At 42.5% G+C, this 71,610-nt stretch overlaps 2 protein-coding genes across 6 annotated transcripts in view; both read left to right on the top strand.

Annotated features, from left to right (window-relative positions):
• The window catches only part of CARMIL1 (capping protein regulator and myosin 1 linker 1), a 192,058-nt gene extending 178,330 nt beyond the window's left edge, over positions 1–13,728 (top strand). For 3 of the 5 annotated variants that reach the window (XM_083859962.1, XM_083859963.1, XM_083859966.1), the window contains 5 exons: positions 2,274–2,352; positions 5,143–5,376; positions 7,987–8,121; positions 9,706–9,852; positions 12,680–13,728. In XM_083859962.1, the coding sequence (XP_083716088.1) occupies positions 2,274–2,352; positions 5,143–5,376; positions 7,987–8,121; positions 9,706–9,852; positions 12,680–12,816 (732 nt within the window). In that variant the 3' untranslated portion in view covers positions 12,817–13,728. The remainder of the gene's footprint in view (positions 1–2,273; positions 2,353–5,142; positions 5,377–7,986; positions 8,122–9,705; positions 9,853–12,679) is intronic. The other 2 variants (XM_083859964.1, XM_083859965.1) reach the window with 2 other exon arrangements.
• Positions 13,729–23,021: 9,293 nt separating this feature from the next.
• SCGN (secretagogin, EF-hand calcium binding protein) lies at positions 23,022–49,735 on the top strand. Its single transcript, XM_083876271.1, has 11 exons — positions 23,022–23,051; positions 23,530–23,600; positions 32,793–32,885; positions 33,438–33,527; positions 34,448–34,504; positions 36,128–36,205; positions 45,159–45,214; positions 46,645–46,690; positions 46,806–46,865; positions 47,742–47,810; positions 49,149–49,735. The coding sequence occupies exons 3-11, from the start codon at positions 32,823–32,825 to the stop codon at positions 49,275–49,277; spliced, it is 648 nt and encodes a 215-aa protein (XP_083732397.1). The 5' UTR covers positions 23,022–23,051; positions 23,530–23,600; positions 32,793–32,822; the 3' UTR covers positions 49,278–49,735.
• The last annotated feature ends 21,875 nt before the right edge of the window (positions 49,736–71,610 follow it).

Genomic DNA, 71,610 nt, shown 5'->3' with positions numbered 1-71,610 from the left:
ACATCCTAATTGCATTTTTAAGTACTACACTAATAGGTGCCAACAGTGGCTTTTCTACTTGCCTTGGTACATGGTCATATTTCCCCAGTTGTCCCATAATTAGAGAGGGAGGAAGGAACCACAGTGAAATTAGTTTCATACAGTCATGCAGCTCTCCTAAGTCATTTACTGTAGCTAAGTGTTATGCATCTTTCTTCAGTATTTGTATAAGAAAATCAGTTTCTCACTGAAAGTTCATGAGAATTTACATTCCATCAAAAGATTGTTGCAAAAAAAAAGGTGTTTTTTCCAAGGTACAGAAGAAAAATCCAGCAAAAGGAGAGTGGTATTCCCTTTAAAAATATATAGCCAAGACAGTCTTACAGAAAAATGTGTAACTTTAGGAGGTGAACAGGTGAGAATTTAGCCAAAATATCAATGTCAGTCAAGGAATGGGAATAAAAACTGTGTTTCTGCCCAGTGGCACAAAGCCCTAATGTTCCTTCTATCTTTGGAGATTTGTTTTGTCCATATGGACACCCTAGCTAAATATTCTGGCCCTGCAAATCACAGCATTTCTAGAGTTCATCTGTCCAGAAGACTTCATTGTATCAGGGTAGTTTTACAGTACAGGAAGTTAATGATTATTCTAATAGCACCCTCCTTAATGCAGTGTGCCATTTTAAGTGTTCACCTCTTCTTAGAGGAGAAGTTGGGAGATAGCATCATCCTGCCAGGTCTTATACAGAAATGGCAAACACTCAGCATCTCCATTCTCTTTGTTGTATTGAAGAGAGGCTTTGTTTTAGGAGCTGTGAAATGACATGAGCAAAGTGGAGGTATCAGTAAATCTGTAAGGCCACCTACACTGTCTTCTGCATCACTCCCTAAAATCATCTTCTCTTGAGATGCCTGGGAAAGGCATGCAGTCAACATGGATATATAGAGATAATTTCTTCATGCTTGTATTTGAAATACTATTTTCACTCTAAAAACTTTAGGTTTTTTGTAGTAGGTATGTACTCCTGCTACTTGTAACCATTTTCTTCCTTCCTAATTTCCTGTTGTCCCATTTTTACCTGCATGCTATACTTAGCAGTCTTTCAGATCATAACCCCCAAAGGGCAGTGATCATGTTTGTACACTGTGTGGCACATGGTAGAGATTTCTGAATGCTATGGGAGGGACAGTCAGAGCTGGTGTTGGAGCAGTAGCAGTGACCTGAACACATCAGCCTGACTTATGCATGGGTATTTAACCAAATGCAGTGGTCATCAGAACACACCATTTGCTTTAAGTCATTTGCCACACTCACTGTCTTGAAATAGCAAATAAAGATCAAGATTGAAGCTGTCTGCCTGCAGAAGTCTATCTTTACTTTTATAGTTTAAAAAAATATCTCACTTTTATCCCTACTCTTTTCTTTATAAGGCTTTCTCTCTTTGTGCAGCCTGAACCTACTTCTATGTGCTTTTTTTGCAATCCTCCCTTTTGTCCTTCTGCCTAAGCTTTGGTAGCAAGTAAGGCAGTAAAAGGAGGCTGGTTCTTTTACAAGTACTGCATATCTAAGCTTCTCCTGATGAATACATAGATTTCAAGCTCACTTATCTATAACATGACAAAAATGTCTGCAGTTTTTTGGGGTTTTTTTTTTGAGGGGCCAAGACATTAGGAAACTTGTTTTTGACAGGAGAAGACAGGCAAAATATCAGCACATAAACCAGAAGTCCTCTTTCTTTTGAGGTACTGAGTGCTTGTGGTGGGTAGTTTTAAACACTTTTCAGTAAGTAAAGTCTGTTGGTTTTTAGAGAAATCCTGTAAATATGTGAGCACTGCTACTTCTGTAGTTGCAGTTTTATCTAAAATAAGAAGTTATTCTTCTGTATAAAGAGCATAAGATAATTCAGCAGTCGTATTCAAAATCTAGATCTTCAGAAAAAGGTTTTTATTTCAAACAAGAAATTTTTAGATACAGAGCTATCTTTGGAGAAAAGACTGCTCCCAGCTAGCCCCTACAGTTTCAACCCCTGTACCTTAGGAGACCTGTCACATAGGAGGCAGTGTGTCATTGCAGCTCTGATTGGCATGTGGCAGTGTTAGGTACAAATCAGGGTAGTTTCCTTCCCACTTAGCTCTCCAAGATCTGAAACAAAGAGAGAGAATGCACCATTTCTTGCTATCACTGATTTCTCTGCCTCGTGGCTTCCAAATTAGGGTTTTTTTCTTAACAGGACCACTGAGTTGTATTAATTGCAGATATATTACTAATCTGAGAGCTTTTCTCACTCTTTCAGAAACTTGGGAATGACACGACTCCCAGAGAGTCTTTTGACACAACAATGAGCTCAGAACGACTGGATGGAAGTGGTACAGGTACAGTATGAGTTTCCTGGTATAAACTTCCTAGAAAATGAAAAATGCGTCATGTCCAAAATCTCACTTCCCTCTTCAGATTGAATGTCTGCAATTAGTTAAGCAAAGTAGGAGTTTACACTATGTGAAGAGGATTAGAAACAAGCTCACTTTTTGTGCTACAGATGGCACTTCTCATCAAGTCAGCTCTAGGGCTGAGTTTATGGCTCACTTTTTTACTCTTGTTGCACAGGAGAGAGAGTACTTGGTGCAGGCGCCTGGGGTGCCTTTGACAGAAGGCTGGCTTTTAATGGGATCAGCAAAGCTGAAACTCAACCCAAGAGCTAGCAGAAATGTCTGTGCACAAAGTGGAAGTGCTCAATATATCTGAGGACCAAAATATGACCAGTTTTCAAGCTTTAAGTCTGCTTATACTAACTTGAGTAGTGCTGACTTTCAGCTGACCGTAGTCCTGTTGGTCTGTCAGCAGTCCTGACTCACAGTCAATGGTAGCTGCCTCTTCCCAGGATTTGCCCAGTTTGATCAAAGCCAGAGCTGTCTGCAAAGCTGTGAAGGCCCCTGAATACTGCTCATGTGCACAAAGCAACTCTCTATTGTGTACAAAGTGGTGTTCAGCCTTGCAGTGCTTACAGCACCAATTCCCTCTGCACTTTGTTTTTCCATGCCCTTGTCAAGCTGCAGTCCTGGGCCCTGACATGGCAGTTCCACACTGCAGCCACCTGAGAACAAGGTTGACAGAGTGGTTTCCATGTATACTTTGGGTACTGGTCAGTGAAGACTTCAAAAGGGATTCAGCTCTGGTGGTTTGTGTTTACTACATTAAGGGAGTGATCTAAACTAGGAAATCCAGGACCAATTTCTCAGCAGTAGTGGTATCCTGCAAACCTGGCACGCAGGATTGCTAAAACATACAGAAGCAAGGCTGGAAAAACAGGCTAAAATCAAAATCCAAGTGTGGCAATTTTGATTGAGCACTTCAAATATCAATTTTGAAGTTTTATGTCTTTCTAAAGCTTTTCTTAAAAAGCATATTCAAAGCATGCCATAATCTATAAATTAGTGCTTTTAAAGCCTGCTTGTCTTTTGGGGAGGACCTTGTGAACTGTATGTGTCCCCTGATGGCAGCACAGTGAAGTCAAAGGAGCAAGGATAGGTTGCACTTTGGCCATTGTAGTAGCTGAGGGTGCCTGACCTCAACTTTTCTCTGGTCTTTGTCTCTGTATATGACACATTTCATCCCCACCACACTGCACTGTGCTTGCCCCTTCCTTTTGGCCTCCAGCTGTCAGTTGTTTCCTTACCACTCTTGCTTGAGAGCTCCCCAAGGCTTCTTTTCATTGTTGCAGCTAAGTTTGTCTTTGGCTTGGGCTAATTTATTTTAAATTACTGTGTTCTAATAATGTGGGAAGGCCTGAGGTCAGGAAGACAAGAAAGAAAGTTAATGGAAAATTGCTGAATATTGTTACAGGAGAACTATAGCTAGTGGTGCAGAAGGAGAATAAGTTTTGGGGATTTTATTCCTTGCTTTGTGTCTGGATGTTGCCTGCTTTTTTTGCATTCATACACACACAGGTGCAGGCAGTGTTCCACTGTTTCACTTCCAGCAAGAAAGTATTTCATGCATGCAGACACAAACTCTCCTGTCACGCACTCACACTCATCTATATGTGCCACACAGCTGTCTGCTTTGCCAGGGTTTAACTCCAGCTGGGCTGGAAAACAGCAACATAGGCTGGAAAAACATATTGGAGATTGGCTTGCAACAAACTGTATAAACACTCCCCCTCCCTCTCACTGCCATTAAAATGTCTGTGCTCAGCACTTCCATGTTCAGTAGGCTTTCTGAATGGGAATAGCAGGTAGGTAGGTCAAGTCAGCATCTGTGAACACACACTTGGTTTTGCCAAGTACCAAGGCTACCAGTCTGCATTTCAGTTTGCCTGTAATTCTCTTCTGAAAGCAAAAATAGGAAAACTCTTGAAGTTCCAAGATTATTATTGAAACTGCTAAATATAAGCCTTCAACCTCCTGAAAGCTGCAGAGGAGGAAAGTAGAGCAGGCTTTTTGCTTATTAGCAACCTGGAGTCCAGCAGGCTTTCTACCAGCTTGCACAGCTGGGTGGGACTGACTTACTGTTTGTAAGTCACTGTAAATTGATCTCTAAATACCTCAGTCTTTGTTTGAGATAAACAACATTTTGATAAACTTACTAATGTGTGGAAACTGTAAGCCATGTACAGTACTATTAGACAAATCAAAATACTATGTAAAGAATACTTTGATCTGGGCTGAGTTTCAAAATCTCTTCTAGAGCTTGCTAAAAGCAACAAATAAAAAGATGTAGCCTGCTGGTCACACACTTGGGATTTATTTTCTGGGCCAGGATTTCTCTGTTGATCTTGGAAACCCAACCTTTTGTCTGTAGAGACACAAAACAGTCAAGAGCTGCTTTTTCCACTGATCCATCACTGCTTTCTCAGCAGGTAGGCTGTGCCATCTGCTCATAGAAATATGAAGGAGTAATAAGGTCCAGCTAGCTATCATACCAAATATATTAAAAAGGGGGATATGCAATTCTTGTCTTGGCAATTGAATCACAAATCTTAGCACACGTCAAAAATAACAGGTTTACGCACTTTGCTTGCAGTGATTTTGAGTAAGACATTAGGGATCCTCCTACACATAGCAGTACATGTGTTAACTTGTGGTGGTATCTTCCACACCACTCTACCTGTGCATGGAGCCTCCTGTGCTGCAGCAGACTTTCTTTTTTGTGTATATTTATTTCAGTGCCTAAACAACAGCAGACCCTTCCAGAGAGTCGGTTTGCATCAAATAAAGGTGACGCCGTCTCAGCATCATCAGAAAAAAATTCAAAAGCTGAACCAAAGGCAGAAGCTGGTGCAAAGGCAAGAAGTTCTTCCAATACACCAACTAGTCCAAAGCCCCCACTGCAGTCAACAAAGCCCAGCCTGGCAGGACGACCCACAGTGCCACAGAAACCACGGTCTGCCTCTCGTACTGGTGAGGAGCTCTTCTGGGCAGTTGTTATCCCCAGCTCTGGGTGCTGTTTGTGTGGGCTGTGGAGGAGGCATCCATTGCCACATCCTGAACAGAAGTTAAATGGAGAGGGACAGGTTCTTCTTGCCTTGCTCTTGACTCACATCCTTCTTTTCCACCTCATTTTGCCCTAATTCAAATAAACTTATTAAAATGGTTTAATCTGTGATCCTCAACAGTAAAGTGTGAGAAGCAGTAGTGGCAGAGCTGTTTTGAGGTAGCCTGCTTTCACAGAAGAGGTGAGCACAGAAAGCTACTTCAGCATCAAAGCCCTATTGTAGTAGCACTGACAAAAATAAATGTATTTTCTCTAAACACCTGGCTGTATATACTAAAGTGCTTGGGGTTTTGTGGCAGCCCCTCAAGGAGGTGCCTATTATTCTTAATAACTTGCACAAACCAACTGTCTTACTTTTTCCTTGTTTAGCCTTTGTTTATTTCCTTATTGCTTTTGACTGAAAATAATTGTAATTGTGCTTTTATAACCCTGCAAGTCTGCCTCCTGCTCAGATAATATATTAAGGTTTCCAGTAGTGGGAAATGTTTCAGTAGATCTCCCAGGCATTTGTCTGTCTGCTGTTTAATAGGCCTGTGTCACAACCTCCTCTTCCCAAAGCACAGCCACTGCAGTTGAGAGGAATTAAAAGCCAGTTACAGACTTCCCAACTATCTACAGCAAACACAGCTCTTTAACTGCCAGGGAGTGAAAAATATGAGCATGGCCATCTGTAAGAGCTTGCAGCCCTCTTGACTTTTCTCATAATCACTTTTGACCTTAGAATGATGTCATTTCTGGTAAGGTTGAGGAGTCAAAGGGCTGTTATGGTCTCCTCCCAGCCCTTGATGTGAAACCTGAGCATTCCTTAGTCTCTGCACTCCAATAGCCAGAATGTTGTTCATATACAAAATCACCTTCAGATTTTAGGTGGATTTACATTTGTTTTATCAACCATTTTAGAAATGGTCATCGAAGTGAAGGATGTTGGGTAAGATGCTCATGAAGATGAATGCAGCAGGAAATCATGGATTATTTAGTGGTGCTTAATCAGTAAAACAGGCAGTCAGAAAGACCTGAGCTGTCTGCTACTGCCAGCTCCTATTTCCTGCAGAGAGAGCATACTGGAGATTTAACACAGGGGAATAATTAATACTTACCCCTAATAAGCCAATTCTTTGGTTGATAGCAAAAGCAACACAGCTCTGCTGCAGTCTAACTTCTGTCCTCGTACTTGTAGTAACCCACTGCCTAAGGATGCCCAGGCAGTGTGATGAAGAAAACCAAGCAATCATCCTTTCTGTGCTCTTGCTTTCACTGTTGTTTCCAGCAATGTGGCCACACAAATAGCAGCAAATTTTTTGCAAAGTAATCTGGTTGCAAAAGGAACACAGCTCGGATGTCCACAAATTGTCAAAGACTGAAAGTCTGTATCTAGCTGTGTTTGCCCATCACTGTGCTCCTCCTTGTGTGGATATTGAGCTTCCCCAAGCAAGTGGCCTCACAGGGGTATCAAATGCATGGAGAAGGCCCAAAAATTATTGGATCTGTTCATACCAAGTTGTATTTGGGAAGCTCATCACTTTCCTGTGCTGAAAGTGAAACAATTGCCTCTTTATGGTGTCTCCTCAGCAGAGATAAATTTTGATTCATTTCTAGTATGCAACTGAATTAACTCTTTTTACAAATATGCAATTATTGATTATACTCTTGAGTTCCTTTTGTACTTCTGTCATTGTTAATGTATCTTCCTAGTTCCTCTGTTATGTACATATGCCACTGTTTACTTCTTGAAAAGCAAATTTAAAAGCAGTTTAAGTAATCCACTGTGGCTGTACTTCCCTGCTATCCAAATGAGGCCTGTCTAGTGTAAGACTGAAAAGGTCTTCCTGCAAGGAATATAAAGATGGTAGTCAATTTGCCTTACATAATCTATATCCAGCCTTTTAGAGAAACAAGATATCCAGATGGTTTTAAGTTATGGATTCAAATTAAGTTTCAGATTTTCTCACAGACCAGAAGATGGAAGTATTTTTTCTTTTTAGCAAGTCTTTCTGGATGCCCTTGTGTTGTGCTCTGGGAAGTCATTCATGGAAGTACAGAGTTCTCTAACGCTTCTTATGTAATTTGTTTCCCTGGTTAACTTTTAGACCTTATAATTGTGAAACAGGACATCTACATTGATCAGTTAATTATGTTACAATAAAACAAATATTTCCAAAAATCCATCAAAATTTTTTTCAGCTGTTCTTTACAAATTGCTACTTATGTCTTGCAGGTAAATCACTTGATCACATCAAATTTCTATTTGCACTATAATAGCAGCACACATAAAAAAAACTGAAATTGAGCTCTTCTCTTTGACTGCTAAACATCTTTCACCTGGACTGAGGTCCATACAATTTGTTCTCTTGTTGTAATGTAAATTCCTGAATCTTTTTTTTTCTGACACAGGTTCTGGCCGTTTCTGGTTTGTGTATTGTGTTGAGGTTTGGCCCATCATAAACAGCACTGTTCCTGTAAGCTTCAGTGTAGATATAGTTTTTCCTTCTCACCCTTTTGTTTGTGGTACTCTACAGAGGATGCTCCAGAGTCTCCCTCTGGCCCCAGTTCCCCAAAAGTTGCCCTGCTTCCACCGGTGCTGAAGAAAGTTCCTTCTGATAAAGAAAAGGATGGTCAGAGCAGCCCCTCAGTCAGATCGTTTTCTCAAGAAGGTAGGAGTATTTGTGCAAACTGGTGTCTTGTAAAATTCGATGTGTCATTGTCTCCTGATTTGTTTTCACTTAGAAGGAAAGGGGGTTATGCATTTGAAGGTGCAAAAAGCAAGGAATATATATCTGGTCACCTATTCAGCACCTCATCCACCCATCTTCCTTTGATCAAATCAAATGAACAATTAATCCCTGGATATTAATAATGTAACTGAGCAATTAAGGGTTTCATGTGTTGTGTACATTTATGGTTGATTTGTCTGAACTAAGATTCTGGTTGATATTGGTCACACAATAATGTGAAATGAAGCTCTGTAGTTCAGCACATTTCCAGGGGAGCAGCCATAACTTTGTTCCTTGCAGCCAGCCCACGGCTCTCTTTGTTTTCCTTTCCATGGGGTCTCTGCATGTGACTGGGTTCTCCTCCCTGTCCTCGGGCAATGAGTCTCTGTGTGCAGGGCAAGGCTTGGTACCTTTTATTTTTTATGCATAACAGTAGGCTGGTCTCTTCTCTTTGCTGATTTACATGTGTGCACTGGATTTCTACTTTTGCTGATGTATTTTCATGCCCTGAGTTGACTCTTAGAGGAGCTAAATCTTCCTCTGACAGCATAGGATATGTGGACAAGTAGTCACAGGAATGTTGCTCACCATGGTGTTAGCTGGCACAAGTGATGTTTAAAATCTGGGGGTGAGATGTCTTCCTTCCTTGGTCTCTCCTCAAGGAAGACATCTAAGGTGATTCCCATCACTTAAGCTGTGAAACAAAGGGGTGCCCTTTCACACTCTTGACAGCAGATTTTCACAGCATAGAATGGGGAAAAACTGGTCGAGGCAGCTATGTCATGCTGGTTTGTGAAGATTGAGAAGTTGTGCTGCCTACAGAGCCCACTGTCATCATTCAGATGATCCATATTGCCAAAAACAAGAGGAGTCAGGCATTTACTCCTTGCTCCCTTAAACCTCTCCAGTCAAATTAGCCAAACACAGAATTTTCTATTCAGCTCTACATGGCATTGTACATATCTTACTGATTATAGTTTAGACTTGCCGGGTCCTTAAGGAGCTGCTGGGCTTTGCATGAAGTTGTTTGGGAAAGAGTAAATTCTGTTAATTTTGTTTTTATTCCTTTCGTGTTTTCTTTTTTATTCATTACTGTCCTACTTCCTTACTCAGCCACTCCTCTGTCCTTGCTTTCTGCCTCTCTTCAGGCTAGCATGTTCAATTTATTTCTGCAACTGGTAAATCACTGCAAATCTGTCCGAGTTAGAAACAAAATCATATCTCCTGTGAAATAAAGCTACAAATTAGATGATACTTGATTGTAAAATTGCTTTATGTTGATGATTTTAACTGTACTTCATGGGACAATCTGAAAATACACCTCTTTGCACTGTGTGGCTGTAAGATCAGGCTGCAGTTACCAACACCACAAGATATCTGGATGAAACAGGCAGCTGGCAAACTGATTACTGCTCTCCGAATAATTGATCAAATAGGTTGGATAAGGGAAATTTTTCATATTACCTTCTATATGTGGGCCTACAAAACAGCTTTGGAGTATAAATGAATCCTTTTCCTTGCTAGAGCAAACAGGAGATTGTCAAATAAGAGATGCAGCTCTTGACTGTGCCACACCATCTGGCAGCGTGAAAACCACTCCGGGGCAGTATTCTACCAGTGCAGAAGAAGAAGCTAATGTGCTTGGGCAGAGGATGGCACAGCCAACTTCTGGTTAGAAGTTTCCATTTTTCATCAAGGTGGTGTTTGATAACTGGCACTAACAATTGTTAAGAAATTGTAGTAGCAAAGAAGCCACAGAAGGATGTAGGTTTGTAATTTGACATTATGAGAAAGGTAAAAATCTCATGGAGTTCTAATCATATCTCTGTCCCCATGGGATTTACATGGCATGAAAAAATTCGCAGATAAAACGTGTGTGCATTTTTCCTTTGTGTCAACACCAGTGACCAGTCCCATCTAGCATGTACAGCCCCTCTGCAGAAGAGCACTCACTACAATCTGTGACTGCTCAGTGCAGCAATACTGGCACACTGCAGGTAGGCTGGCTGCTGCTTGCTGTGCTTGCACACCTGTCATTTCTAAGATCATGCACTTTAGTGTTTCAAAAAACATTTCAGCTTGAATATTGTTAGTGCCAGTTTCAGTGCACCACTCACAAAACCATTTGAGAACTGGGTAAATTGGATTATTTATTGTTACTTTGATTTTCAGTTGCAAAAGCAGACAAAAACACCACCTAAAGAACACAAGCCTAGCACTGTTAGTCAAAGAAGCAGCTTTGACTCACAGTGAGCTCATTCAGTAGGCTATAAAAATGTTTGTTTCCTTTATGTGCTTTTAAAATATAAAAGCTCCTGTTCTCAAATGGTGCATGTTTACATGTTTCTCTTTATCACTTAACTGGTTGGTTTAAACAGTTGTTCAAAAATTACTTTTTTTTCCTGAAGTATTTTAATTGTGTATTTGGACATTTTATGCAATTCTGTTTACCCACAGTTTTTCTGTTTATAAGACATCCACATAACCCTTCCTCACCCCAAAATTGATCCTTTTTGTATTGTAAAATCAAATTTAGTCCACCCAAACTGGGAATCTCCCCTCCCTATTGTAATCAAATTATTATATTTTAATTTATTCTGAGATACCTCTCTGAAAAAGTAAGTTTTGCAAGCTGAAATCCTGCTGCAGGTCACCTGGGTACGGTTTCATTGAGGCAAGGGTAAGATCTTCTGGCAGAAGCCTGCTTGCACTGTGTGGACTTAAAAGCCTGATACAGTTTTCAGTCAGTCATTTATGAGGCAAACTACTTGCCTATATTTATCAGGCCATAAACTAAAATGGCTGCTGCAGGATGTGTTTTGGGTTTTGTTTGAAGAGTCAATGAAGGCCAGACAAAGGCCAGGTAATTATTAGGAGGTACCAGTGTCAAGGATGACTCAAAAAATTTCCAGGCACCTATTTCTTTGAAAAGCACTGGTGTTTTGGGAGGAAGAGGAAATGCCTGACTATTTTTTACATGATAACCCTCTCCAATTCTATGAAATGGCTTTAAAAGCCTTTTTCAAAATCCCTTCCTGTTTCCCCACTTGCAATGCCAGGATAAGAATGCAGTGAGTGTGTAGCTGCTGGCCCTTATTTCCTCACATATTTTGGCTAGCACAAATGAGAAAACAGATGTTTTGGACTCGGGAGAACCATTTGGCTGCCATTTGGGATTCCTCTCTGCACTTCCCACGTTCCTGGCACAGCACAGCCTGCCACACTTAGAAATGGCTGCAGAGATGGTCAGTGGCAGGCTCTGCTGTGGCTGGAGCTGCATGCTGGTGACAGGGCAGGCTGTCCCTTGCAGTGGTGAGGGTACAGGTGAGTGGTACATGGGGAAGGAGAGGTGGTGTTGCATGGCCACAGCAGCTCCTGGTGCCTTGTCAATAGAGGGATTCACAAAAGTGGTGAGGAACAAGGATCAGTGTGAACCACAGCCAACCATCCCTACTCGAATTGGTGGAGCAAAGAAGGTCTTGTAAGGGCAACATTTAGTTTTGTGGGAGTGAAGTGAGAAGACTTGCAAAGTCACATTTAAGGGCCACCGTGTGTTTGAAATTTCACTTTAAGTGTGAGGTTTGTAATGCTATCAGTCCTTGGGTAAAGTCCCCCTGGTTGATGTGTATAACCATCTTGTTACCATAGCAGTTGTAGGCTGCTGATTAGATCAGGCAAGGTTTTATAACCTTCTTTTCCAATTTATTTTGAAGCTTATAGGTTTGGAGAAAGCCCTGGCTACATGGAGATTTCAGATTGCTGGGTTAAAAAAATGAGTACTGTCTGCATTTAGATCGTGGGAAGTGGATATGGCCTCCTGCTTTCCCCATTGCTGAGCACAGCAAGGTGCAGAGCCTGTGGTCTCATCTGGAAGAGACGATGGTTGGGCTCAGAGCCATGGTGTCCTTCCTATCTGGGGACAGGGAGGACATTGGGACCTGGCAGTGTAGTGGGGCAGGGAGGAGCAGTTTGGGTAACTTGGATGCTGAGGTGAATGTTTGTCCTGATAAAAGCTGCTGAGTTAAAAAGGAGAACACAAATGTGTCCTGCTGGGGAGACAGGCCTACCTGAGATGTGCATCACTGGTCTGAGGGGTGCCCAGCAGGCACATCCACCTGAGCAGTCAGGATTGCACTGTCTGGGATCCATCCCAGCTGGAAAAAAAGAATGCTGTTCTGGTTTGGAAGTGCTGTGATGAGAAGAAAATCTCCAGGGCATTTCTAACTGTAAGGTTTATCCATGTCACAGTGAAATACTAAATGTCATGTTTCAAGTGTGCCTGCTTGCCAACCAACAGTGGAATAAATCTTGCTCAAACTGTCTCTTCTCACCTTTTTCTGGTTTGAAGAATTAATGGACCTATGCTACTCCTAGTAATGCAAATTAATTCAGTGGGATCAGGAGCAGCTCCCATATGCATTAATAACTTTTTTTATTGTTATTTCTTCTTCCTTTCTCTTCTGCAATCATTAGTAAGTCCTATTTCTGTTTTATGCAGCTGCAAAAAGAAGCCCTGGGCAGCAGTCTCATGAGTTCCAGGAACTGAAGCAGAGGTCCTTAAGTAAAGATGGCCATCAGGGAAGCAAGTCCAGTGACTCTGGCGAAGAAGCAGATAAAGATTTTATTTTTGTTTAGCAATCAGTACAAGTGCTTTGTAGTGCAAGAGCTTTTTGTAACAATTGGGGTTCAGCAATCAACAGCCCTTTTAGTCAGCTGCTCTTTCACCCCAGGTACATTTCCATGCAGAAAACCTGATCTTCCAATCATGATTTACAGTACACCTGGCATTGATTCGGTCCTTAATTTCTGGTCTGTACAGTGCAGGCATTCCTTTCCATGCCTTTGCCTAAAGCCAGCTATTCTTTCATGTATTCTACTTGAATTTCTCTGAAGCAGCTACAAAGAGTGCCCTGCATTAGGGCATTTAGAAAGCAAAGCAAATTAACTGGACACTGTCTTACACTAATACACTGTACAGCAGGTAATGTGTTGTACTGCTGAATGTAAATGTGTCAGATCTGCACGTGACTTACCTATAAATATATTCTTGCGGTATGCAATTGCACATTGTAATTATATTAAAAGAGCACACTAATAAAATAATTTGTATAGATTATATATATTAAATGCTTGGGTATGGTTTTTACATTCTCCCATAGGGAGCTTCTTTCTTCCTGTTCTCTTACTGTACATAAAGCTCCAACGCTTACATTTGTGTACTGTCAGAAAGCACAACAGAAGGATTTGGATTACGTATAACCATGGTATGCTTCCACATTCGTATATTAATGTATATAGTTGATTGGAATGAGGGCAATTGAAATTTTATTAATATTGGTGTTTTCTGGAGGCCTTTCTCGGTTCTGTCTGCATATTAGCTTCCTTTCAATGTGTAATTCTATGAGAAACATAGTTTGACATCTGTAAAAACATTTCAGCTTTTGAGGGAGGGGATGCAAATTTCACGGCTACCCACTTACATTACAGGTTGAAGGGATTTTATTCATATGTATATTTGTAACAATAAAAATGATTTTACAACTGAAATACTAGTCTTGGTTTTTACAGCACTGTTTGTGGTCTGTTGGTGTCTGATCTTTGAATGCTGGCATTGGATCAGGTGGGAAAAGTGTGCAGTTGAGACAAAATGTGTATAATTTTTCTGCCTGTCTGATGACCTTTCTGTCTGATCCCTGTGCACATGCCTGCTGTTGCTACTTCTATTGCAATATAAAGGGCTGCTAAGTCAAAACAAAACATCTTGGAAGCATTTGGTAGAGGTTTACATCTCAAAAGTAGGCTACAAGGTGGTGGGAAAGAGGTCCTGAAGGCTGAGGGTTCCTTCTTGGGGTTTGCCCTGACTTGAAATTATGCATTTAATCTAAAATTATTTAGAAAGAGTCTTCATATTCACATATATACTTTTGGTTTATTTGCCATCAGTAAGAACAAAAGACAAATTGCAAAGGAAAACTTGAAATACCTGTATTATAAATGAAAATTAATTTATTCATTAATAAATGCAATTTTTATTCCTGTAGTATATAGAAAAGACAACTGAGAAGCATAAGTATGCAAGAAGGGTAGCTCTAATTACTGGTTTTGTGAATTTAAGAAAATTAACAGCAAGGATTGTGGTATTAAGACAAGAATTTAAAATAGTCTCTATCTTCCAAAGCAGTTAGTTGCTGAGGATTTCTTACTTGTGCTTGATGTTCTCCTCATCAGTCATCTGAGATACTGTTCTAGTCCTGCTGTGAGAAACCATGGCAGTAATGTGTGCTCATCACCCTGGCATCAGAAAACCAAAAGGCATATTTCAAATGCTGTAAAATAAAGCGTATGTTTGTGCTGTTAAGAAGAAGAAAAGCTATAGTGCTGTAACATTTGTTTGCTGGAGTATAAGGATTTCATTAGACATCAGTGTTTTACCATATTAGCTATGGAAAGCCATTCCAGTCTTTATTCCAGCCATGAGTGTGTTGTGGGCAGGCTGAGTGGTGGAGAAACAACTTTGAGGGAGTGCTAGTGAGAGCTCTTGAAGACCTGGGGTTTGGCTTTTTGTGTGTGTGGCTTTGGGGGTGGGGAGGAGTGATGGTTTTCATTTCTTTACTTTCTGCCTGGCACACCCAGCACTATCAGCCTGACTGAAAATAATTCATGTTGCATCCTCTTGTACCTCTTCTGCATTTAAGAAATAATTACTTTTATTTTCAGTATCTTGAGCTCACAGAGGCCATGGGTAAGTGCCAGTGTGTTTCAGGAAAGGAATAACCACTGTCCCCTGGTGCCAAGCCAAGTCAGGAGGTTTGGGGGGATAATCACAGAGCAGGGATGGTGCTGCCCTTTCCATGAGCTGTGGGCCCTCCAAGAAGGTGTGTAGCTGGCAGAACTCTTATTTCTCCTTTCCTCCTGCTACCTGAGCTGCTGTGTGGGTGGTCTCCTGTGATCCCCAGTGGCAAGAGTCCCTGGAGTTCCTGGGAGACTGAACAGAGATCTGGTAGAGGTACCACTGAAGGAAAAGGTTGCTAACCTGTTCTCCCAGGGCATTCATAATATCTTTGAGCACCACAAATGCTCTGTGGTGTCAGGCTTCCTTTCTGTCACACACTGGTGCTGCCTGAGCACCTCCAGCTGTTCTGGCAGCAGTGGGAGCAGAGCTTGGCATGGGAGAAGAGGTGGCCTGCCTCCTAGGCATGCTGCTGGCATTCCCCTTGCAGCTGAGGGCATCTCTACTGTGCTTTGCTGTGCAGTCTGGTGGCACAGAAAGGGCTCAGAGGCTCCAGCTGGGGCTACATGTGACACCATGGCTTGGTCCCTGGGCCATGACTGCTGTCAGACAAGAGAGCAGTTGCCTTCACCATATTTAGGGGTGACACCCAAGAGGCAGCAGCATCTGAGGTGACACCAAGGCACTCTGCTTCCCCCCAGGCACATAAGCATGCATACATTCTGTATGGGCAAACAAGGGAAGGACCAGCAGCCCTGGTCAACCAGTTAGAAATGCTGCTCTGGAAGGGATCTTACCCATGAGCATCTCTTTTCAGAGCTGCACCTAATTGATCCACCCTTAGGAAAAGAGGGCAAAAAGCTCTCCTGGAGGGAGCTGCTTTTCTCTTTTCTGCTCTTCCATCTGGTTTTCAGGCTTTGCTGACAAGGAATTTCACCTCTGATGTACATAGTGGGAGCACCTCCCCCTCTGAGAGGTGCTGAAGAAGGTCTGCAGTGCCAGACTCCAGTGTGAACTCAGACAGCTCAGTACCACAGCTGCAGGACCTACTGCCCTGCTAAAGGAGGTTAAAATCTGACTGATAGATTTTGAGCTTTTTAAAGTATTCCCTGATGTGCAGTAACAATAGTAAATAGCTGCTTCATAAGATGGGAATTGCAATCATCTTAAATCTTCCCCCTCTGCCAGAGCCAGCCATCCAGGCTGAGACAATTTGGGAATTAATGTGGTCCATTAGTCAGAAATATGTGCAACCCACCACATTTAGCTGAAAGCTGCCACCAGCACGGGCTCTCGTCACCAGTGGTTATTAATTGATTAATGTGGAGATGATTTCTCTCTCCTATTGCAAACAAAAAAAGGTACTGAGAACAATTTTGGGGAAAACAGCAGAAGGTGCTGCTCCTGTTTGAAATTCATGAGAGCTGTGCTGCTTTCCCCATGGCCAGGGGTGCTAATACTGTGTGTCATTGAATCCCACCTCTGGAAATTTTCCTCTGCTTGTGCTGATGCTTGGGGAAGGTTTCAGGTAGAAACACTGTCCTTTGCTTCTCCTGGAGCCATGAGCCAGAGAAGTAACAAACAGCACAGGTTAAGTAACAGATAATAATTTAATGCCTGTCTCCTGCTGATCAGGCCTGGAAAGCAGAGCTGTCTTTTCCTATCCCAAGAAAATGGGGAGGATGAAAATTGCAACATAAACACATGGTGCCAATCTTCTCTTTCCTTCTAATGTAGGAGGCTCCCCGTCCCAGAAATAAGGAATCATGGGAAGATTTGGCACCTTCACATCTTTCCTGCTCATCTCTATGCCCATCTTCCCGCAGTTCCTCATGCCTCCTCCCAACAGGGGCCTCTTGCCAGCAGCACAGCAAAAGTGCCTTTGGAGCCACCAGAGCCATCCTCCACTAGTGTCCAACATTTCCAAAGCCTTCTGACCACAGGCAGGGCATGACTTCACAGCAGCTGTGGTGTCTTCCCCAAGGGGCAGAGAGGGGTATGCTGGTTTTTAGTTGAGAGCAATCAGCTTCACCAAACACACAGTGCTCCTGGAGTTCCTCAGGCCATGATGGCATCTTGTTTCAGCAGGCACTGCCAGTGACTGGTGGCTTAAAATGCTGCTCTTATCATTGCATGTGGAAGTCTTATTTTCCCTTCCTGAAACTGAGATTTCTCCAGCCCTGGAGGGCAGTTTTCCAGATCTGCACAGAGTTTGTGGATTCAGAGACCCAGGGAACAGGCATCTGAATGGGTGAAGAAATGCAGAAGTGAAGCCTCAGAGTGATCTGCAGGGCAGGGAAACGAATCAAATAGTGTAAAAGCTGATGGAAAGTCACTAAAAACAGCCTAGTGGGGGGCTGCATCCAAGTGCCACTTGGGATTGTGAGATGCCCTAGAGGTTCCAGGGTCACATGTGGTGAGGAGAGAAGTCTCAGCTGATGGAGAAAGGCTGGTGCAGGGCAATGGCTGAGCTCCTGATTAAAACTCCTTTTTCCTCTGAATCTGGGACAAAGCTGTCAGTTCTCAATCAGCAGCCAGGGGTAAGGTGGTCCTCAGGATGAGGCACTTGCTTGGGCTGGAATCAGGACCAGGATGCCAGCTCACCCCCTCCCTGGGCCCTCTCACCTGCAGCTCCTGCTGCATCAGGGAGATCCTGCAGGGGCAGGGACTGTGAGTGTTCTGGGGGTGCAAATTACCTCCATGCCAAGTACCAAAGAGAAATTGCTATGAAAGCAACGATGCTCATCAGCACAAAGAAGCTTAAGAGTGAGATCCTGTATTTTTGAGTAGAGAGAAAACAATCTGTGAGTCCCTGCACAGAAGATGGTGTCAGTATAAGGGATCTGTTATTACAATACTTAATTTCTTATGCTGTATCCCACAGCAAACTGAAGAGACTCCTGCAGATAAAGTCTCTTCCCAATTAGAAAGCTGCTCTGCCTTTGACACCACTACATCAGGTGTCGTAGGGATTTATTACATGCAGGTTCCAAGTGCCTGTTTGGGAAGCCTGCATGGAAAAGCAGATAGGCTGCCATGGTCCCTCCCAGCTGTGTTGAGGTTTTTGCTCTGATGCCTCTGTGCTGATGCTGCTTTGGCAGTTTATGATGAGTTCTGCCAGCTGACCCTGAATCCAATCCTTCAGAGCCTGTTTTTTCTGCTTTTCCAGTAAGTTGAACTGAGAAGAAAAAAGCTGCATGGGAGAAAGAGTATTTAATTAGATTGGTATCAGCCAGGGAAGGCAGGAGAGGGGCTGCTAGCTTGGCAAATTCAATTTGGTTTCATTGGATGGAGGAGTCAAGTTAACTCTGTAATCTCTATTTAGCATCATTCCAGGAATGCCTCCTTCCCTTTCCATTTGCGTAGATGGGTAAGACCCAGCAGAGGGTAGAGAGCAGTGCTGTGGAGGCTGCACAGCCCAGGCTTTATTTGGACAACATTAAATTCTAGCCAAAGACTGAAATAATGAAAGTCATGAACTGTAACTGAGACTGCAGTCCCTGGGTAGCATTGAGCAGCACGTAGCTGGGGGAAATATCAGCTTTTCTTTTGGGAAAACTCAATTCCCTTCTGATGGCCTGAGTCCTGACCCCTCATTTCAGTGGAATCCTTATGGGAAGAGGTTGTCTGCTTCCTTATAATACTCAAGAGATGCCATTGCTGGTCCAGAATGAAGAAGACGACAGAGGACTGAAGCCCCACAGCTGGGAAGACTGGCTGGAAAGGCTGGAGAAACTTGGCCTTGATGGGAATCTGTGGATGGAAATGTCTGTGGGATGGTAGTCTTGGTGACCACATCCATCAGTACCTGACCTGAACTGTCATTGCACTTGCTTGCACCCTGGACCCCCACACTCTGCACCACCTGAGCCAGAAGGATGCATCCAGAATCTAGCCTGGCACAGGAATGTGGGATTTGCCAGGCAGAGGGAGGGAGCAGGATAGAAGGAGGGGCAGGAGAAAGGCATCCTTGTTGGGAGGTGGGGGTCTACTGCTAATAAATTTCCAACCCATCTGAGGGTGGGTTGGAAAGAAGAGTCTGTTTCTTTTCTGCAGCAGACAGCTTCATCTCTGACTTGATTTCCAAGAAATGGTAGGAATGGTAGGGGTCTTCACTAACTGTATTATTTCCATTTCCATTTCCTTTCAGTTTGCTTCTGCAGCATTTTCCTTTGCTGGGATGCTCACAGACCCCTTGGAGGGCAAGAGCACATCATCCCCACCCTTGGCAGCCCCAGCTGTGCACAGCAGCTCAGCCAGCACACCCACCTCCAAGTGTCCTGATACAAATCAGGGTCTGGGGAAAATGGGGCACACCGAGGATCCAGGCTGGGGCTTCCTGTGGGACCCATGCAAGACCTAACCCATCTGTGGAACACCTTCTCAGTGAAGAATGAAATGCTGATGGCTAGTGTCGGCTTCCTCAGTGTCTCTGGTCAGTGCAAAGCTGAGGGAAGCTGAAGCCATTTGATGAGGAAAACTACTTCCATTTAACCGTGTCTGCATGTATTTGGAATTTTCTTCTATAAAGACAAGGAGCAAAGTCATATCACAAATCCAAATATTTGGTTTGATTTTTGTTCTCTAGTCTATTCATGGGAACCCAAATGTTTCATTTCACATCAGTTCTTTGAGTCTGGCCAAAAGAATAAGGCATTTGTCAGTTGCCCTTTTTTTTTTTTTTTCCAGATCAGCCATCTGCACTTTTATCCATGTTTTCCCATTTACAGTTGCCTCATTAAGCCTTTCTACAAAGCTAGCCAAGGCTGGGGGTTGGCCATGAGCTCCTTATTTTGCTCTTTATTTGGCAATAATTGCCATTTATTAATTTATTATCAATATCAGTTAAATAAAACAGCATTGCTGCTGTCCTCAGCTGGAGGGTTCCTTGACCCACAGCAAGACCAGGCAATGGTTGTGTAAATTCTTCCTGCTTCAAGGGACCTACTGAAGCATATTCATTTAAAAGCCAAGTGCATCTCTGGTCAAGGTGAATACACTTTTTTTTTTTTTTTTTTTTTTTTTAAAGCTTTTCAAAACACAGATTTGAGCTCTTCAGCCTTGAACTTCACTGCACAGTGCAAAGCTGAAGCTAAAGTCCTTAATCAAAAGTGTTCATTACTTTTTAAAATAATAGCTACCTCTAACTCTTATTTATTCCTCTGAGGAAATAAACCAAGGCAGAGTGGTTGCTGAGTTTGGCACATGAGTTGCACACACAGCAGCTATCTTCAGTGTGTTGCTTTAATACTAATGCCAGTGTTCCACAGAAAGTCCAGCTGGACGAGTAAAAATTGTTCTGAGCTGTTTTTTGTTTAGTTTGGTTTTCTTCTCATTCAGATTTTACTGAGTCACCTAAAGCAATTGGAGAAGCTGAACACATCTGAGGCATGCCGCAGGACGGCCACATCCTCTCTGCAGGCTGAGATTTACCTGGTTCCAGTCACTTGGAGCTAAATTTTGCAATTCCACCCTAAGAACCTTAAATCCATTTTGTGCAATACTTGAGGTGGGGCAGAGCAGATAAGCTGTGCATCTATATGGTGCCCCCTGTATCTATAGGATATTTTAGTAGACGGTTTTGTGAGGAGAGCAAAGGCACATCTGGTGCAAACAGAAGAGGAATTCATCAACTTTGCTCCTTTTTCCCCCTTTGCAAATATGCTGCTGTGTGAAATCAAAATCTCTCTCTGCCAGCACTGAGAGTACCTGGGATGACAATGATGCTCAGATGGATGGACACATATCATCCACATCCTCATGCACAGGTAACAGTGAGCTCTTGTGAGAGTCCTTTAAGCTTGAAGGTCCTTTTTTCTCTCCAAACTGGACCTGGTTTCACTGGAGTTGTGGGAGATGCTGGATAAATACAGGTAATTTAAATGAGGTGTCACTTCTTACCTGCTCTTCCTCCTGTGAGAGCATGGAGGAGAACCAGCTATGAGAAGCTCTTCCCAGTGTCCTGAGCTTTGCATCCAATTCCATAAAATATTGCTGTCTCCATCCCTGGCAAATGGCAGGGTGCTTACACTTGCAAAATATTTTAAAACATGGGTAGTGTTTCCTCTTAAGTTAGCTTTGTTACAGATATTTTTTAGTGAGAAACCAGTTGTCATGATCATTATACCCTAGGACCTTGTTGGTTATCAGCCATGATGGTGGTTTCCAAAGCCAGGTTGCAAAACATGTTAGAAACTGATGAATATCTCTGTCCTAAAAACCTGCATTGGTATGCTCCCTGTCTGGGGCAGATGGGCTTTGGGTCCTGGGAAGAGAGATGGGGCCAAAAAGTGACCTTCATGCCATGGAGCAGTGACAGGTGACTTCATCCCACACAGGAGATCAGGCAGCACCCAGGAGGCACATGAGGCCACCACTGCCAGGGAGCCATGGTGGGAAACACGGGGAAGGAGAGACTGAAGGAGGGGTTCCATGAGGGAGCCCTCAACCCAAGGCAAAGCCTGACTTTTGGCAATGAGGCAAGGACAGATGTTAGAGAAACCTGTGGAGTGACTCTAGTCTTGCCTGCAGGGGACTTGGGCAGGTGTCCCCTAAAAATCTAGACATTTCCATGTCATTACCTAATGAGTTCCTCTCCCACGCTGGGGTTCCCCACCTGAGCACAGTCAGGGAGTGCTTGTGGCCTTGCTGTTGCATTAACATCTTGATGATTATTTTTCTAAGGTCCAAAGGTGATCCCAAGACTGCTGTCTAGGGAATCTCTGTACTGAGGTGCTCCCATACAGCTGTTTAAACACATCAGCTTTACAGCATCTCCTTTTTTTTTTTTTTTTTTTTTGCACACTGGAAAAGCTGGACATTGCTGTGTGATCTATGTTGTGATCTCCCTGAAAGAATTTCCTGAGTAAAACACAACTGAGTTCTTCAGGGGTGGTTTGGGTGGTGTTTTTTTGGGTTTTTTTGTTGTTGGTGGTTTTTTTGTTGTTGTTTTGTTGGGGTTTTTTTTGTTTGTTTTTTTGTTTTGTTTTTTTTTTTTGTTGTTGTTGTGGTTTTTTGTTGTTGTTGGTTTTTTTGTTTGTTTGTTTGTTTTTGTTTTGTTTTGGTTTTTTTTCCCTCAGATCGAATACGAACTTTCTCAATGCAAACATTAAATACTTTTAAAAAGCCTTTTCTGCTGCTTCTGAGAGTCTCTGTAAAGCAATCATTATGTGAATAAAATTGAAACATGTACATATTGAGTCAAAGGCAATCTAGAAAAAACCGTCTGTAAGGGTCTCAAAGGAGATGATAATGATTTTGGGAGCACACATGGAGACCAGCCCAGGCCCAGGTGCCTGAAATCACTGCGGGTAAATACACAGGTGACATTCAAATCAAACCGACTCCCAAGCAGAGCCATCACGAATATAATGCTCTGTCAGCACAGGGACGTTAAACCCCACGGTTTCTCCACTTGATTTAGTATTACAGGAGGAAGATGATGCAGGTTTCTGTCCATCTTCATCCTCTGGCTTTTCACTCCGGTGAGGGAAACCCTCCCGGCGGCCGTGAGGAATGAGAAGGTGAAACAACTCTGCCTGCTGCTGCTCCGCTTTCACAAACCGAGGAGAGTTACAAGCTTTAGAAAACTCCTTTTTCTCCCCTTTAACTCCACTACTTCTCTGAAGCCTCACATTTCCCTCCGGCCCTTCTGCCCTCGTTGGCGGGGTTTGAGCCTTTACAGGCCGTTTGCGATGGGCCCGCGGGGTCGGGCCGCCCCAGCCGCCTCGACGGCCCAGCCCCGTCCTGCCCGCCCTGCACCCCACAGGGATCCCGGCGGGCGGGAGTCGGTGGGATGAGCCTTGGGAAGGGGGGACTTCCCCCCGCGACCCCCGAGGGGCCGCCCCCGGGGCGGGGCCGCCGCCCTGAAAGCCGGGCCCGGCGGCGGAGCCGGGGCAGAGGCTGCGGCGCCGAGTGAGGGCGAGGCCCGGGCAGCACCATGGAGAGCGGCACCGACGGGCGCCTGGACGCCGCCGCCTTCCTCGGGGCCTGGCGGCGCTTCGATGCCGACGGCAAGTGGGGACGGGCGGGGGGGAGCGGCTGAGGGGTGCCTGGGTGCCGTGCGGGGGTCTGTCTGTCCGTGCAAGGCTCTGTCCATGCGGGGGGTGAGGCGAGGCCGCCGCGGTGGGTGCCCGTCAAGGTGTGTGGGTGCAATGTGGGTGCAGTGTGGGTGCCTGGAATGCTGCACATGGGGCCGTCATGTCCAAGCTTTACCCCCAGCAGATCCTGCAGGTGTTTTCGAGCCCCCCTGTTCCTCCTCACCATGAATATCACAGCTGTAAATCCTCCTTTTCACCCCAAAAGTTTTGCCTTTTCATCGCTTCCCCGTTTCATCTGCTGCTCCCTCTTTCGGTCCCAGTTTGGGAATATATTTTTGTTTCTGAAAAGTTTTCCGTAAGAAAAACTCTGAAGGAGGCACCGCAGCTGTGCCCAGCCCTCACACAGAAGTGAACAGATGAGATTGACCAGGACATGGGGCTCCCCTGGGTGGGTGGGCAGGCAGGAGCCCCAGCTGAGATCCCGACCTGAAGCCTTGAGCCACCTCCATGCAGCCCCTGACGTGGTTCCTGGAACTTGGACAGTACCCCTGACCTTTAATATATTTGCTCTTTATTTAGACAATGGTTACATAGAAGGGAAGGAGCTTGACGATTTTTTTCATCATCTCCTGGAGAAAGTGAGACCAGAAGTAAGTACTGTGCCATGTTAGGTGCGGATCAGGTCCAAGCAAAGAAGTTACGCTGAGAGATGGTTTGTGTTTGTTGTTCCCTGATTGCCGATTTCCTTAGCGATCCCGAGGTAAAGAGCTTTTGTCTTGGCAACAGGGTGGCATTTGAGCAGTACAACAAGTGCAGTCAGCGGAGCAGTTTGATCGGTTGTTTCCAGCCCAACAGCTGCTGGTCAGGGGGAGGTCGCAGTTGGCACCAGCTGGTTGGCAGCGTGCAGAGAAAGTCATTTACTGCCGTTGAGTAAAAACAAGGGAAAAAGCACCAGCACACAGCCTGGCTGGCTGAGCAGGAGGGCAATGTTCGTGGTTTATTTGTTCAAGCCTGTGCTGATTAGTTTTGTTAATATGATAGGTGTCTTTCCCAGGTCAATCTTTAACAAATATACTGTCATTAGTTTTAAATGGTGCTCAGGAAGAAGGCTTCCATCTCTATTGCCGCAAGTGGCTAAAAGCCAAATGAGAGTCAATTCTGTTGCTTCTAAGATCCAGACCTGGCTCTACATTGTTTCTGGGCTTCTCCCCTGGTTTCCTTTCCTGGTTTTGGCAGCATTTCTACTCTCTCATTGTCTGCATCTCCAAACAAACAGAAGTTGCACTACAATTTACAGGGGCTGCTTTCCTTGGCTCCAGGTCATATCTTGCCTATGAGTGTCACCATCAGTGAGGGAGAAATCCAGCCACTCAGGCCAGCACTCAGAAGGGATATAGTAGTATTTTCACTACACAGCATGTGCCTAGATAGGAAAAGGAGGAAATGCCTTCCAAACAGAAGGAGAGGATGTGCCGAAAACCAGAGGTGAAATTACTCCTTTAAGCAAAAACTAATTAACAAAGAGAAAAAGGTAGCTGATAAAAGGCATAAATTCGTGAGTATCAAGTGTAAAATCAGAATTGTACTTACAAGCCAATTAGTATTCTTGGATCTTTAGGGCTACAATTTAAAAAAAATAGAAGCTGTGAGTAATTTTTTCAAGCATATTTTTATTTAATTTGCAAGTAAATTTGTATTGAAATATTGGCAGTTTCTGCAGAAATGTTTTCAGAGCACGGATGGTTAGATGAACAGATAAGCACGTTAAAAGGCTTCAAAACGAATAAAAGAAGATTCAGCAATAAGATTCTTTAAGGACAAGAAAAGCTGATTTAAAGAGAAATCATAAAGCTCATGATTGTTTACCCAGGAACAAAAGATGAAATTGGGAGTTACTAGTCTTGGGGTATTGAAACTGCAACACAAAGCATCCTCAAACAAACTCAGAGACAGCAAATATGGGATATCAAAGGAGACATTTAAAATGAGGCTGCAGAGCTCAGTGCTGGAGTGGACAGCTGAAGTAAGGGACCTCCAAGTGAGACTCTCTGGAGTGAGCTGATGGTGATAAAATCTGGGGTTGACCAGAGATCTCATGCTGAAGGCAGCTTCCTAAGGATGTGAGTCAAGAGAAACTGCAAGCCCCACTCGAGCCCCTCGCTGCCCTTGCGCATCCCTCACGTGAGGTCCTGGGACAGCGCCACACCAGCTGAGCAGCAAACCTGCTGTGTTATAGCAGTGTTTGTGGTCTCACCGATATCAGTGTGAGCTCCATTACATTGTGTGTCATTTATCAGCACACAGAACTTGCAAAATGAGGGTGTTCTAGCAATGAGCTTGCCACTTTAAGAAATCAGTAATAGTTTCATTGCTTGTTAGAAGTCCCTGCTTGGATGACTATAGCTTAACTCGGCACCCTAAACGAGTTTGCATCTCCTTTGCTTCTGGTATCTAAGTTTTGCCATTAAAAGAAATAGTTTAGCACAAATTGAATGAAAAAATACCAGCTCCCTCTCCTCCTATTAAAAAGAAGAAATAAGCTAATTCTGGAGGGTGGTGCTTGCTAACTTTCAGGGTGCTCAGACAGGCTCTCAAGTGCTTTTGGTTTTTGTTCCCTTCTAGTCGTCTTGCTTAATTGTGGAAGTATTTCCACTCTGGGAATATTAGGGACAAAACTACATGGCAGGCTGCAGGCAGAGCAGGCTGTCTTTGTGGCAGAAAACCCAAGGGGAGCTTTGTCCTGGGAGGCTGAGTCGTCCTCTGCGCACTCCCCTGGGCATGGGCGCCACTGGAGCACCAAGTTAAACAAAGGCCTTTACTACCTTTGTACAATAAGTTTGTCTAACAACACTGAGCCATTTTTCTCTTTTTCACATAATTTATATTGAACAGGCTTGTGATTATGGCAGGAGGGGTAAAGGGTCCCCTCTGCATTGGTTTTACCATCCTACAGAAAGTGTCCTCTGTGATAAAACCAGTGAGGTGGCACTGAGCATCTCTGCTGTACCACTCATCTTGACCTTTACTACTTCGGGGTTTTAATGTCATTGTTTCCTTGGACAGTAAAAGGGGGAGACAGCAATACACTGGCACAACTTACAGATGTGTCACAAGGATTAATTAGTGACTGTGTCTGAAGTGCTACACAAGTGATAAATAATGTTATCAGCACTGTAAGTTGTCTCTGCTTGAATAGAGAATGGCTTCATAATTATATTTTTTCAGCTTGTGTTCTCTAAGCTGTTATTTTTCTTAATGACCACTGTGGTCCTTCAGCTCTGTTTTTCTTCCCAGTTACTCTGCAGCATCCCCAGCTGACACTAAATGCCAGGGGATGGGAGCAGCTGGGAAAACAATGCAAAAAGGAGCCTGTTGGGAAGCTGAGAGACACAGCTCTTCCTGACAACTCTGAGCAAGGAAAGAAACTTGAAATAGCATCTCATGATGGAGGCAAATTCATTGTCTTTTATTGAACCATCAACAATTGTTGGGGGGAAAGGGAAAACTTTGCAACAAAGGTAGACCTGTAGTAAACCAACCAAATCACAGATGCTGCTTCCTGTCCCTTCTCCTCCAGCAATAGGTGATTGCTGGAGGCATTTGGACAATTCACTTAACAACACACATTAACTTTTGTCCAGCCCCAAAGTGGACATTTGGCCTTGATGGTTGTTGTAGGTCCCTTCCAACTGGAATATCCTATCCTATCCTATTCTATCCTAGTCAGTTTCCAGGTGTGTGTAACCCTCCTGCCAGCATTATATTTTTGAGTTGCTGGTGTTATCCACCTGTTTCTCTTATCAGTGCTGTGACTTCTCTCTAACCATTTGAGCCTCCAGCTTCAAACCTGCTGCTGCATGGCTGCAGTGAGCTGCCTGGGCTCTCTTCTGCTCTTTCATAAACCTCTTTCTTCTACACTATGGCACCTCTTTCCATGCATTTTCTGGAAGTTTTTCTACTGAGGTGAAAGCCCAGTGGAAAGGACAGTTTCTTTCAGCATCAAAGAAGTAATTTTATTAGAACACTAACTACAGCTCCTGCATTTCTGTCTTATATTCCCTGTACATTTTTCTTTCTGAATCAAGATCATTAAGGATCTTCCTTGCTTGCTCTTTCCTATGGTTTTAATGAAGCTCTATGTATATTCTCATAATTAGATAAGAGTTTTATAGAGGAATGGCTATAAATTTTGGGGTTGGATTACTGAAAGTTTCCATAAAACCAATGATGTCTGGGCAAATACAGACAGAAATGCACATTGCAATTGGGCTTTCTCAGAAAGGTATTTCACTTTGCTTAAATTATACTCAAATTAGATAGAAAACTTTCAGCTAAAGGATAGTTGCCTTCCTCTAACTGTAAGTATGTAGGAGATCACAACAATTGTTGAAGTATAAATTTGATCAGACAAGACAGGTATTAGCCTTGTTTAAATCCCTCCTGCCTGAAAACCACATGGATAGTTATGACTGGAAAGGACTGGAGTAAATCCTCTGGAGCTCACTCTAGCAGCCATTAAAGATTTCTCTTTGCTTTTTCCTTCCAAAGAATAGAAGCACCTTCCAGCTACTCTTGCACTTCATCCTTGCCTTGCACACTGCATTGTCTGTCTGAATAAGATGCATAATTTAGCATGGTCAGGAAGACAACAGCTACTCAAACAAAGTTTAATGACCAAAATATCAGCCAGCCTCAAAGCCATCCAAAGCAGACTTCCCCTGTGCTTTACCACCCCAAGAGACCTAGAGGTCAATGGAGACCAGGAGGTGAACAGCAAGAAGACCCCTAGCAGAAACCAATCAGCTTGCATCCACATCCAGAATATTTCAGAATTCTAACCCCCAGGCAATCCTGGCTCTTTAGGAATGTATTAGGAAGGAATTCTTTCCTGTCAGGGTGGAGAGGCCCTAGAACAGGTTGCCCAAAGAAGCTGCGGATGCCCCATCCCTGGATGTGTTCAGCTGGATGGGGCTTTGAGCAACCTGGTATAGGGGAAGTTGTTGGAACTGGATGATCTTTGAAGTTCCTTTCAACCCAAACCATTCTGTCATTCTGATTATTGCCAAATAGGGTTATTTCTTTAGGTGTGGCTTTCATCAGCCTTGATTACCCTGACCAGCTCCTAATCCTCTTCCTCCACATTAAGGCATGGAAGGTATTTCTTAATACAAACTCAACATACCCATGGGAAAAATGACACAATATGTTTTCATCACCCAAATGCATGCCAAACAACTTTCAGCCTAGCAGAAAGGACAGAACAAAGAACCAAAACCTAACCACAAAACCATGATGGCACAGGGAAGGCTGTAGTAGCCTTCATTGGATGCTGGTGTCTGCTACTGGAAAAAAAACCAAAAACTTTCCCACATTTGTGCTGATGAGAGGTAAAAAAGGACCAAAACCACGATGCAGGATGACAGGGTAAGTGCTCATCTAGTGTCACATGCAGGAGTACAGTAAATCCTAATCAAAAATCCAAACCCAAGTGCAGGGCCAAATTCTCAAGTGATAGCACTTGAGGCAGGCAATCCAGCCTACAGCTGCACAGGGGTAACAAAGTCATTCATGAATGTAGTTTTCACAAGGAAGAAATGTCTGGCCCAAAAATGAAAGTTTCTTCTTCTAAATTCAAAGTGTACATTACCGATGTCTCTCATCTGGTCCTTGCTGGCCTCATATCTGTACTGCGTAGCTTTTGGCATGATAATAGTCATTGATTTTGTTTTCCAACTCTCCTTCTTGGCAGATACAATTTATTTTCATAGATCTTGTAGGAACTTGATATCTGTGGGACCCTTGGCCTTTCTGTCATATTTGGCTGAAACACTAGAAGACGTGTTTGAGCCAGCATTTTCAGAAAATTCTCCAGATTTTTTTTCAAGAAACAAGATATAATCGTCATTTAAATGTAGTTTCATCTTTTTTCTACTCTAATCAATATAGTGGCTTTCTTCTAAAATCATGTCAAGAAGGAAAAATAAATCAGTTTGTTACAGGATTTTCTTGACCATCAGGAATTAAATGACGCATCCCATTTCATCAAGTCAGAAAGGCTCTGCAGTGCTCCATGCATTCACATTTTGTCCCACAAACCAAGTGACTCATGGTTGTGTTTTCATCAAGGTAAAATTCTGCCAAGCACATGAATCCCTTTAGGAGCAAAAATTTAATTAATCAGCATGAGGCAAAGAGTGCAACAATATAAAAGGAATGGATTAACAAAGAAGACAGATTACAGCCAGGTTTCCAAACAATCACAACCAGCCATGACAATGAAATTAAATGCCGTAGAAATTTTAAAAATATGTGATCATGCCCTTTCTGTGATTACAAACACTATTAAAAACTAGATTACCTTTGTGATGCTACAAATACTTCTAAAGGATTTTCACAGAAGGGAAGACAGAGACTGGACATGGAAAGCAGAAAGCAGAAAATTCATTTGTTGCGGCAACTTGAAGCACAGAAGCTTTCCTCTGTAAAACTCTGTGGAAGAATATCTGTAGTAAGAAATTTACTTTTTAGCCTTGAAAAATACGTGAACAAAGTCACAGCAATATTTTAAACTGTGTTCTTTTATGAGAGTTAAAATGACGTAGCCTTCTCCTCATGGTAAGTAGTAAAGATTTCTTTCCTGGCTGAGTGAGAACAAGCAGCAGCCTTTGGAAACCACACATCATCCACAAACTCAGGGAGGTGCATGCACCAGGGAAAACAAGGAATTACAAGAAGCTTCTCTGTACAGAGTGGCTGGAAAGGATGCAACAGCATTCACTTAAGCTCTCACAAAAGAGAAAGCTTTGCAAACCTTTGAGACTGGTTAAGGATCTGTTGCTTGAGACAGGCAATACAATCAAGACAGCATTTTCTGATAAAGAAAGATGTGCTCAGGTGCAAACATTTACTTGCTGCAAAGCCATTTCCTCCTGTTCCATCTTATGACACAAGAGGCATATTTTTGTATGCTGCTATTTGTTACATCATGGTTTAACCCAGCAGGCAGCCCCACACAGCCACTCACTCACTCACTGCTCAGTGGAATGGGAGAGGGAATCAAAAAAGTAAAGTGAGAGAAGTCATAGGTTGAAATAAAGATGTTTTAATAGATAAAGCAAAACCCAAGGGCACAAGCCAAGGCAAAACAAATAGTTCATTCACAGCTTGCCATGGGAAGGCAGCTGTTCAGCCATGTCCAGGAAAGCAAAGTTCCATCATGCTGATTTCAGAAGACAACACTCCAAACATCTTCCTTTTCTCATTCTTCCCCCAGCTCTATATGCTGAGCACCATGCCATAGAGTATGGTTTATCTTTTGGGTCACTTGGGATCAGCTGTCCCGGCTGTGTCCCCTCCCAGCTTCTTGTGCAGTCCCAGCCCCCTTTGCTGGTGGGGTGAAGTGAGTCTTCCGATCATGTCCTTACTTGGACAAGGGGAACAAATCAGGTAGATTATGGGGTTTTTTCAGCCTTTTAAATGTTTTTGGAATAGAAAGGAAAATAGAGCAAGCTACTTGTTTGCTCCACCAGTAGATCAGTCTTGAAAACCAGGTCTCCCAACCTTAGTTTCTGTTTGGAATGTCTAATTTGATGTGTTGGTGTTTGTTTCACTCTTCTGGGTTGTTTGGGTTTTTTTTTTTTTGTAAAAAGAAAGGTTCCCTTTGAAACTTAATGGTCATAACACAAGGTATGTTGTTCTTAGTGTAAAAAAATTTAATATAGAAATAATTCTGTCTTGAACATACATTTTGGGAAAGCCAGGTTGTGTTTTATTATTTTATTCTTTGTGAGTAAAAGCTGGGTTTTTGTAGAACTGTTACCAGTATGTTTCATAAGTAGAATATTTATTAAGAGAGATTGTCCAAATGTGTAACCCCTAGGACTAAATGCTTTTGGAGCTGTGTAAATATTGTAAGTATTCCAGGTATTTACTTGATGTATCCCATAGTTTAAATTGGTTTATAAAAAGAAGGAGGCTGTCCTATTTTTACAAAGCTAACAGTGTCCCTGCCACAGAAAACTCAGTGAAGTGGTGGTTAATAGCTGACACCAAGTTGAACAATAAGTGTTTTAACAAATGACTAGTTTGAAATGCACAGCAAACTTTTCAAATATCTGCTATGATTATCATTTTGGAAATAACTCATCCTATTGGGCTCAGGGGAGGATCATTTCAGAGTACTTTGCAAGCCTATTGAAGTTGGCAATTGATAGGCTCCCCTAACTCCTGGGAGGTGTCTCAAAGTGTCAAGGTGCTGTCAGAAGGCAGTTTAAATAGCATGATGGTGACTTATAATGCCAAGGGGAAAGAAAACCATAGGCTGCATTGCATGGAGCTGTGCACTGGGTAAATTTGGGAGAGTCACTCATGGTCTTGTGTCACAATAATAAAAAATGGAGTGTACAACCAAACGGAGCTTCAATAGCAGATGGAAAGAATGAGAAACTGGGTTAGAAGACCCAGGAATGAATAGCTGTAATCCCACGTCCACTTGGTTATAGAGATGATAAAAACTTTGAAGGACTTTTATTCAGGGATTGGGAAGAAGTTAATTTATTGTCCTGTAAAAATGTCTACAAAGGAATGCCACAATCCAGTGTGAGTTATCTTTCCCCCTTCCTTCCCTCCCCTCCCAGAGAGGGTCACCTCCCACACAACTGAGAGAGAAGCCAGGACCTGTGCAGTGTGGGTGCTGAGGTTAACATAGGACTTACTTGCTTAGGAAAGATTAACTAGGTGAGCTTCCCAGCCCAGCCATAAAGCTCATATGACCAGAAGCATTTTTACATGGTGAGGAAATTATATTTTGTGTAGTCCAGTCAGAATGGGTTTCTGCTAAAGAAACTGCCTGATGAACTTAAGTATCGTTATTATTTGGGACAGCTGTAAATAACAATATAACTCCAATCTTCTTGGAGGGCACAAAAGCAATGTTTATTGAAAGGCACATCCTTTTTATACACTGTTTCAATATACTGAACATGATTGGTCATTCAAACCGACTCACCTTTGTAAGCATTTGTGCAAGTAAACAAGTTGGAAAAGCAGCAGGTGCAAGATTAGAAATTGTTTATAATGTTTTCTCCCAGCTCCTCCAAAACAATCCCTGGGAAAGTCTAACTGACTTACTTTCTCACAAGCTTCCTAATTACTTAGAAATTTCTCTTCGACCACTGTCAGTTCCCACACCTAAGCATTGTATTTCACCTGTCACAGTGATGCCTATCAAAACACATAACCTGACAAGTCTGGAGAACTCCTCACTGTGTATAAATTGATTACGGGGTTGAGCAGATACTAAGGGAATGTCAATTGCTTAGAATTCTGTGCTGCTCACCCAGAAACACTGACAGGGCTTGGTGCCAGGTCTTAAATCAGCTGACAGGCAATAATAAGCAACAATCTAGCTCCACTGACGCCTTTCAAGGCTGATGATCTAATGAACTGCATAGATGTCATTCGAGGATAAGGATATCTTCCTGAAAAGCACAAGGTGAAAACAAGCAGAATGGAAACTGCTGTAGCACACCCTTGAGCAAACCCAACCCCCAATGATATATCATGGGAACAGTTGGCTAAAGAAGCAGGTGTCACTGAAATGTTTTGGGGTTTCCAAACACCGATCTTCTAACTGAAAGCTTAGTAGCTGCAAAGATATGCATAGGATTTATTTCCAAAGCTTCATCAACAATGGTGTGTCTGTGGGCTTTTAAAAGCATTACCCCTAACTGTAAGAATACAATGATCCTGGTGATTATCTGTGAGTGAGGAGAGATTTCTTCCAGGAGGATCTTCTGATGCCCTCAGCAATTTTCATGCACTTGTTGTTTTCCATGTGGCAGAGCACCATCACAGAAGAAGAAGTTCAGAGGATGAAGGAGCAATTCATGTCTGTCTACGATGTCACCACAGATGGACGCTTGCAAATCCAGGAGGTATCTCTGCCCAGCCCAGCCCAGGATTTCTTTTTTAGAAGGACAGAGAATTAGAACAGACTTTTTTATAGGGCCTGTACCAATAGGACAAGGGGTAATGGTTTTAAGCTGAAAAGGGGTAGATTAAGGAAGACTTTTTTTTTTTTTAAATGAGGGTGGTGAAGAACTGGAAGGAGTTGCCCAGGAAGTTGGTTAGTGCCCCATCCCCAGAAACATCAAAGGTCAAGTTGCACGGGGCTCTGAACAACCTGATCTAGTTGAAGATGTGCCTGCCCGTTGCAGAGGAGTTAGACTGGATGACCTGAAAGGTCCCTTCCAACCCAAACCATTCTGTCATTAAGACCTGTAGCAGACTTGGAAGAGCTGGAAGATAGAGCCTGGGTGTAGAGGAGGTGACTCACAGAGCATTACAGTTTATTTCCAAGGGAGAAACATGCCAAACCTATATTTCACATAGTGGCTCAGCAGCTACCCAAGTTTTTTCTTTTCTTTAGTTTCATGGTGTGGGTTTGTTTTTTGTTGTGGGGATTTTTTAAAATGTTTTTTATCCAGCTTGCAAATATGATCCTGCCTGATGATGAGAACTTCCTTCTGCTTTTCCGACGGGAAACTCCCTTGGACAACAGCGTGGAATTCATGCGGGTCTGTATCTCTACACTTCCTCCTCCCCCTTGCACACCACCAGCTTCTTCAACACCAACCCTTTTGTCCTCTGTAACACACAGCTTGGGAAATAGATGGGTATTGTGGAAGCAAAACATGTTCTGACCTGTTCAGGTAGAGATGGTTTTACATTATTTAAATTTATATTATTATTTACATTTACATTATTTACACCAGTAAAACAGAGGAGTGGTATCTAGGATTGGACATGGGGTACCCAGAGAACTCATTACATTACACAAACACTCTCAGCCACCTATCAGTTGTGCCACCACAGACAAAACATCCCCACTCATCAATTCACCCTTACAGCTCCTCACATGCAATACAGTGTAGACCAAGACAGCAGAGCAGCCACATTTTAAGCACCATTTTATCCTGAAACATTAGACTGTTAGGGCATGGAGGGGAAACCTTCATAAGTTGGGTCAACGAGCCCATAAAACTTTGCCCAATCTTTCTCTGATCTCTGCCCCTAAGTATCCCAACATGGAATTTCAATTTTTCCAAGACCTCATGTGGTTACTTTCATTTCACATACATTCTGGGGGCTCTGCAGATCAATGGCCTATTGTGTATGGCCTTGATTCAGAGCAGTAAAAGAGGCTGCATGTACAAATTAGGTAAGAAATGCAAAAGAGTTTCTTCATTGCCTTCCTTTTATAGACAGTGTGTCTGCATTAAACGTGTGATAGCAGCATGTAGCATGTATATCATCCAAGTGTGAGTAAGAGCTATTGTGTGAAAAGTTTATTTTATTTCATCTACAATTAATTAAATGTTGGCTAATACAACAACTTGCTCATTATGGAAGTTCTGCTTTGGATCTTTACAATCTATCACCGAGCAGATGAGTAACAGCAATATTTATGTGCTCACATCAATCTATCCCTGTTCAGATCTGGCGCAGTTACGATGCTGACAGCAGTGGATTTATTTCAGCTGGTGAACTCAAAGTAAGTTATTCTAACAAATCTCTTTGGGTTTGACCTACAGCTCACTGATGTCAATGGGAGCCCTTCCATCAGCTTTACCAGTTTGCTGTGTTTTTGGGTAATTGACAAATGGCATTTCTGAGTTGTTCATAGTGAGTTTAAGGACTTGTGCCTTCTGACATGGTCTTGGGGGCCCTGCATTGTAGGGGCATCTTTGGATGGCAGGGACAAGGAACTTTGCAGACCTGAGATATTCTAGAATACATGGTTTTATTGCAAGGGTCATGGGTAGAAAGGGCCTTCCCTTCAGCCACCAGCCTTGGCTGAAGTGAAGTCCCAAAGAGAGAGGGAGGCAGAGCAAGAGTGTAAGAGCTAAGAAGAGGGGAGCGAGAGAGCAAGGTAGCAGGGGTCAGAGTGCAGGGGGAAGAGAGCAGAGGTAGGAGAGCAGGGATAAGAGAGCTAGAAAGCTAAGAGAGTAGGGAGAAAAGAGAGTAAGCAAGAGCCAGAGAGAGTGAGGTCTTTGTTTTATCTCCTTTTCTGTTGAATATTCTAATTTACTGTGACCAACCAATACAAGACACAAAATCCTATAGAACCTACATACAGCCTATAAGAACTACTACATTACCATACTGTGTTATATTTTAAACTCTAAAAACTACTCTTTAGACTTTTCTGGTTTGCTACATTGACCTTTGGATCCCTTAGCCAGCAGAAGGGTATCGTTCAATCAAAAGAGATTCTTGTTCAGCTGGCCAGGCTATTGTCTTCAGGTTATATAGTAACTAAGACTCGGTATCCTACAACTCAAAGTAAGCTTTCATTTCTGTTTTCATTATAGGTTTCATATTTTCAGAATATTTTGCTAAGCAATCATATTTTTAAAGTTTCCCTGATTGATCTTCTCCAACACTGCAGGAGGGAGGGTGGTTTGCTGTTGCCCTTGATGTCCTGTTTCCCCTAGCCCTGTCCCACTGTCCCATGACCCCAGTTGTCTTGGTGACCTTAGGCATCCAGTGAGCCCCACAAGCTCTGCCTCACCTTGGCTTTACACTTGTGCTTCTCCGAGCTAAACAGAGCCAAAGCCATGATGTTTTATTAAGGGGATTTCTTCATAATCTCTGCCTGAACCTGCAGGTTTTCTAAACGCTGATTTCTCATTAAAGCTCTGGGTATTGAGGCAAGAGCCTGTTCAGAAACCATAACTCAAACACTTTGAGCCAGCAATCACAGAAGTCCATCCCTGGGCTGCACATCCTCTGCTGAAGTCTCAGTATGTGGCTTCAGCCTGTGTCCCAGCAAAGATGTAACAGGAGGCTTGAGTGTTTTACTGAATGGCAAATGTTTTGATTTGAGATCAATTAGCAAGTATTGCACAACTTATGTTGTCTTTTGCTTATTTTATGAGTCTATTAGGACTCACTCCAGTATGTCTATTCTGGGGAAATTTAGTTACTTTCTAATTTATTAAAAAAAAACATGTTCCAGCTAAAAAAAATTGAACTTTTTCAAACTGAAGACACTAGTACTAACCAGGAATGTGAAACTAGATTTGTGTAACCCTGCTGAATTTGAATTGAATTTCCTATTGTTATTTCTTGAATTTACTCTAGAGAGTAAAATTTCTCTCTTTTTTTACTACAGGATTTTCTGCGAGATCTCTTTTTGCAGCATAACAAGATGGTTGCTGAAGTAAAGCTGGAAGAATATACTGATACTATGGTAAGAAAAGATAGAATTAATGTTGTTTAGATCAGAGTATAGCCTAAAATCTCCTTTAGGGTCAATGTCTGCAGGGCCATAAAAGAGCTCTTAAAAGGTCTGTCAGAGATCCTTGGGGGGGATCTCTGCTGCTGCCACTGCCAACAGTTCTTTGCACTGGACTTCACCTGTGAATACATTTCAGATAGTTTTGCTGAGAGTTGAACAACTTCCTATGAGAAAAGAGCTCAACTTTACACCAAAGCAGGCTGAGCTCTAAACCTCTTTAAATGTAGGTGAGATGCATCCTTCTCCAGGATATGTGCAACCTCAGCCAGATCTCTAGCTTATTCCCTTCCTTCTTTCCTCTCTTCCTCTTAGCAAATCCTTTTGCTCCCAAGATGTGCAGGTATCTGGCTTTTCTGCTCTGCAAAGCCCAGCAAGCCTTGCTGGTTCCCTGCTGTTTCCCTGAAAGACTGAGAGGTTGAAAGTTTCAATTCTCCACCTGGCTTATCACAATATAGCTTTTATACTGCAATCAGCAACATCATATTTGGTGTGGGTTTAGCATCAGTCACCTGGATTTCAGAGCAACTTGTTGTATCTAAACATCTAAAAACAAGAAAAGAAGGGGAAAAAAGATCTCATTTCTGGATGTCATTCTCAAGGGTATAATTTGAATTCCACTAGCAGACATCTATCACTGCAATTTTCTAAATGGTTTTCAGATGGGATTGCCTTGTTTCTTGGCACAAAATCTGTGTTTGTACCTAAAAGCCAGCTTGGTATGCAAGCAAACAAGGAGCTGCCCACATATTTTGCAATACCATGTTATGTATGTGTAATGTGTGTATGCCTAGAAATGTGACCCTTTAGAGAAACTTTACCGTTACAGAACAGTGTATATTTTGTTTTTCATATTTATAAGACAGTGAAGAGAGAGGAATGCCAGCTGCAGAAATTATTTTCCAGCTGGCAGAGTTTGAAACAAAAAAACCCCAGAAGTTACAGCTAAGACAAAAATCTTTCTTGTAGCATTTGCTGGTAGCAAATATATTTCATTCTGCTCCATTATGGTTTCCATTCCTGGTGCTTAATCTCTGATCAGGTGCTGGAGAATAAGAAATCTGAAGCTTGTAGGCAGTAGGTGGTTAATTTCCTCCAACTCCTTTCTCTTCCCTTTAATTTCCCAAGAAAGATCTGTGATTCCACTACCCCAAAGCAGCTAGGTATCAATGCAGCCCAGAGCTGAGAGCCAGGAGGTCTGGTTTCTATTCCCATGGTTTCTTGTAGAAGGGCTTTGTACCTCCAGAGAGGCAGTTCTAATCTCTGTTAGAAGATAAGATTTGATCTGGAAAAAGAGATGCTCTGTATATCTAGGGAAATCTATGATCTGAAATGCAAATCTGGCTTCTGAAGACAAAGGTTTTCCAATCTGCAATGTCAAAAGAATCAGGGATGTTAATGGTTATTAGAAAATGATGATTTTTTTTCCTTGCAAGATGATTATTTTTTTCCTTGCAATTCTTTTCTCTAAGCTAAGAATATCAAGGATGTTTAGAAACACACCTGATCCCAAAAGCTGAGGCAGGGTGTGAAATTACCAAAGGCATAATCTTATCCTATGATATCCTGGAGTAAAATAGAGGATATGAATTCTGTATGTAACAGCAAATTATTCTATAGCATCAGATACACTCCACAAATGATTGCATAGGAAGTTATCTGAAGTAAGAAGGCAAAATTTCAAGGAGAGAAGAAAGATTCAGCCTTGCATTTGCAGGGCTGGATTAAAGAGGGAAAAGTGACTCAAAGGTTTGATGTCAAAGCCCAGGGTAGTGGCAACCCTTTGCTTCCTCTCTCTCCTTTCCCACATGGAGTGAGGGGCTGCTGGAGTTCAGAGTCCCACTCCCACTGGACTCTGCCACCATCACCACTGTTTAGGATAAATGATCAGTGGCTCATCCATTTTTTTTCCCAACAACAGAATTTCTTTTATATCTTTGACAACCAGCAGCAGTGATTCCTTTTCTGCAGATTGGATATACTTATATCTCTCTCCCCTCTTGCCTTACTCCCACCCTTTTATCTTTTTAGAGCACAAAGTCCTTGGGAGCAGGACTTGTTTCTGCTGCACACAACTACAGGGTCTCACAGGGTGGCCCATCTATCCAGCTCAGGGCTTTCAAGGGCCAATGTAATTATTATTCAGTTGAAATAAGATGTGTCCCAAGGAGCTGTAAACCCATCTGTCTCCACAGGAATATACAGATCTCTGCCCTTTTTTCTGTACACACACAGCTGGCTGCACACATCTTAAGCAGCTACTGATATCCTGAGTGGACCCTAGGGCCTTCTGGAGATAGAGATAAAGGGGAAAAGGCAAAAACTATAATTTTAAAGAAGCTAGCCCAGGTTTGAGGGAGAAAAAAAAAAGGCAGCATTTTATGATTTTGGGCTGGGTATTGCAGTTAGTGAGCAGTGTGAGCAGATATTGTATCAACCAACCAGGGCATACTAAATTCTCACCCCTTGTGCTGCTATGAATGATCTCATACCATGTTAAAAAAAATGCTGAGAAGAGGGAGAGAGTATTTCTTCTGGAAGAGATTGGTTGTCTCTGGAAAGGAACATCACTTTATCAGGTTGCTTAGCAGCCGCTTCTTAAGAGGCTATTCTGTTTCCTTGTGACCTTGACATCCTTTCTTCAGAGAACACTGATATAAATCAGGGATTTGATGAACAAGTGATGAACTCCTACAAAGACAACAGGTAATGAACACATTGGCATTGCACAAACTCTGCAAGTCTGCTAAATCAAATCTTAAAGAACACTAAAGTCACTGGAGAAAATCACAAAAGAACATTTGAGTTCTCAAGACTCTTCATGGGGAAATTGAAGTGACAGTGCTGTGCTGAGGAAGTCCCTTTGTAGGCACTTTTCTTGGGTTTTTTTCCATGCCTACATGGAGACATATTTGTATTAATAGTCATTAAGTGTGTATTAATAATTATTTACATGTACCCAGTTGCAGTTCTGAGTCTTTGAAAACAATCTGTAGGTTTGTTGCCTTCCCATGGGCACTGACCAAGAGCTGTTGGCAGGGAGCAAGTGCTTGGAGGTTAAAGTGAAGCCTGGTATTGCTCTGAGCCCCTGAGAAGAGGCCCCAGGGGTGTGTGCTGCAGTGTGTCCTTTGGGAGACAGAGTGAGCACAGATGAAAATGGATGCAGGGTTTAAATAGCATGGTGAGAATTTTCTGCCTTCCTGAATTAACACAAGCTGGAGAAAGAAAGACTGGCCCCTTTGATGCTTCACGATGAGGATACTGTGGATGATGACAGTAGAAAAACTTTTTTAATCCTTCCCACCTCCCCTCAGCCCCAAGGCCAAGCTTTTAGTAGGTTCCTGGGTCCTGGTGAAGTTTCAGCTCAGAAATATTCATCTCACATATGCATTTAGCAACATTTTTTGAGTGACAGATTGCTTTACCTGTGCATGCACAGAGCTGTGCACATAAGCAGAATATTGTAAATGACAGGATATGAACTAGATTTAGGATATGGTTTCTGATGGTCTGCAGCTTCCCAGATAGCAGCATGTTACTCCTACTTTGCAATCTCAATGCCTACAAGCTGCATCCAGGGCAAGCTCATTTCTGTGTAAAACTTCAACAACTTAAGTTGTTTATTCTGCTGAAACAGTCACACATGCAACACTGACATTTACATTTTTCATTGTCTCATGTTGATAATGTCAGATGGAGCATAAAAAATTCCTTTAATCTGAGCATTATTATATTTCAGTAAAATGCAAAGGATACTTCTTGTCTAGCCAGCATTCCATCTTTGCCTACCACAGGTTAATATTCTAGAGAGGCAATAATGTAAGTGCAGTTACGAATAGCTCAGCAAGTATACAGCATTTGAAAGCTTGCAGATGGTGATGACTGAGGATGAAATCTTAACCCCAGAGAAGTCAGAATAGATTTTTTTTTCCCAGCTGTAATGATACCAGGGTTTTGCTGAGGTTATTTGCAAAGATTCTCCTGGAAATTGAGCTATGTGCTCTGAATGCACAAGCCTGCAGCTGAGGGCTCCTCGTCTTCTCCGTGCAAAGGGAAAGAGGCTGTCTTCTCCCTGAGGTGATCTATGTCCACAAGGATGCACTATGAACTACCTTTATTGTACACTGGGGGGATTTCTGGTGCTTTGTGGCTGCTGCCTGTCCCCTCTGCAAGGGTAATGGCAGAGTTTCAGTGCGGTCAGATCCATGGCTGTGAAAGTCTATCTATGCTCAGTGCAGATGCCAATGTAGTTATGCCAGTAAATAAAAGCCAGAGCACAGAAAATTCTGGTGATTTAAACCCTTAACATCTTACTAGTCAAGCTAGCATACCTTTGTTAACAAAGTCTCTTATGACCACCAAGCAAAAGGTTTAATAATGGAAAGACAAATATTTATTGTATTGAAAAAAAATGCCTAAACAGAATTTGTTATGTTTGTGAACACACTGAGCAAACTTCCCAAAGCTCTACAAATACCACAGGAGTAGAGTCTTTGCTTATCCCTTCTCCTCCTGGTAGTGGCCCATACTGGCCTCTCTCCCAGGTGGCTGAGAGGACCCACATTGCAGATGGACACAAATCTGCCTCCTGTGTCCCTTCTCAATTTAATGCCAGTGATGCTGTCACCTCCAGTTTTGCACCACACTTGCTGTGGCGTAAGCCAAGGGAAGCAGAAAATCCCATTTAAGCTCAAATTTCATTTCTGAAGATCAAAACCAACAGAACCCAGGAGCCTGCAGGCTTTTGAACACCCCAACAGATAATGCCTTGGTCTCTTAGGAATCAAAACACTTAGAAATCCTGTGCTAAAGAACTTTTCTATGTGATACAGGCAGTCTGGCTGGGCAAGACACTGAGCTTTTGTCCTGAGGGTAACTTGCTGGCCACTGGGCCCTCCTGCCACCCTATAAATGCCTTTGTGACTCCATCTTTCCCTAAAGAAAGAGGCTCTAGGCAGTCCTGCAGCTTGGGCTGATGCCTGTCTTTGTACCAGTCTCAGTAACCACTGTACTCCCTGGCCAACTTTTATTTCAGCTGTTGGGCATAGGTGCCCATGATATATATATTAAAATATATTTGTGAGAGTAGAAGAGCAAGTAAAACTGACTTTCTCAGTGTCCCACTTTATTACACACAAAGAAAGAGAACCAGAGAAAGTATAAAAGCAGGTTTTAGTGAGTCTGCTGATCACAGAACTATTTATTGGGGTTGTTTACTTCTTTTCTTATCTCTGTCATGGAAAATAATTCAGATTTATATTGCTCTTCAAAGAATGTGTGTGTTTATCATATTGTGGTGTTTCAGTGGTCTTTGCAACACTAGACTGAGAAAGCAGAGGTATTTCCTTTGCTGAATTAAAAGCTGATGGCAGTTTTGATTTTGCACTTTAAAAAAATGGAGATGCAACAACTTTTATTTGCAAACCAAGCTCTTCCATATTCTCTGTCTGTCTCAGAGTGCCTCAGAGTACATTCAAACAAACAGAGGGTATGCCCTTGGTGCACTGCCATTAAAATGTCAGTGAATTAATTTGTGCAAACACTTTAAAACATGGGTAGCTTGACAGTAAAGGAAATGCATCATTTTATAAAGCATACTGCTAGATGCAACAGAGCTTTTAGTAAAATTGAGTGCTATTTAAACATGCCAGACCTTGTCCTTAACCACATTGAGATGTTTCATATCAGCCTGGCAGCATAAATATACCTTTCAAGAGTGTAAACTGAAAATCCATCAAATTTAACATATCAAGATGGTGTGTGAAGGCAAAAGTTTAAATTAGAAACAACCTCATCACCATTTCAATTATCTGCTTCTGCCATGATGTATGCTTTGTCATATGGGGTGGGCACCCTCTGCCATTCTTTGTGTACTCATGCACACAATTAGCAGATCAGATCAAACTCTCACATGCTTGAAACTTGAAAGTTTAATTAAAAAACATTTCCCCAGGCTGTTCCCTGAGTAATGCAGTACATGATTGCCATGTAGTGGGTATGCATGAGCTCCACTTGTCCCAATAACAGGATTAGGTCTATCTTATTAGCTGTGGTACCTGAACTAATTCAGTGAGCACTAGCCTTTCTTCCCTACATGTTTTCCATCTTTCATGTGTTAGTCATTGGATAAGAATTAGCTTGGCCTAGCTCTTCCAGCCAGACTTTTTTTCTTTCTGTTGGCTGGTATGGATGATCAAAATATTGCATGTGTTTGAAAATTGTATTCAGGGTAGTTGTGTCAGTTGTTTGTTTTTCTGAGGCATCACAGAGAGAAAAACACATCTGAATTTGAAGTCTAGGCTGAAGCACTGAATGTTAGTCTCAAGACAGTAATTCTGAGATGCAGCAGAAGTGGGAGAAAATAAAACACACTTTCAGGAGCTCAGAAACATATAGGAGAATCCAAGTGAAGTACAAAGACTACTAAAGGCAGTAAGTTTTAGTGTGTTTTGGTAAGGATACTGTATTTTTGTATGAACCAAAAACCATTGCCTTCAGCCAGAGCTGCCCTGACCTGGCAACAGAGTTCCTGATAGCTGGGCCTTGTGTTTCCCACCAAAAGCTGTCCTTTCCCAGCTGTTTTGTCTCACCCCACCAGCTGCACTGCTTTGTGGAGAGTTCCTACAGACCATGTGGGTAACTAATGCTCCTTGGTGGCCTAAACCAAGGGATTTAGTGACATTTTCAAAAGCACTGGAGTTACTGTATAGCCCAAGGACTATGGTATTCCCACCACCCATATGCTGGTACTTTCTCCAGCCGTCTACTTCGGGATTGTCTCCATAAGCTTCCTTTAGGCAGCATATTTTAGAGCAATGATGTAAGCTGGATGTAGCAAAGTCACCTGTGGTGGAGAGTGTGAAAAGTGAAGTAGTAGGGGTATTTCTCTCTCTCTCCTCAAACAATAGACAAAACCAGGTTAGGCATTGATGGTCCATTTGGAGAGAGACTTTTAAAACCTCATCTGAGTTTATTTATTTCTAGAAAGAACATAAATCATTTTCTATGACCTACAGAATAACTCCTTTACCAGCTGAGAACTGAAGGCTCAGGTTTATCTCTCTGATGGCAATGAGAGGCTGTCATTGCAAGGACATTTCTCCCCTTGGTGGCATCACCAAAGGCAGCTTTTGCTCCCATCCCTTCCTCTAGCCTTGTCCCACTGCTGCTCCAGCAGAGACCAGGGAAAAGTGCCATATTGCTGTGGGAGATCTAATGGGGCAGGAAGCACTATGCAAGAAGTTAGATCAGCTGGAAGGGAACAAATTGGACTCATGCAACCAGAGGGAAGTCCTCAGGATGGCCTGGCAGCTTTATTTGTCTCCCCAGCTCTAGAGCAAAGGATGATTCAGAAGTCTTTCCTCTGTCATTCAGTGTCTCTGCACAAAGCATATGTTTGGCAGAGGCCAGTTAAATGGGAAAACAGCTTTCTTTGTGCCACTGAACACTCACATGGCTCTCATGATGCCATTTTTCCAAATATCTCAATATGGGCCTTCAATCATTCATAGGGCTTTCATGCTGTCTTTCAGTGGGAGGAAAAGTGAGGCCATACCAAATGCCTCTTCAAAAATTCCACCCAAACCTCACAAGTGTAAAATACTTTAGTAGTGTAGAATAATTAATGGCATAGAGTCTGTTACAGAATCTCAGTCTAAATGTGGTGCAATAAAGGGTTACCATGGACTTGCTGTCCTTGCTCCCCTTGAACAATGAGCAGGGAAGAGGCAGCACTGACAGAACAGGCAAAATCTCCCTGAAAAATGGCAGCTCTCCAGATGCTACCTTTTCTCACATGATTATTAGGCTCTGCCCTGGCTCCATTCCTGGGAATGGCTCAGGACATGCTGCTGGCTCCCACGCATTCAGGCTATGTCATAGGGGATAATCCTGTCCCTCTGAGCTTTGTCAGATAGGGGCTGGTCTGGGCCTTCTCCAGCAGCTGTGCAATACAGAAAAGATCTATAATGAACAAATTATTCTGCACAACCACTAAACAAGCAAATGTGATCTACCAAGGTAAGATTAATGTGTATTCCTGAACTGAGTATTTGACATAGAAAGGTAATCTGTCATAGTAAAATATTCATCTTTCCCCTACACACAATGTGGAATATATTTTTTTCTAGAACTTTGAGCCATGAGTTATTGCAACTCATTAAACATCCTTCATACCCCTTTCTTTGTAACAGACACTTCTTCAAGGCACTCTTTTTTCATGCCTTGAAGAGAAATGCAGAACGAAATACAACAAATATTTTTTTTGATGAGTCTTCAAAATGATGCTATTCAGGAAAATAAAAAGATTAAGTTTTGAATTCACATTTAATCTCTTGATGTTGGCAGCCTGAACCTTCTTCTGAGTGTTAGTGCATTCTAGCAGCAGGCCTTTAGCCAAGCAAACCCCACAGCTTTAGTGGTGTAAAATCCTGACCTGAGTGCTGATTAGAAGGTGGCATTTGTACCCCAGCTGCTCAGAAACCACAGCAACAGTCAAAGGTAGGAGTCCAGGTGGAAGTGTTTAGAAATTTCTCCATTATTATTATTATTATTATTATTATTATTATTATTATTTCAGGGCCAAGGCAATGTCAGTATTTAGTTTCTGAAGGTCTTTTCTGCAGACCTGCTTTATCCCCATGTAAGGTGGGAAGGGGGTGGTACTGGTATTTAATTGCTTTTGGTTGTTGCTGTCAGAAAGCTGGTGGGTTTTGCTATTCCCTTGTGCCACCCTCACACTTGGTGCTAGCACAGGATGCCTTGCTGCCCAGGGTTTGGGCAAGCACCCTGAGCAAGCAGAGGGAAGGGCACAGGGCTGAGCAAAATATATATTGGCTTTTTTGTGTGTGTGTGTGTGTGTGTTCTCCTCATGGCCCATCTATTTTATCTCTGTCTTCTTGATTTATAGATGAAAATCTTTGACAAAAACAAAGATGGGCGACTGGACCTGAATGACCTGGCCAGGTAGGTTTTAATAATGTAGATGGGGTGTTTCAGCCCATAATGGTAGATCCATGCAAGGTGATGCTCTCCCTCTAGGGATGTGCAGTTGAATTCTATCTCCTTTTGAATTAGATCTGCTCTGATCCCACCTCTCCAACACATGGTCCCCATTGCAATAACCTGAGAATCTAGAGCCAGTGATAGGAGCAATGCCAGGATCTGTCTGTACAACATCAATATGCTCTGGCATAATCTGCTTCCCAGGAGGTGGCAAAGCAACCAGTGGCTCTGTTTCTCCAAAAGAAGGATAACAATCCTTTCAACAGGATCACAGACATGCATTTATTTTGCATCATTATGTGCAACAGGGATTGCAAAGTATTTTTACAGCATTTTGAATAATGAAAGTGCCACCACAAAAGAGTTTGCAGTGGCAGTAGGAAAGAATTTGGAGAGCCAAGTTGAGATGCTTGTGAATGAAGCTGTTGACTCAGTCATGGGCCTCTGTCTCTTTTTTGTTCTTGATACCTCGGAGGCTTTTAGATGATTTTCACTGCCTAGAGATAGAGAATATGCCTCTCTCTGTAAAACTATGTGCATTGGTTGAGTAGGACTTTAAATTTGCAGATACAGTCTTAAAAGACCAGTTTAGAGAATGAGGGGACAGAGGTTCTGTTTTGCCACTGTTATTCTCTGCTTCAGATCCTGACAAATGCCAGCACAAATGACTGCAGTGCATACAGCAGTTCCCTTTGACCATGAAACATATGAGAAGAACTTGAGGCAGGACAGAGAATATCTAAAGGGGATTGCTATTACAATTTTCTCTTAAATACTGTTCCCTTTTGGGAACCAGGCCATCTGAGGCTCTCCTCCAGTCTGACTCCAGATCCCTCCATGTGCAGACACAGATCAGCATTCCCTGTGCATGGGCTCTAAAAACCTCAAGGTTAGCAGAGCAGCTGGAGAAAGAAAAGGGTTTATTGAGTGCTTGACAGGCTTTAGGAGATAAAAAGAGAGGAATTCTGCCAGTCTTGGTGCACAGGCCAGTATTACTTTGTCCTTTACTTTTACAACCACCAAGTCTCCCTCCAAGAGAGAACCATAAATCACTTTCTTTAATGGAGCACAGCAATCCCGTTACAAGTCTGGTAGCTCTTGCTTTGGAAGTTGACACCCTCTGTTGTACAGGACCACCAGAGATGCTCTGGGAGAAGCAATGGTGCTAATAGGCATGTTTCTGGTGAGACAAAGGGCACTCTCTGTGCCCTATCAGACAGGAGGAAGGTGTGTGTTCCCACAACAGCCCTCTGTAAATAACCCCACAGGCATTTTTCACTTTTATAGGCCTTTAGCCTAGCATCCCTTTGCTTTGCAAACAAGGAGAGCTCATAATAGTTCATATGCAGATGATAAAGTGAAAAGATCATAATTTAAATCTCTCCATTCAGGATTCTGGCACTTCAGGAAAATTTCCTTCTACAATTTAAGATGGATGTAAGTAGCACTAATTTTTGATACATTGATCCTGTCTCTCTCAGCTAAGATGATCTGGGGCCAAACTTGAATTTTTAGCTTTAATTTTTCATTTGTTTGTCCTCTCTGTATGCAGGCTTGCAGCACAGAAGAAAGGAGGAGAGATTTTGAGAAGATCTTTGCACACTACGATGTTGTGAGTCCCATGAGTCAGTTCATTCCCTTGTGGTTTGTAAATGAGAGATTTAACATGTGCTGCTGAGACTTCTTCCTCCTGCTGGGTGCTGCTGGAGTCACTGAGGAGTGGCAGCTGCGCCCAAGCCCATAGCCCATGAGCCCAGGCGCCAGACTGGGAGGGGTAGAGTAAGGAGAGGGAGGAGCAATGCTCAGAGATCTTGTGTCAAGGTCCCATTACGACTTCTTCCATTGCTGCGGCCAGTGCTGCTGCATTAGCAGTTTTCCCACAGGAGATGCAAGGGAGGCAAAGGAGATGGTGCCTTTAGTGCTCACAGTCTCTGGCAGTCCAGGACCTGCATCACCACCACGCTGCAAAATAAATCCCCTTCTGATACTAAACCCATGGTTGTTTAGAGAGTCTGGCTCAGGACACAACCATTGAACTGCCTGTCAGACATCAGCAATTCAAGTGGCACTTCTGACAGTCACACAACTCCCTCAGGGTGGGTGGTGGGAGATGTTGCTTCCATTTGGTGAGTATGGGAAAAACAAAGGCCTCTTGGATATTAGATATTAGGAAGAAATTCTTTACTGTAGGGGAAGTGAGGCACTGGAACAGGTTTGCCCAGAGAAACTGTGGATTTCCCAACCCTGGAAGTGTTCAAGGCCAGGTTGGATGGGGCTTTGAGCAACCTGGGCTAGTGGAAGGTGTCTCTGGCCATGGTGGAATCGTTGGAATTGGCTGATCTCTTTAATGTCCCTTCCAACCCAAACCATTTCATGATTCTGTGAACTTAATGCTACAAAGCTTGGTGACCAGGTGGTGGTACTGACCAGTAAACACTGTAGTGGTTTTGACTCTCTGGGGAGTTTTGATGTTTATTCCTTCTTTCAGAGTAAAACAGGAGCACTTGAAGGCCCAGAAGTGGATGGGTTTGTCAAAGACATGATGGAATTGGTCAAGGTATCTTCATGGCTCTGTTTGTTAATACTCTGTTTTTCTTAAAGATCAGCTTTTGGAAAGGCTACATACACAGAGACACTAGTAAGAACATAGAGTCAGATTTTAGTCTGGCAGAAGGGAATGTCACCATCTCAGTATACATACTGTCGAGCATTTCACCATATCACAGAAATTCTCTCTCGTAAATTAACACAGCTTCCCTCAGCAACTCTATTTTTAAAGGTCTATTCTAGTTCATACTTTGAATTAGGCAGATGTTACATCATGACATGATATGGATGGGTCACCACAATTTTTCTTCCATTTTCCTTGTGGGTGTGGTTCTTACCAGAATGACCTCATGGTTCATTAGTTAATCTCAGGGCTACAACTGAAAATTACTTGAGGTCTATCTGTAATCAAGAATACTATATCCAATGTGTCTCTTCAGCTCCTGATGGACAGAAGAGTCTGTCTTCATTGGATTATCTTGAGTTTCCAGATGCAGTCTAAGATAGAGGTTTTGACCCAAACAGAATCTGATCTTTAGCTTCCTCTGAGCCTGAGCTGTTGCATTTCCACGCAGTGTGAGATATCTGTGCTGCCACATCCATTCAGAAGAGAGCACACAACAGCAGCTGGGTGCTGATGGCTGTGTGTGTCTGTTCTGGACATGCAGTGTGCAGGAAAGGGTGCAGGAATGGGCAGGAGGCTGGATTTGTGCTGTGTGTGAGTGTGCATAAAGGAAGAAAATTTGTACTTTGCCTAAGGGCCTTCATCAGCATTGCCCTTGGACAGCGCAAGCTGTGCATGTGAATTTGATCCCCTCCTGAGAATGTGGGAAGCAGAGCAGGCAGTACAGCATTAGGAGCATACTGAGACTGTGAAGCCTGTAAAATGTGTCTTCAACATGAACTTGATCCACAAAAGGTATTTTTATTTGTTGCTGACTAGCCTGTAAAATAGCAGTATGCTGACAGAAATGCCACATTAGTCCTTGCACAGCAGGTTTGAGAGAGGAAACCAGATGAAAGCACAGGTCTGGTTGAGCAGGGATCTGCATTGCATGACTTTCTGAAGTTTTGTTTTATATGGATCAGATATTGATGGCCTTGACTGAGCACAAAAGACATGATGCATTTCTATACCGTCACTTACAGTTCCATGCACCTTCTGTTTTTGCAGGGCATCCTTTCCCCATCTTCTGTTTGCTTCCCCATGGTAAATGAGATGATATGGGACCTTTTGGTCATTCTTCCTTGGGTGGATCTCCCAGTTGCTACATGGCGGGCTGCTTTACAAGCTGGGGAAATCCAGAGCCATTTTCTCTCTCAGCACTCTTTTTCTCTTTGTCTGCAGCCCAGCATTAGCGGGGTGGACCTGGACAAGTTCCGCCAGATCCTGCTCAACCACTGCGATGTGAACAAGGATGGGAAAATCCAGAAATCTGAACTAGCTTTGTGTCTCGGGCTGAAAATTAACCCATAGCTGGGGAAGTGGTTGTGGTTGTGTTTCCCTTGAAAGATTTGCCTGCTGCTCCTTCTAGAAGTGTGTCCTGTGCTGCTGTGTGAGCGGTGGGGAGCTGAGGCACCATGCTGTCAGGCTGGAGAGTGGGATTTGCATGGGGGCCTCCTCACTCCACCAACTCCTTTGTGATGTTCACTTGCTGCTGCCTCTTGTGGGTCCCCTTAGCAATGTCTCTGCCTACCAGCAGATGGGCTGCTCAGAAGAGAGGATGCCATTCTTCTGCCCTCATGACACTCTGCCCTGCTCATTCTCCTAGGATAGGAACAAACATCTCCTCAAAAACATCCCCTCAGTGCTCTCAAAGTGCAGCTACTATTTCTGATGGTCACTTTTAAATGTGTGAAGTCATTATTTTGGTGAACATTGTGCCTTGTGCATTTAAAATATTGGGTGGATGACAGTGTATTTGTGCAGAAATAAAACGGCTATTACAGAAATTCAGTATCATCAAAGTTTATGTGTTATGTACAGAAAGCTATCTGCCACAGTCTGGCAGACTGTACATAGCAGCCTTTTATGTAACATGCATCAAGTGGCAAGAGCTTTTGTGATGCCTATCAGTTGTGAGGTTTAAATCTGCAATGAAACGTGGTAGATCCTTCCCATGCGGTAACCACACACAGCATCTGTGATTTGTGTGTCACCCTCACACATGTCACCCTCAGGATGAAGCCACAGAGTAACATCACTTCTAGAGGACACTTCTCTTCTGACCCAAGCTGAAATAACCCACAAGGTTTCAATAAACTAGCAAACTGGAAGGATAGAAACCTGATGAGAACAAAGCTCCTACATATGTTCAGTTTATTTCAAATCAGTTAGAGCTGGCAGATACTTGTAACCCTTATTGAACTTAAAGCTTCCTATCACTCCTGGACCATGAGTGTAGTCCCAGAGCCCAAAGGCAACACCATCATTTGTGCCACTTATTTCCCTATTCCAAAGGCTTTGACTGAATATTTGGAAAGTTTCACACCTGTGCTTTCAGGTCCATACAATTCTTTCTTCATTTCCCAAGAGAAAATTGTGGAGGAGGGGTTGTTGGCAAAAATTCCGCACATTTCACAATTTCTGTCTTCTACATATGGCAGACCCACACTTGACACTACTAGGGTCTTTCTAGTTATGTTTTCCACACCAAGAAGTACAATGAAACATTCACTATTCTCAGTTTTGTAAAAATTAATCAGAAGTTGCCTTCAGTCAACATGAATAGAGATGTAAACATGGATTACATAAAGCTCTTAAAAGCATACTCAACTTTTGCTCATTTTCTATTTTCATTGATGATAATCTCACAGATCAAACAAGTGCTAAGTGCTTGTTTAACCCCAGCACAGAGCTTGGTCTTTAAATTCTGAAACTGCTTTTTATCACCCTGGCAGCACAAATCACAACCACAATAACAGAGCTTTACAATGGTTCACAAAAACCATAAACAAGGAATCCGGCCTTAGCATTAACTCCTCAAGCCAGCAGGGGTGCAGTTTTCCTCATGGATGCTCACACCCCTCTAAGGGAAGAGCTGTGGTCAGCAGTGCAGGACCACCAGCAAAGAAATCCCCCACACTGCGATTTATCAGACATGCTTTATCACCATCTTTGAACAAGTTGTAACAAATTTAGCAGGATACAACAACTATTGTTTTATTGTACCTCAAATAGGATGTAGGATGTGACTGATCAGTATAAAGAGTTATGCCTTTAAGTGTATTCTTCTGTTTCTCTCTCTTCCTTCAGTCTTTATATCATTGTAATTGTTACTATTCTTAAACTACAGTTTTTATTCCTTTGCACATGGGAAATATTTCTGTACAATCCCCTTTCATATATTTCCCCATATAGATGTAGGGTCTTTTTGGTGTTAGTATTTCCCACTGATGGCAGGTCTATTTTGTTTCCCCCCTGTTTAATCCTACTCATATCGGTAGAATTTTTTCTTATCTGTTGATGTATAAATTGAAGCATATCCTGTCCTTCCTCACCAAAACTACAGCAACTTTTAACCTAAAGGGAAAATTAATTTTTAAATTTTATTTAAACTTTAATTTTATACAACCAGAGCTCTCATTTCAAGAATTATAAACCACTTCCTCTTTATTGAAACTCTATGCTTTCACATCCTCTACAGCCATTAGATTTTATTCAACATACACTGAGCAGTAATGAGATGTCAGTGTCACAATGTATTTTGCTTCTTTTGTTCAAGTCTGGATTTTCTTTTTTTTTTTAAATACTGATTTTGACAGAGGCTTCACACAACTAGTTTTACTAGCTTTTCACAAGTGAGTGCATAGCCTCCAGTAAGTGAGTTTAAAAGAGAATTTTACAAAACATTAGCAAGAAGTAATTTGTAATCATGGATTAAAAGGTTAAATATAGAACGTGATATTTTTTAGTTAGTTAGTTTTACAGTCCCACAAGGGTTTGTTTTTTTATTGTGTCCTGGCCAGAAACCAGGGAGCAGGAAAACAGACATGCATGCTGTCCTGTTTGCAAGGGCCATAAGGGAGAGCCATATCCCAGTGGGACTACAGCCTCAGTGAGCTGCAGATCCCCTCTAAGCAAAACAAAATGTCAGGTGCAATGGGATTTGAGCCCACATTACAAAGGTCAGGAAGGCAGTCACTAGTGAGACATCATTTTATAAACTTGAAGCCTCTAAAAGTCAACATTTAGGCAGGAAACAGGCATTCTGAGACTTCTTGCAGAAACAACCTGTTCCTTGCAGAGCTTTTTATGGTGTTTCTTTTTTGTTAGTTTGTTTTTTTCTTTTTTAAAGAAGATTTTTTTTTTAAATTATTTTTACTTATTTTCACTTTCAACAATAAATGATCTACCAGGTTCTTTGGTCTCAGGGTCTGGTAATATCAACCTTTTAGATTCCTGTAGATATAAAGCTGGGCAATGCAGCTGATAAAGTATAGCTGTTTTACATTTTGCAAAGTTGAAGGGTACTTCTATGTACTTCTATGTACTTCTATGTACTTCTATGTACAAAACACAAGATAATATTTCACATTTGAAGGGTTACACAAAAATACTTGTTTTGCATTAGGTATATGAAAACAGCAACGATTTCTGTGGTTATCACTCACTTTTTCAGAGGCTGGATCATGGTAACTAGAATTTGAGAGCAGAAACTGAATTAAAATCTTTGCAAATACAGGTTTCCCTTGGTATTTTCATGTTTTTCTTTAGAAAACTGGGGTTAAGGGATTCACAGTTTCCTATCTCTTCATAGTATACAAATCTACTGAAATAAACTTTAAACTGACTCATCATATTTCATAGATGTATTTCCAAAGCACATTTAGCAGCCACAGGTGTAGTGGTCAATATGCACAGTGCTCCCAAGTGTGAATTTTTATGGTTGGTTTTCTTCCTTTGCTTATTTAACTGGCAAACTGCTGGGTCTGGAAATCAATGTGTGAATTTCCTCAGAAGAAAGCTCTTCTTTTACTACTCTTTTCATTGTGAATTGTATGAGATCATGCTCTGCTCTCCTGTCATGCTCCCTGCTTGTCTTGGCCCTTCTCATTTTTGGTACTTGGCATAACTTTTGTCTGGGTAACTTGACATGACACCTTCGTTCAGGAGAAGCTGACTCTGACAGCTTCAACTGACTGTGTAGAACTGATACCCATGAAAAATTAACATTTATAGGACTTTTTAAGTCAAATTCATCCCTTGTTTAACTTCATTGGTTCTGCTAGAAATGAAGGTCTCTTCCATCATTTTGAAACTCAACACACTCTTTGCTTGTCCCAAAACATCATCACGGAGACTTGCCACTGGAGGCCCTCAATTTCCTGAGCCAGCCTCACAACCCCAAATGGCTCATGTGCCAGCTGTGCCTTGGTCTGGGCAATTTTTCCCCAAGATAATGAACCCGTGTATACACACTAATCTCCTTCCCCAGTCTGTACACACTCCAGCAATCTCACATCACTGACACACAAATTGGAAACAAATGAAATTTAGGAATTGTAGCATTTAAATTTCATCAGTGCTTTATTTTCAGATTTTCAAAAAATAATTATCTCTGTTCTCACAATTTTGCTTAAAATAACAGGTGTGAAGCTTCCTGCACATCTAACAAAAACTACTCTTTATGCCAACTGAAAGCTAAGAATTGAGCATCAGTCCAAAAGAGGGGTTCAGAGCATAGGAAACCAGCACAGTCTTTTGATTAATCTCCTTTTCTGTTTGTCTAGTAAGAAAATAGTGTCAATATTAATGAAAACAATTGTGACTGGTGCAGTCAGCAAGACTATCACAGAATCTTCCACCACGTTATAATAGGAACCCATCACTAGAACCACCTTAATTACAGCTATTATCTCTTGAAATGGCTGAGTAATTCTTAACATTGATCTGATTTGAAATAGAAAATTTCCATTACATAGTGAGATGTTAAACAGGGCTTTGCTGTGTAATTACATGGGGTAAAGTAACTATGAAAGTCGATTTTGTATGAAGGCTACACTGACTGCTAATGAAAACATCTCATTTTCTGGCACCTGTATTTTCAGTATTTCCATGGAGAATTGAGTCTCATTTTAAGTAACATTTTCACATGGGAAAAGGAGTAGTAAAGAATGCAGTTATGGCCACTATGAGACAAAATAAGGGAACTATTTGTTAATGCCAAGAGACATCTACAGGGAGCTCCAGCTGGGTCCCAGAGGTAAAAGCATTTCCCTGCCCTCTCTTTTTTAGCTTGAAATCACTGCTTTTCACAAACTTGTTCCATGGTAAAGCATCCTGCTTGCTGCCTGTCATATGCTTAGCCTTTACGCTGGGTTCAGGCAGTTCAATCTATTCCTTCAGAGTTGCTCTAGTCCATAAAATACATGCTGCAGGTGTGTTGGACACCTTGCACAGATGATGACAGAACCAGAGTGGATGTCTCAGCGCAGTAAAAATGTTGGGCGCAATACCACATGCTTTTCTGTGGATAAATGTTCAAGCTGCATCTCTGACATCATATGGTGTCTCTTTAGATGAGCTGTTTCAGGAAAAATTAATTTGAGTGGATTTTAGGGAGGCGCCACAGCCCATGAGAGATAATATTATCAGGCAACATGTCTGGAGAATGGGTGTCTGCTCCAGGCTCAGAGAAACCTGGTTTGAGGTCACTGCTCTCCCCAGCATCATGACTGTGAATCTGAAATGTTTTCAACCTGCTCAGTCTTGCCAGGGGAGGGCTCCTGTTGTGGATGATGAGAGCATATAACTGCATATTCAAAAGGAGTAATTTTGGTTTGAAAGTGTACTTTCAAGGAATATATTCACGATGACAGCCATCATGTTCCTACTAAAGGAGAACTGAAGGTTCCAGTGCCCACATGCAGTGTGAGGGACTGCATGGGTTGTACTTTGCTCTGAACCTGGTCACCCCTTTGAGGTCCTTCTGCACTGGACCCTGGATTCAAAACCCAGGGAAGGATCTCCAGAGGAAATACAGGGAATTTAAGCCCTAAATTAATTTTCAATCCAACTGCAGCCTGCATCCCTGCAGTAATGTTTGTTCCAACTCTTCCATGGTTCTGTTTTGTAATCAACACTAGAATGTAAAGAGAGAAAAAAGGGTCACTGCTGACGAGATGTAAAGAAATAACCCTTCCTGCATCTCTCTGTGATTTGTGAGATAGGCTTTAATGACAGAAGCTGCCTGGGGCAGCCATGAGTGGAGTCCTCTTCCCCCAGCTGCTGCCAGCCTGCAGAGCCCCTTTAGCTCCAATGGAGCAAGACCAGCTCAGGCTGGTAGGAGAAATGGCTGTGGCTATGTTTCCAGACATATCCTAAAGCTTTTAAAGATGAAGGCTTCTAAATTAAATAGTGACACTGGTACGAGGTGGTAGCATGGAGGCTTGCACAGGTTGACACCTCAGTGAAACACCTCTTGCTCTGAGAGAGACTGTTGTCTGTTTTACACAGATAAAGGGCTGTTACAGAGTTGTCAAGAGGCTTCTAGCAGCTAGTAGAGCTAAGGAGAACACATTCTCAGTTTTTGATTCCCTGCCAAGTCTCAGGAAAATATTACTCCCAATGTCTCAAAGAGAAGAGGACAGAGGTACTCTCAGCAGTCTTGTTTGAATAGATTGCTATCATCTGTCACTTTGGCCAATATGTCTCTTAACTTCGATAGTGTGACCAAGAAGGTTTTATTTATTACTGTTAATACTTAGGAAAAGGGTTAATTTCTCCAGCATATTAAAATCAGGAGCCAGGAGACTGCTGGGGTGTTCTGTGCCAGGGTCAAGGAGAAGCCTGGGAAAGTTCTGGTTTTTAGGTGAGGATCCAGATGGCAGCTTGGAGGAACATAGAATCTCTGGTTTTTAGATGAGCCTTGATTTAGCTGACAGACAAGGGCAGCTGGTTGCTGCAGACTGGGGGAAGATCAGTGTCTTTTCAGACACACTAACCAGGTCATTGGGAAACCCACTAATGCACATGAAATTCAGGCCAACCCATTCTTTCTTCAGCTCCTCCTGCAAGAAGAGAAAACACACGCAATGGCTCAGACAAAACACAGAGCTTGCCAAGGTGCCACAATAACTTGATTTTTTGCCTAAGATTTAATTAATGAGATCATTGAAGGCAACTGTTTCTGTCTTCCTGATAAGTAAATGTGCATAGGAGCATGGACATGAGTCTGGGACGTCTTCCGATCACTAATCTGAGAGTGATCTGCTTGGGTTTAGGCTGTGTAGGAGATCCTAAAGTAATAGATATGTAAGTATTTATTTAAGTATATAATAAATACTTATATTTATTTTTATAAAGGCACAAAATGCTAATATAAGTGGCATATTACAAGGACCTTAAATGATTGATACAACGACAAGATGGCATTTAGAGACTCATTCTAGAATCTCTTTAACCATCTCTGTCTAATACATCTGTCCTTACAGTAAGGATTTCTTTTCATGTCTAAGGAATGGAAGGTTCTATGGGCTTTCCATTAACAATGTTCAGAAAGCTGTGTTTTAGTTTTTAATAACTAGAAATTTCCTGATGTTAAAAGAATCTTGTCAGTGTTATTTTTAGGTTCCAATAAATTATCATGTTCTGCATCTGATTTCCTGGCTATGAAATTTAGCATTTGTTTGCCCTGGCCACCATTTCCACTCCCTGGATGACAGGATCCTGAAGTGCTATTGCCAACACCAGGCATGCAGTGTTTATGAATCAGGCCACACCAGATTGAGCAGCTGGCTTTAAAACAGTAAAATCTCTAGTTTCTCCTACTCTCATTGCCCCCCTGCATCTTTGCCTTGTTTTTCCTTTTTAAAGAAATTTATGGGACTCTTTCTATCATATCTTCTCTTTCTGAAACCTCTTGGCTGCCACATCCACAAGCTTTGCTCTTCCTTGATTCACTGCTATGGGAGACAGAGCAATCCAGTCAGCTGGGTGGAAAGAGAAAAATAAAGGTGAGAGTATGTCAGTTCATGGCAGAGGGATATGCCATGCCATCACCAAACATACATCCCTGCCTGAATTCACACCTTTAGGCACCTCTGTCAAGAAGTGCAGCTCTTCCCCTGTACTGAAGAAATGTCCCAGAGCTGCTGGGGTGTTGGCTAAAATCTCACCAGGCTCCCATCAGATCTTGAGCTCAATGAAACAGGGAGCTTATGGCTTTTCAGTCCACACAGAGAAGGGCAGGATGGATGGCATCATACTGAGAGATGCCTGAGACTTTCCCCTCAACTTCTTTCCACTACATTTGAGGTTGCTGGTGCTGGGAGTGCCCTCTTTTGCAACCTTAAATATATATTTTGTTGGCCACATTCCTAGTTTTTAAAAGTCCTCCTGATCCTGCCTTTGGAAGCAGGAGTGGACATTGCTTGGACTCAGTCATGGGGAACCACATTCCTGAGGCTGCTCCTGACCACGTGAGATCCCCAAAAGCTATGAGTGAGGAGCTGCAGCACACAAGCTGAAGAAATTCAGTGTACCTGTGGCATTTAAAAGCAACCCAGGGAAAATGCTCCAAGAGTGGGGAAGGCATTGCCTCTCAGCTGGAAGATGTTTGGAAAGGAAGATGCAAAATGCCTCATCCCAAAGTACAGAGTCCCCAAGGGCTGCCTGGAAAGATGCTGTGGCCCCAGTTGGAGGAGGTAGCTGAGGAGCCAAAAGACCCTTGGAATCTGCCACACAGCTTTCCTCTAATACATTTCCTTACATCCAGTACCTTACAGAGGAGCACCAGTAGTATACAACTGATGGCCCAACACCAAAATCCTTCAAAGGGAGGAGACAGCTCACACCAGTAGGATATTTATCCTTTCTTCAACTTCAAGCTTTTCCCTACAATTCTTTTTTTTTTCATTAAAAAATCAGCAAAAAATTCTTTCCCAACATATCTATTTGTTGATGTTCATTTTGCCATTTCATTATAGAATAATCTAGGTTGGAAAAGACCTTTCAGATCATCAAGTCCAACTGCAGCTTTTCATCAAAAAAAACCCCATTACAATTCAGCTCTAATGTCATAGCAAAAACACAGAAACATCTCGCTTTGGCATAGGACAATATCAATAATTTTCCCAAAGTGATAAATTTGGGAAGGAAGCAGAAAGTGAGATAAAGTCTCATAGCTTTGTAGAGACATTTCAGTGACAATAGGCAGCTATGAGGCAGTGCTGCTATATGTAGCCCCTCTCCCTGGATCCCACAGTGTTGGAAGGACATCCCTTGGTCAGGGGCACCTGGCAGGGCTGACAAGCCTTAAAGTGTTTGCAGAAGTTCCGAGCTCCTATGCTCTTGGAACTTTTTATCATTTTACTTGTCCTGTGCCTGTGCCTGGCAGTGCCTGTGAGTGCTGCTCAGATGTTGCTTTTCCTGTCCCAGCTACACGATGTCTTTCTTTAGCTTTGCAAATAGGCTTTCCTTGTTTTTCTGATCTCTTCCTGCTCTGCTTAAGGAGTCTTAAATCACTGTGTGGCAACTGTGTTTCGGGGGGATTTTGGGTTCAGACATGGGTTACGTGTGATAACAACTCTTCATGCCAGCCACAGCAGGCTGACAGCAGCATTGCAGGAAATACAGGTTGTTTCAGGAAACAGCTTGGGAAAAGGACTTCTTGCTTTTTCTGGAGATACTAGGTCTGTCCAGGCTGCTTCACAAGGTAGGAGGCGCTGTAGGAATCAGTTCCATATGAAATGATGCAGATGGTCCCTGCCAGGAACAGCAGCCACCAAGCAGAGACCCTTCTCAGATGTCACAGAAGTATCTCAGGTTCACTTATAGCCAACAGTGTCAGCAAGTTGGCTGATTGATCAACAGCAACATTCACCCTTTAGGTAGCACGGACATTTCCCAGGTCAAATCCTATGTCAACACATCCAAGAACATGAATGTTAACTGAGAAGAAGTTCAGCCTCAAGTCTGTAAGGGACATCACAAATTCAATAGCCTGGACTCTGAACTCCCCTCCTGAGCCATTTAACGCCATCCAGCAGCACTAGAGTTACACAGGCACCCCGACAGGGTGGAGAAGCACTGAGGAGAGATGAGCTCCCTTCCTGTTAACTTGGTGGGCACTGCTTTTCCCCAGCAGCAATGAATAGTTTAACAAAAACACAGGTCCCCAAAACCATGTCATGTGTGGATAGAAATGGATCTGAAAAGGCTGATGGATTAGTCAGTGACAAAGATATTTCTTACCTTAGCAGAAGAATAACAAAAAGAAATGGCTTGTGTTAGCATCCTCTGTGTGCGTTATCTTCTGCTGCATAATAATGTATTAGTAACTTAAAATATAGTATGTATTTGTACATCATCTCCTTCACGAGATTGTCTGGTTTTTCTTTTTTTGAAGACCATTTCAGTAAGAATCAATTTCCTACCACACTGTTAGGGTTTTTTTGAGTTTCAGTAGGGAAGGAGTCACATGGTAGCTGCTAGCTCCAAATTTTGGCAGCTCCTCCATCTCTGATTTGAACCATCAGCAGACCTAACTTAGTGTTCACAGAAAAATAATAGGAAACTCAGCTGATTTTAACATGCACAGATAGGCTCCTGAACCACCCAGACATAAAATACTTCTCACAAATAATTGGTGGTGAATAACTGATGCAATTAAAACATCCACTTTTCCTATCCATGGGAGCAGATCATTCATTTCTGATTGCTTCAGCACTTTCTGGGAGATCTTTGATCAGCTCTATAAAGCACACTGTACATTTCCATTTTCTGCTTCAGATAAGTTTTATCACTAGGCCAAGGGCTTAAGGAATTAATTTAGCCCATGAGTCTGTCAGGCTTAGATTTCAGTGCAGAAAGAAATGGAAATCTCTGAAATGTCAGAGCCTTCCCTTTAAGGGCCATGTAAGGCTGCTGTAGGTGCTCTGCTTTGAAAAACAAGTGCATACGAAATGCAGCACTTGTGTGCAGAGATAACAAAGCCCATCACTGGGACAAAGGCATCAGATAGTTGTTCTTGTTTATTTAACAATCCTGTTAGAGACTTTTAGCCACACCACTAAATAAGCAGGTGTGTGTCCACTTGCTTCTGTGAGTCTTATTGCAGTAAAGGGAGTTCTTTGAAAGAGCAGGAAATTAGTGATTCATTAATTTAAATTGCTGCACATTCCACTTGAGAGTGTGTTAATGGTACTCAGTGCATCCAGATCTCAGTTCTTCTAGCATTCCTGTAAATTGCAATACTATACAGTTAGTATACAATTGCAATATGTAAAATCATCACAATACAGAACATCAGCTTTGAAAAATCTAACTGGTTTCAAAAATCATCCTAGTCTCCCCTTTTTTGAGTTCTCAGTGTAATTTTCCAGTTGGGACTATTTCATAGTCTTAAAATTCACTTACCACAAACCAATGAGAAGGGCAGACTTCAGTTAGTCTCAAGTATACAAAGAAGGAAAGAACAGAGATCGGTGGTCCATGATCTTTCAGCCAGTACTTCTGGCTTTCACATTTCTACAGAAAATTTTGCATGGGCTAATATTAAGACAAATTACAGCTTTGGGTAGGCTTTTATTTTTTATGTCAGAGCTGTTTTCTTGTCAGCACAGAATCTGTAGGTCCATTTTGCTGTACATTAAGCAACATGACCGGTGTCCACTTTGCAACGTTCATCTTCTCCCTGCTCCTTTCCAAAGGAAGCAACTATGTGTGTAGCATTACAGTGTGGTAGGATTTTGTAACTGATGTAAAGGACTGTAAGGAAAAGCAGCCTCAGTTCACAGGTTATATCAGTCCTTTGGATATCTGCAACAGATGTGAGCTAATTAAAATTAACATTAAATTAAATTAACTATAAATGAACTACATTATATTTGAAAATCCACTTGAATTAAATGAGTTCTGTTTCCTTCCCTTTATTTTCTCTGTTACTAATATTGCCATTTAAAGGTCACACTATTTTCTGAAGGCTTTTCATGAGGTTTGTTGTTTTGCTGGTGCTTCTCAGATCCCACAGTCCAGATGTGCAGCGGTCTGTGCTTGCATGGTTGAGCCCCCTTGCCCACAGACATGACTCCTCGTGCAAACAAGCATTTGAAACTACAAATTAGAAAATTAGATTCAACTGCCTCATGGCATTCAAGGAAATGGCCATTTCATGCACAAATTAGAGGTTTTGCCAAAATGAACATACACAGCAACATGGAGGAAGATGGGCTGAAAATGCCACCTGCAGAACACATGCACACAGCACCCAGGCTGGCTCTGGAACATTTTTTATTTATTGCTGTACCTGCAGTGGGCTGCACAGGCATTCCTTTATGATATCCAGTTAGGGTTAAATGCAGTATATTTAACTGCAGTCAGACTTCCAGCCTGTGGGGCTTGTAGGGCTTTCCATAACTTTCCAAGGATTTTTTTTTCTGGGTTTTTCTTTGAATAAAGAAAAGCAGAGTTTTTGAGGTATCTGTCAGAGTGCAGCTCTTTCCGAGAAGGATATGGCCCATAACATCTTCTAAGTATCAGCTTAAGCTTCTCTTAAGCTTTATTTTCACAGGCACTGTGCACTTGTTTACTAATACCAGCCTAGGAAGGTTTCCATCCAGGGGTGATGCTTGTGTGATTTTGACTACAGAATCAGTTGACACTTGTACCTCCAGCCCACGGCACAGGGCTGAATGTCACCCAGCCAGACTCAGAGTTAGCACAAAGCTGCAATCTCACAGGGCTCAGCCTCTGCCAAGTCAGGCTCTTCCCTCATGTCAGTCTAATATGCTGGTCTCCCAGCAGGGAGGGAATCCCTGCATTCCATCTTCAGCCTGATTTCTGAGTACAGAGGGTCCCTTCTCATCCCTTCCTTTTTTTTTTTTTTTTTTTTTTTTTTTTTTTTTTTTTTTTTTTTTTTTTTTTTCTGTGCTTCTCTCCTGTCAGAATAGGCACTTTTTTCCTATTTATAAATTATACTGGAGGATAACAAAAGGATGTTTATGGCAGTTATGCTTAGCGGCCATAACAAAGGTCTGTTTTATTCCTAGCTGGAGTAAAAGGAGCAGTGAAAGCCAGGAGATTAGTTCAGGTAATTACAGCAGGTAAAGAATTTGGTCTCCATCAGGAGGCTTTCATTGCTCCTGTCTCACCTTGCATGAACACTGGGAGCCAGTGTTAAACCAGCAGAAAACTTGAGAACTATCAAGGCTTATTGTTTTAACCTGCTTATCCTGCTCCCCACAAAGCTCTTGCCCAGAGCATTCCCAAACACCGCTTCCCTGACAGGGAAGGGAGGTGCAAGGGCACTCAGAAGGGTTGTGGGAATCACTGGAGCACAGCAGCAGCCCTAGTGCTGCATCCTCAGCTCAGAGGCTGCTCAGCAACTCTTTGGCACAACGCAAGTTGAACATCTTTTATGAGGCTGGCCAGAGATCACAGCTCAGTGGCATGAGCCTTAAGCTCTTTTACTGGAGTGGGGCTGGAATGTTCACTCAATGCTACAAAAGCCACATTAATACCTTCCAGTCACTCACAACTGATTGAACTCAGAGTAAATACTTTACAGAAGATACTTAAGCATCACAGTAGATAAACTCCTAATTTGTAGTCTAGGAGCAAATGTGGAAAAGTTGAGATGTGCTTTACTCCTGTAAAGCTGTGATTTCAAAATAAATCATGCACTCCAGAATTCTTCATGGTCTTCTTATCTATCTTATTTAGTCTGTTTTGCTTAAATTAATATTTCTGCTCACATTGGTATGAGGACAGAGCCACAGCCTGCAGTTTTGCCAGCCTTGCCTGGCTCAGGAAGACTTTCCAGCAGGCACATTTTGGGTTGAGAGCACCTTGCCTCTGGAAGCCCTGTGTACCAAGGAGACCTTAGTGCTGGTAACAGCTTTGATGTGCACAGGGCTTCACAGAGAGGAATCCAAAATGCAGCTGTAATTTGAATTAGACAATCCCAAATTTCTGAGGGCAACATGTATCAGCCACACATAACTACACATAGTGTTCATGTGTATGCAAACATATTAACAAAAGTGGACAGACTAAATTCCAGAATTCCTGTAGAGGAACTAAGCATGTGCATATTTATTTTATTTGGAGGTTGTGTGTACTTTTCAATCAAACAAAAAAAAACCAGGGATGTCTTATTAGGAAAACCATGATGGAAGCATACATGGGATGCCAGAGACAGTAAAATTACCCTCTAAGCAATTCAAGTCTTCTGGAGGTTTGCTTTACACTGTAATTTAACATTTCTGGTGTAAGCAACTCAGTCAGACTGACATTTAATTTTGATGGTTTGGAACTGTGGAGCCACTGCACTGGAATAGCTGGCTGCCACTGAGTCTGGTCCAGCCTGCTCCAGCATCCAATTTCTGCTGTTGGCAGGGAAAGAAGGCTTTGACATAGCTTCTCTCCAGCATGCATCCACCAGCCACATGGGCAGGGAGCTCCACAGGGCTGCTAGGTAGAGTCCCTGAGTAAACAGAGTGCCTGGCATTAACTGCAGCTTTCTGGACTAACCAATTGTTAAAGTTATCCTACATAATGATTAGTGCACAGGTGGTAATTATTAGTAACAAGAGATTATTAAATTACACTTGAAAACCTTGTTGTGCCAGCTTCTGAATAAATACATCTGAGGAAAAATGTCCCTGCCCTGAGTTCTTAAAGCCTTGTTTGGTGACTGTTCTCAGGGTGTGGCCAGAATAAAAAAACAAATCACAAAATATGTTTTGAGCTTTATGGTGCAGGGGAAATACTGTGCCAAGCACTTGCAAACTATGTGCCCCTCAGCTGCTGGGTATCATGACTCACAAAGGTGAGCTGGTAGTAGAGAAGTTTGCAAAAAGCCTTGCAAAAAAATTTCGAGACAGCATTCCATATTATGACATAGAGTCATAGAGTCTTTTAAGTTGGAAAAGGCCTTTGAGATCATTGAGTCCAACCGTTACCCAGCACTGCCAAATCCACCACTAAACCATGTCCTCAAGTGCCACATCTACACATCTTTTAAATACCTCAAGGGATGGTGACTCCACCACTTCCCTGGGCAGCCTGTTCAAATAGCTAACCATCCTTCCAGTGAAGAAATTTTTCCTGATATCTAATCTAAAGTTCCCCTGGTGCAACTTGAGGCCATTTCCTGTCACCCTGGCAGTTATTACCTGGGAGAAGAGACCAACCCTCACCTGCTGCAACCTCCCTTCAGGTAGTTGCAAAAAGCAAAAATGTACAGCTCCTGAGCCTCCTTTGCTCCAGGATAAACATCCCCCAGCTCCCTTAGTTGTTCCTCAGAAGACTTGTGATCCAGATCCTTCAGCAGCTCTGTTTCAATTCTCTGGACACACTCCAGCATCTTAATGCCCTTTTTGTTGTTAGGGGCCAAAAACTGAACACAAGATTTGAGGTGAGGCTGCACCAGTGCTGAGTACAGAGCACTCCTCTGGTCCTGCTGGCCTCACTCTTGCTGGTAAGGCCAGGTCATCATTGGCCTCCTTGGCCACCTGGGCACACGCTGGCTCACGTTCAGCTGCTGAGAACCAGCACCCCAGGTCCTTTTCCACCAGCAGCTTTCCAGCCATTCTGTCCCAGCCTGTAGTGCTGCCTGGGGTTGTTGTGACCCAAATTCAGGACCTGGCAAATAATGTCCTACATTTGGCCTCAGCTGATTGATCCAGCCTGTCCAGATCCCTCTGCAGAGCTTTCCTGCCCTCCAGCAGAGCAACACTCCCACACAACTTGGTGTCATTTGCAAAATGACTGAGGGTGCACTTGATCTCCTTGTCAGGTACTATATAGGACTGGTGCCAATGTAGAGTCCTAGGGGACACCCCTTGTGACTGACCACAAACTGGATTTAACTCCAGAGGTACTTAATGCCTCCTTTACTTCAGTGTTTAATAGTAATACCAGTTTTCCTAGGGGTACACAGCCCCCTGAGCTGGAAGACAAAGATGGGGAGCAGGATGAGGCAGCTACAATCCAAGAAGAAATGCTCTACACCACTGAGACACACACAAGTCCTGCACTTGTGTTACAACAACCCCATGCAGTGCTACAGGCTTGGGAAAGAGTGGCTGGAAAGCTGCCTGGAGAGGGATAAGCACATCCAACATTTTGAAAGAAAGTGTGCAAAGCATTAAATAGCTGCAAAATATAGCAAGACTAAGTGATGACATATAGATGAAAAGCATCCTTTCACTCCCTTTAGCCTGACTGGAATTGTTTCTGTACAATTGCAGCGTGGATTAAAGACAGGATTTGGACAACACAGTATCATGGTCCCAGGAGACTAGTTATTCAAATTTATCTTCATATAATCGTTGCAGTGTACAGTGTAAAATAGGAAAAAGATCTTAATCTGTTTCTGTCTAGATATGTTTTCTCATCACAGAAAGCACCACTAAAAATTTTAAGTAAAGAAAATATCCTACTACCACTGGGATAGACAGCAGCTCATTTTGGGGCTGGAGTGGTCTTCACTCAGATTGCTGTACTGCTGGCCATTTGCAGGGTGAGTGATCCTTTCCTTTTAGCATCAGAATCTCTTTCTTTTCTGAGTCCTTAATTTCAAATGAAGATCATAAAAAGGCAAATCCTCTTGAGATGTGTGTTTGTTGGGCAGTTGTGAAAACCCACCTGGGCAGAAGCAAACCAGACAAATGGGGTTGCAGCAGGTCCCAGTACCCTCAGAAGAAACATTCATGTCAGGCTTGTTCCCTTAAAGCTTCCCATTACCTTATGAAATCTACTATCTTGTTTTGCCTGGGATCATTTTCTCATTAAACATCAACATCCTTATTTTCAAAGTAATGACATGTAAAAGGAATTGCCACAGGGAGGCCAAATTAGATCAGGGTCACTGCCGTGCCAGGCACTGCGAGTGCACAGAAATAGATGCGTGGCTGGGAGGACTCTTCCTCTCTTAACCTCTTCCTACCAGACCTTCAGACACTTTGTTGAAGCCTGATGATGACTGTGGTAGGTACTGCCAGCGTCTGGCTCATCACGGGCTGGGGAAAATCACATGCAGCTGTGAGGAGGTAGAAACTCCCTTCAGCCATTTATGGCTCATCACTTTAAAATTCAACCTTAGCCTGACCAGAGCTACTACCAGGAAGGTCGAGTAAACGTGTTTCAAGGGCACAACTAAAGCAGTGCAGAGAGTCCTGTCTGCTGGGGAGAGAAGATGGACCCAGAGTGATGTGCTGTAAGCTCTGTGTGACAGCATCAGCCACAGCACCAGAAATTCCATCTCTTATGATGCAACTGCTCTTCAGAAAATATTAGGCGGAAATTCATTAGGCCAGAGGAAGTGTCCACTGTCCCTCTATGCACAGAGCATTCTTGTCCTATGACCCAATGCCTTTATATTCTCCTATGCTGCTCTTCTTCATGCTACCAAACATGTTAATGCACTGAAGTCCTTTCCCACAGTGTTATGGGAGACTATTATTTCTGAGTTGGTAAGAGAAATTTCCAAGGACATAGGTAGGCATAATTTCTACATCATCCATGGACTAGTCTATTGTCTGTTAGGGATGATAGGGAGGCAAGTTGTCCTGCTTCCTTCAGTTTGCACTGTGAAGATCTTCTTCTAATATAAAGACATACCCAGTGCAGAATACAAAAATCAAGGTATTAAATCTCTTCCACTTTATCTGGTCTCTTTCTGTGATAAGAGGTTTCCAAAGGCCAGGAATTCACCATGGAGTTTAAATACCCTTTGACTGATCTTAATCCTTATGGGGTAGTAGTGGGCGGGACTCCTCACCATCCATGGAGCTTTGGATTCTCTGTAGAAGGATGCCTGGAAAACAGCTGTGACACCCCACTTACTATATAGGGGAAGGAGAGAGCTGGGCAGACAAATTTGTTCAACTTCAAAATGGCCCCTAAAGGGTGCCCAGGGTCAAGGTACTCTGTGGCAGGTGAGTGGCTCTATAGGACCAAAGTTTAGTTGACAAATTTTTTCTCATCTCATGAAAAGACTGCACTGAGCAGGAAGCTCAGAGGAGAAAAAGTGACAGATGTTAACAGCAATTACTGTTTTTACAGATAACTGTGGTCACTGGTCCTAAGCCTGATTTTAAGACAGTGTGAGCTTGTCTTCCTCAATAAAATTTGTACTTCATCCTTAATCACAGGTCATGGTAATGCTCTAAAGTAATTTATTGCTCATTTCCCCTCTGTTATTTTTAATTAACTTGGGGATTCATGAATGTGCATTTTCTATGTTCTTAGAGGACCTAAGGTGCTTTTCCTGCTGTGTGGTGTCAGCTGAGAAGACAGGATTGTGTTAGGTCTCACTTACATTTCTCAGTTAAGCTACACTCTAAAACTGTCCTGCCATCAGTAACATATTTAGATGTACAAAGGAAGGGATGAAAATTATGGGGAAATTCAAGTTCTGTCAAAGTCCCTGGCCCTTGCCTTTCATGGGAAGGGCTGTATCCAGGCCTCCTGCAGGAAGTCCCTCACCTTGACATCCGAGTTCTGCCAACTAAAGTCAAGGCCATGATAAGCTATCCAGGCTACATATGATGTTCATAGGAAAAAGATGGTATCCCAATAAGAAGAAAACCTGTAAGACAAGGTTTCCATACTTGGCTATAGCTTTGCTCCTAGAATACATGGACTTCCATAGGGCAGGGCTCCAGTTCTCTGGGCTGTGTTCTAAGCCGTTCACTTAGTTATGAACTCACAGAGAAAGTTACTGAAGACAGCATTGCTTTCCTAACTTCAGCTACTCTGGGCAGTACCATGGACTTAACATGCAGCTTCAGTTATCTGAGTCCTCTAAAGGAAGGACAACAAGAGTGGTATTTAAAGGAGACCATTTGCATTCAGAACTATTTAGGTTCTTCCCAGCCAGGTAGCCTTCAAGAACAGAATACACATGTCAAAGCTCACCAAGCAACCTCACTGAGGCAGATGCCTGTGAGGCCTTTGCCAGGCTGTTTGCCCCAGCAGCTGAGCAGAAGCAAATGTACAGTTGCTGATAAGCATAGGTTTGCTGTGTAACCTGGTTACTCTGCTCAGCCTCATTGTGACTTCCAGAGAGCTCCTTTCCCTGCTCCGTGTGAGCTCTGTCTCTGGTGTCATTAACACACCTTGTATGCAAATGACTGCAATACACCCTTGGAAAGAATGATTTGCTTACTTTTAATGAGGTATACTGATAAATAAGCAGATTATAATGGTTTTTTTTGCCTTAACGCCAATGTGAATGTTTAACTAACTCACTTAAGTGTGAGTAACTGGTGTCAGCTGAGTCAAGAAGCTTCCAGTATCCCTTTTAAAGACAAATATTTTAAAACAGACACGGGCAGAAAAAGCAGTAGCAATTTAGGCTTGCTTGACTGACTGCTCACACTCATGGCCAGGATAGCTGCTGGGAAAGCCTACCTGGTCTTGAGGCACTCTTGGAAAGGAGGGCAGGCTGGAGTATGGCACTTCCCAAAGAGCCCCCTGGTGAAACTGCAAATGCCACATGGGCTTATCAGTTGAATATTTCTGGTTTAGAAGTCATTAAACCTCTTAATTTTATGTCTTGACTGTAACCTAGAGATAAGGTTCTTGCTGTGATAAATGTGTAGGAGATGCATAATTAGGCTTCCAGTGGCACAAAGATGATGCAGTTTTCCATAGTATTTAAGGCTGAGGCTGACAACTCAGCCTTTGCCAATGAATATTCTAGCCTAGGAGTATCCTTTAATCATGCCTTGGATACCACAGTCTAACTGCTGACAACATTGTATTTGTGCTATTATTTCTCATGTTGTGTACACTGAAAACAAAGCATTTCAAACTGCAAAGCACAGCTGATGTAAATTAAAAATACAGTTGTTACCAGGAAACAGCTGATCAATATGCAGTGCCACAGGAGCATATGAAGAATAGAATGAACCTAGACTAGAATAAAGTATTGGCAGGAGCCATGCCCAGGGTATTCTGCACCTGGGGGATGGGAAAATTATCCATAAAAGGAAGGAGTGGGTGTAGATAAGGGCTTTTTCTACAAAAGCAAGGCTTCAACTCACCTGCAAAAGATGAAGTTCAAAATAGATTAACTGGATAGCATGGATCTCTCAAGAAGTCTGGAGATTAACTATCAGAACAGGTCCAGATGCAGCTGCTGGTGATTAAAAGCTGTTGACTTCAAAGTAGCCAGAGGACATCAGGTGTTCTCAGCTATCTCACATGAGAAATTTGGGCAGTGATAGCAAACAGCAAAACTTGCAGGAATGACCTGTCTAATTATTCCTTTCTCTTCATTTAGTGTCATCAGGAGATCAACAATTCTCTTAGGTTAAAGCAAAGTGACCTTGTTCTGCTGTCTTGTGAAAAGGTTTTTCTGTCTTTACAACTGTCTCAAAAACTGCAAAGGCACTGAACAACTGCAAGCCATACTGTTTGTCTCCCTGGGGTTTTTTTTGCAGTTACTCTTCACTGTTTTCAGGAGTAAAAAAATCTCCTTTCCTTAGGGGATTTTCTTAGTGTTAAGTGTGTTTATTGCAGTAATGAGAAAAAGAATTTTCTGGCAGACCTTTCCTCTTTCCTTGGTTAAACACCTTCTTCCCTTGCTCATCTCCCCCAGATAACTAACTGAGACCATCTACATGAGTAAATAATAGGTATTTGAAAGAATGAAGGTTTATATCATATATTTTCTGCTTCTGTCATCTTCTATACTTTCTCTCCACTGTGTAATAAGGTGTTTTATGGAAACATTAAGCCACAGTTCTAGAACATAAAAGGTCCCTGAAAAAATCAGTTTGCATGTGGTTGTGACACTTAAGTCTGTGCTAATCTTCAAACAGTGGAAGTACCTCTATGAAAAGTAAATCTAAGTGAGGTTTGGGGGTTTGTTTTATTTTTCTTTTTGCATGTATGTGTCCTCCGTGGTCCTTCTTTTATGCTGTTTACAGTGAAAAAGCATTTTGATCAACCAAGGGGTTAGTGGAAATTCTTACTGCTCTTATACACTGTACCCCTTGCAGAGAGTGAAAGAGAAGAATCTGGAGAGCAAAATAAAATATTAGATTATACCTGGCAGACTAACAGGACAGATGCACAGGAGGCTCTGCATCTGAGAGGCAGAGAAATTATTCTAAAGAGAAAGAGGGAATTTTACTTCTTGTATGGGGAATGTCTTCATTTTATCAATATTCTCTGGTTTGTGCAGACATCTTCACAATAATTAATCTGTCAAGGGAGTTGTTGTGCAGGATTCATAGAAATTTAGTCAATCCCGAGTCTAGAAAAATCACTATGCTCACTTTCCCAGTTAATTCTGTGCTGATAATCGCTTGTATCTCCCTGCACAAAGTCTTTATCTTGTATTGCTCAATTCTGCCCACCTTCCCTGGAGGAATGACACAAATAATTCCTTCTAGGTGGAATAACCATCACTTGCTTAAGGTCTGAATCCTGCAAACATATAAGGCTGTATTTAACTGTGCTCTAGATTTCATTCCTATTGACATCAGGAGAGCTGTTCAGAAAAGGAAAATGAAGTGTTTATGTGCTTTGTAGTAATGTTAAGTTTTGCCCTTCCTCTTGCTATCAGTCCTGGCTCTCCCAAGTGCCTTGGAAAGCATGATGTCCAAGCACAGATGAGCCAAGAAATAGGCTCTGAACAATTAAAGGGCAAGTCCAGCTAAGCACCCATGGCCTCTGCTTTCAAAATTGCTTTTAACAGTGTAGCATGAGCTGTTTAAAATAGCAACATTTTCTTTGAGAGAGAGAGAATTTGTATCGCAAAGATTAAATAATTCATTAAAGAAGCAGAAGCAAGCTCAGTTACAGCATGTTTTCATTCCTCCTTTCCTCCTGTTACACAACTGCTGCAGACACACAATCCCTTTAATGCTGGCTGCTGATGGGAGAAGGTCAAAGCCTTTGGCTCTGGACAGAAGGATCCCAGGCACTTTGCCTACAGCATAACAGGGAGGCAAAGGCCAATGAAATGTTTCTGGCATGACTGAGTTGATATAACAGAAACCTAGTTGGAAAACACATGACAGGCTGTGTTAATACAAGTGGGGGGAAATAGAGAAATACAGAGACTGTTGACCATTGGGGTATTCCTGAGTATGTCTGAAAGCAGATCATGATGGAGCTGATTTTGGTGTGGTTAGTCTCAGGGGCACTGACAGACTGCCAGAGGGTGAGGTATAGGGAAAAACCTAGAATCAGCTTTAATTCCACTAGAGAGGATGGTGTCCATTAAATTTTGGGGTCCTCTTGTTTTTGTCTTATGTCAGCTATTCTGCTAAATCAGGTAATACACTGGGCTTCTCTCACTTGGAAGTTTTACTTATCCATTCAGCATGAGCCTCCCTGAAGCCAAAGTCTTCCTCCCTGGGACAAAGGGGTTGAGTCACTGCCCTTCTCTCCATCACAAGTGATCACAAATGCCCAGGCCAAGCAAGTACATTCACTGCTTTGTGACGAGATAGGGAACAGTTGTAAAGGACTGAGCAAGGCGCTGAGAGCCAGAGAAAACCTGTGGGCTGTGAGCCTGAAACCTTTGTCCTGGCCAGGGAAAGGTACAGAGAGGAATCTGACAGGAAACTTTAAACATAAGAAGGGAAAACTGATGCTCCCTTTGTTTAGTAGGGGATGTAATGCCAGAATCATTGACCTGCCAAAAACAAGAGGGTGAGTAGCTCTCTAGGTGATAATCAGGCTAGGGCTGCCCAAAAGCAAGGCACCTTATCCTCAGCATGAGCACACAGTGCCACAGACAAAGCTGCTCCCAGGCTACATATTTTTCTCACACAGAAAAACCACTTTCTAGGAATCAGGAGTCTCTTACCCTGGAGGATTTGGCTTTAGTAGAGCGCCAGAA

The sequence above is a fragment of the Zosterops lateralis genome (assembly GCF_965231275.1).
Source record: "Zosterops lateralis genome assembly, chromosome: 1".
NCBI lineage: Eukaryota > Metazoa > Chordata > Aves > Passeriformes > Zosteropidae > Zosterops > Zosterops lateralis.
This window is presented reverse-complemented; position numbering and strand designations above follow the sequence as displayed.

Coding starts and splice junctions, on each gene's coding strand:
- SCGN (XM_083876271.1), top strand. CDS start 32,823: ATGAAGGAGCAATTCATGTCTGTCTACGATGTCACCACAGATGGACGC. Junction 45,215..46,644: donor GACCTGAATGACCTGGCCAG/GTAGGTTTTAAT, acceptor CTCTCCATTCAG/GATTCTGGCACTTCAGGAAA. Junction 46,691..46,805: donor TTCTACAATTTAAGATGGAT/GTAAGTAGCACT, acceptor CTCTGTATGCAG/GCTTGCAGCACAGAAGAAAG.